This window comes from Durio zibethinus, chromosome 26 (genome assembly GCF_047325235.1).
Source record: "Durio zibethinus cultivar Kanyao isolate XHJ-2024 chromosome 26, ASM4732523v1, whole genome shotgun sequence".
In the NCBI taxonomy this organism is placed as follows: domain Eukaryota; kingdom Viridiplantae; phylum Streptophyta; class Magnoliopsida; order Malvales; family Malvaceae; genus Durio; species Durio zibethinus.
This window is the reverse complement of record NC_143187.1, coordinates 10,626,764-10,695,181: the sequence shown is the minus strand read 5'-3', so window position 1 is coordinate 10,695,181 and position 68,418 is coordinate 10,626,764. Positions and strand designations below refer to the sequence as shown.

General features: G+C 31.9%; 9 protein-coding genes and 1 non-coding gene across 18 annotated transcripts in view; 4 read left to right on the top strand and 6 right to left on the bottom strand.

Moving 5' to 3' along the window:
• Window positions 1–4,554: 4,554 nt before the first annotated feature.
• Window positions 4,555–5,844, bottom strand: LOC111318766 (uncharacterized). Its single transcript, XM_022921636.2, has one exon. It carries the CDS (start codon window positions 5,713–5,715, stop codon window positions 4,975–4,977), a length of 741 nt encoding a protein of 246 aa, XP_022777371.2. The 5' UTR covers window positions 5,716–5,844; the 3' UTR covers window positions 4,555–4,974.
• A 3,523-nt stretch (window positions 5,845–9,367) lies between these two features.
• On the bottom strand, window positions 9,368–13,465 carry LOC111275106 (Transducin/WD40 repeat-like superfamily protein). The gene is made up of 14 exons (XM_022860252.2): window positions 13,132–13,465; window positions 12,956–13,018; window positions 12,818–12,873; window positions 12,634–12,714; window positions 12,464–12,537; window positions 12,217–12,299; window positions 11,776–11,882; window positions 11,544–11,686; window positions 11,401–11,448; window positions 10,673–10,725; window positions 10,115–10,199; window positions 9,964–10,030; window positions 9,759–9,869; window positions 9,368–9,586 (listed from the first exon to the last, which is right to left on the bottom strand). Exons 1-14 carry the CDS (start codon window positions 13,326–13,328, stop codon window positions 9,522–9,524), a joined length of 1,233 nt encoding a protein of 410 aa, XP_022715987.1. The 5' UTR covers window positions 13,329–13,465; the 3' UTR covers window positions 9,368–9,521.
• A 410-nt stretch (window positions 13,466–13,875) lies between these two features.
• FMN/FHY (riboflavin kinase/FMN hydrolase) lies at window positions 13,876–17,446 on the bottom strand. 3 transcript variants are annotated; one of them, XM_022860255.2, is made up of 11 exons: window positions 17,263–17,446; window positions 16,947–17,057; window positions 16,440–16,626; window positions 16,222–16,352; window positions 16,076–16,145; window positions 15,894–15,959; window positions 15,110–15,264; window positions 14,918–15,013; window positions 14,506–14,657; window positions 14,333–14,416; window positions 13,876–14,251 (listed from the first exon to the last, which is right to left on the bottom strand). In XM_022860255.2, exons 2-11 carry the CDS (start codon window positions 17,014–17,016, stop codon window positions 14,123–14,125), a joined length of 1,140 nt encoding a protein of 379 aa, XP_022715990.2. In that variant the 5' UTR covers window positions 17,017–17,057; window positions 17,263–17,446; the 3' UTR covers window positions 13,876–14,122. The 3 variants fall into 3 exon arrangements, with proteins under 3 accessions (XP_022715990.2, XP_022715991.2, XP_022715992.2); XM_022860256.2 differs by having other exon boundaries at window positions 16,947–17,095; window positions 17,263–17,420; XM_022860257.2 differs by having other exon boundaries at window positions 13,950–14,251; window positions 16,947–17,137; window positions 17,263–17,400.
• Window positions 17,447–18,567: 1,121 nt separating this feature from the next.
• LOC111275104 (F-box protein At5g03100-like) lies at window positions 18,568–21,605 on the bottom strand. 3 transcript variants are annotated; one of them, XM_022860250.2, is made up of 4 exons: window positions 20,946–21,592; window positions 20,426–20,816; window positions 19,968–20,141; window positions 18,568–19,078 (listed from the first exon to the last, which is right to left on the bottom strand). In XM_022860250.2, the coding sequence occupies exons 1-4, from the start codon at window positions 21,479–21,481 to the stop codon at window positions 18,734–18,736; spliced, it is 1,446 nt and encodes a 481-aa protein (XP_022715985.1). In that variant the 5' UTR covers window positions 21,482–21,592; the 3' UTR covers window positions 18,568–18,733. The 3 variants fall into 3 exon arrangements, with proteins under 3 accessions (XP_022715985.1, XP_022715984.1, XP_022715986.1); XM_022860249.2 differs by having other exon boundaries at window positions 20,426–21,605; XM_022860251.2 differs by having other exon boundaries at window positions 18,568–19,845; window positions 20,426–21,601.
• A 216-nt stretch (window positions 21,606–21,821) lies between these two features.
• On the top strand, window positions 21,822–21,893 carry TRNAD-GUC (transfer RNA aspartic acid (anticodon GUC)). Its single transcript has one exon. It is a non-coding gene; the product is annotated as a tRNA-Asp (tRNA).
• A 381-nt stretch (window positions 21,894–22,274) lies between these two features.
• Window positions 22,275–32,311, top strand: APC4 (Transducin/WD40 repeat-like superfamily protein). Its single transcript, XM_089755152.1, is given in 14 exon segments — window positions 22,275–22,343; window positions 22,502–22,595; window positions 22,710–22,801; window positions 23,650–23,889; window positions 24,461–24,541; window positions 24,984–25,135; window positions 25,379–25,539; window positions 29,594–29,627; window positions 29,629–29,686; window positions 29,795–29,869; window positions 30,463–30,642; window positions 30,826–30,908; window positions 30,988–31,080; window positions 32,132–32,311. Coding segments are annotated over 14 exon segments (1,476 nt in total). The 3' UTR covers window positions 32,196–32,311.
• A 154-nt stretch (window positions 32,312–32,465) lies between these two features.
• LOC111275103 (calmodulin-binding protein 60 B-like) lies at window positions 32,466–37,083 on the bottom strand. Of its 2 annotated transcripts, XM_022860247.2 has the most exons (8): window positions 36,938–37,083; window positions 36,137–36,212; window positions 35,963–36,021; window positions 34,892–35,394; window positions 34,615–34,775; window positions 34,332–34,535; window positions 33,768–34,005; window positions 32,466–33,521 (listed from the first exon to the last, which is right to left on the bottom strand). In XM_022860247.2, exons 1-8 carry the CDS (start codon window positions 37,045–37,047, stop codon window positions 32,974–32,976), a joined length of 1,899 nt encoding a protein of 632 aa, XP_022715982.2. In that variant the 5' UTR covers window positions 37,048–37,083; the 3' UTR covers window positions 32,466–32,973. The 2 variants fall into 2 exon arrangements, with proteins under 2 accessions (XP_022715982.2, XP_089611975.1); XM_089755849.1 differs by lacking the exons at window positions 35,963–36,021; window positions 36,137–36,212; window positions 36,938–37,083 and adding an exon at window positions 35,593–35,931.
• Window positions 37,084–37,690: 607 nt separating this feature from the next.
• On the bottom strand, window positions 37,691–40,157 carry LOC149511339 (ribosomal RNA-processing protein). 3 transcript variants are annotated; one of them, XM_089755851.1, is made up of 5 exons: window positions 39,998–40,157; window positions 39,767–39,872; window positions 38,903–39,023; window positions 38,601–38,749; window positions 37,691–38,107 (listed from the first exon to the last, which is right to left on the bottom strand). In XM_089755851.1, exons 1-5 carry the CDS (start codon window positions 40,117–40,119, stop codon window positions 37,919–37,921), a joined length of 687 nt encoding a protein of 228 aa, XP_089611977.1. In that variant the 5' UTR covers window positions 40,120–40,157; the 3' UTR covers window positions 37,691–37,918. The 3 variants fall into 3 exon arrangements, with proteins under 3 accessions (XP_089611977.1, XP_089611979.1, XP_089611978.1); XM_089755853.1 differs by having other exon boundaries at window positions 38,093–38,228; XM_089755852.1 differs by lacking the exon at window positions 37,691–38,107 and having other exon boundaries at window positions 38,266–38,749.
• A 6,124-nt stretch (window positions 40,158–46,281) lies between these two features.
• SPHK1 (sphingosine kinase 1) lies at window positions 46,282–49,992 on the top strand. The gene is made up of 10 exons (XM_022860244.2): window positions 46,282–46,756; window positions 46,826–46,948; window positions 47,049–47,149; window positions 47,241–47,313; window positions 47,765–47,851; window positions 47,963–48,040; window positions 48,216–48,286; window positions 48,432–48,719; window positions 49,381–49,503; window positions 49,650–49,992. The coding sequence occupies exons 1-10, from the start codon at window positions 46,423–46,425 to the stop codon at window positions 49,863–49,865; spliced, it is 1,494 nt and encodes a 497-aa protein (XP_022715979.2). The 5' UTR covers window positions 46,282–46,422; the 3' UTR covers window positions 49,866–49,992.
• A 13,474-nt stretch (window positions 49,993–63,466) lies between these two features.
• VAL3 (VP1/ABI3-like 3) overlaps window positions 63,467–68,418 on the top strand; it is a 6,864-nt gene continuing 1,912 nt past the window's right edge. The window contains exons 1-11 of one of the 2 annotated variants that reach the window (XM_089755081.1): window positions 63,467–63,852; window positions 64,141–64,222; window positions 64,333–64,431; window positions 64,697–65,039; window positions 65,234–65,573; window positions 65,875–65,971; window positions 66,357–66,527; window positions 66,890–66,969; window positions 67,264–67,308; window positions 67,406–67,669; window positions 68,218–68,267. In XM_089755081.1, coding sequence (XP_089611207.1) covers window positions 66,928–66,969; window positions 67,264–67,308; window positions 67,406–67,669; window positions 68,218–68,267 — 401 coding nt within the window. In that variant the 5' untranslated portion in view covers window positions 63,467–63,852; window positions 64,141–64,222; window positions 64,333–64,431; ... (3 more) ...; window positions 66,357–66,527; window positions 66,890–66,927. Of the gene's footprint in view, window positions 63,853–64,140; window positions 64,223–64,332; window positions 64,432–64,696; window positions 65,040–65,233; window positions 65,574–65,874; window positions 65,972–66,356; window positions 66,532–66,889; window positions 66,970–67,263; window positions 67,309–67,405; window positions 67,670–68,217; window positions 68,268–68,418 lie in introns of both variants that reach the window. The other variant, XM_022860239.2, reaches the window with a different exon arrangement.

Below are 68,418 nucleotides of genomic sequence, written 5' to 3'. Positions count from 1 at the left end.
TCTTCATGATGGAAAATTTATCTTTCTTTTACATTTATAGATATATATTATATTTGAAATTTTTAAAAATTAAATTTTAAAATTAACGTATAATATTTTATCAATTAATCACATAATTATTGGATTATTTACGCTTATTTCACTTCTATATTTGTGTAAAGAGATAGCTAAGAGAGAAAATTAAAGTTGGAAAAGGAAACAAGCAAACTATAGGAGAGTTGAAATTTAAAAGCATCCACATATTTTTTAAGTTTGAATTAATTTTTTTTACTGAAAATTTGACTTAATACCACTTAACCAATACAAATCGAACACCACATAGCTTAATTAAACCTTTAGCATTAACAAGGAGGTCGAGCATCGGATTCTAGAATATATCCTAGACAGGCTGTTCTTTGCCAGATGTTTGGTCAATAATTGCATTTTTCTCGCATGGCTTTCAAAATGGAAACATGCTAATAAAGTTAGCAATTAGCATGGTTCACGTCTCTGTATGAACAGCACTGCCGAAACCAGGCGTTCCCTTTGCCGCAAAGCATATATAATTTTTTTATGATAAAATATTCATATTTTTGTATATTGACCTCCTCTTCATCTCTGGCTTATTATTCCTAAATTTTAATTAAATTAAATGTTCAAGTTAAAATTTAATGTTTGGTTTTTTCTCAATTAAAGTTATTATTTTTAATTTGATTTAAATAAATATTTAAAATTTTTTAATGTACTCAAAACAGGATTTTTTTTAATGACATTGAATCTCACGCATCCTTGAATCTAATCTATAAATAATATAAAAGCAATCCCCATATTAAAACAGTAAAACCATGTTCGATTAATGCTTTGCTAAAGTTACACATGTGGCTTAACAATTGATTGCTCCATTAATCAATAATATAACATATTATTGCACATGTCCTCACCCATTACAGTTGTAGATTTTGAAAATTGACTTTTTAATGATTTAATGGAGAGGTTTTGGAGAATTCCAATCAATTTTTTTTTTGTTTTGGCTGGACAAAAGTGATGTATTTTAATTTTTTAAATAATCAATACCATACAATTATTTTTTATTTTTATTCAATCAATTAAATGAAATTAAATGAAATGAAATGAGCTTATAGAATTTGTTTAACGTAAAGTTTAACTCTCTTTTATTTTTTAAACAAACACGTATAAAAATTAAAATTTTTTTTTTATTTTTGAATAAATTATTTTTCTGTTACATTAAGAGGATAAAATTTTAATACAAATAAAGGAAAAAAAAAAATTTGGTTCGAAACGAAATTTTTTATGTTCTCTCAAGTGGTTTTAATCACTAAACCAATGACTCGATGATTTTAAATAAATTATTATATTTTTTATATGATAATAGTACGAATTCAACTAATATTGTAATTAGTAAAATAAAAAATAGTTATTATCAATAAAATATATATAATTTTCATAAAGAATAAAATTAAAAAAATAGTTATTATCAATAAAATATATAAAATTTTCATAAGGAGAATTTATATACCGAAAAAATGCTAATACATAGAATGTTTCATAATTTTAAGAAAAACACTATTTTATAAAAGTGGTGATATTAAGCAGTACAAAATTTGTTAGATTCAAGCTTCTGACAATGGTAAGTATTGCAGCTAAAAGTTTGTTTTGAAATGATCCTACCATTATGGTTAAATAATAGATGCACCTTGGGAACTATTATGATATCTATAAGAATCTATACAAACTATTAAAGTTATTTCCTCTCCAAAGTTTTAAAGCCAGATAAATATTAACAACAAAAATGATTGTAATCTATATATCTTTGACTGCTCTAAAAAATAAATAAATAAAACATCATATATTATAATAAATTTTAATGTAATAATAATGGATTAATTTTTGAAAATAATATATGCATATATTTTTTAATTTGAGAATTAAATTAAAGTAATTATAAAAATTTAGAATAAATAAAAATCATAGATACATACTATTGAACATATTTAGATCATATTTTTATTTTATATAAAATTATTATGATTTCAAATAGTTAAAAAAATTTAAGAAAATTTAAATATTTTACTAATAAATTATTATTTTATTTAAAAACATGCGAATTTAAATTTTTATATAATTATTAAGTTAAAAATTTTAAAAATTTACATTTATCAAAAATTAAAAAAAAAAAAATTTGTGTTCCGGGCAAAGCCGGGAGAAATTTCTACCATCTATTATATCTAGCTGTTAACTTCTCTTAAATCTAATAAAAAATTCTTAATTTATATATTTTTTTTCATGATAACCAGAAAAGCCTTAAAACCACTCAAAAACTTTTCAAGTGTCTTAAAACCAAAAAAAAAAAAAAAAAAACGAAATAAAACGCTAAGGAATTCAACAGCCCCAGCAGTAAGAACGATCTTGGCAGTGAGGGATGAACCCCAGCAGAGGCAGAGTGTTCTAAAAAGCAACTGATAAGGAATTCAAGAGTTGATGATCGATCCGAGTTTTATACTAGCCTCAAAATTTTGCAGCATAGTAGTTGGAAGGAATATGAGTGTCCAATATTTGACGAACCAATGGAGAGTCGTTGAATCAACTCGGTCCTAACTCAATGGTGGTCATGTTTTTAATATGGCCTTCGAACTAAAACTTGCATTCGACTGAGTTTATCGAATTCGTCTTCTAAAACTAAGATTCAGATACTGTTCGTGTTGAAGATTGATGATGACATTAACGAGAAATGAAGATTAGAAAAATTATGGAAATTTGAATTAAAAGAATGGAAATTAATGTGTATGGTCGGTTCAAAATTGGGATTTTTGGGTATAGCCTGGAACGCTGGGAATTGCTGCTGGGCAACTCAAGGCCCATTAAAATGATGTTCCAATTGGGCCATATATTGATTGCCCAATGTCCAGCCTTGTGGTTTTGTAGTATGTATTTATCAAATAAATATAGCTTGTAACTCTGTGCGAAAAGTCAATTTCTTCATTATTGATCAGGTGCTTCAAGTCAATTTGCATGGTTAATGTAACCTCAAAAGAAAAAGAAAAATGTGTTTGAGATGGCCACTTTAGTCAAGCTATCTAATCAGACATTATATCGAACTTTGATTGTACTCTTCTGATAAGGCTACCTTCTTTTTTTTTTTTCTTCTTTTGCTCCTACAAAATAGGCTTGCTTTTCCTGATGTTGGCAGGTCACCAGCTCGCAAACAGGGGAAACAAAACATCAAACTTTGCTTCTATTGTAATGCCCCGATTCAAACGTAAAAATCAATAGCCTATGTTATTTAAACTTAAGTCCCCAACAAGAGTATGCTCATTGTTTGTAATTTTTTTAATATATTTAGAGAGTTAGATTTTTATATACTTATCTATTAAATATGTACGTCAAGCAAAATGTAAAATTGGAGTTCATCTCTCTCCAGGTTTTTTTTTTTTTCTTCATGATCTAATATTTCGTGCACTTCTTTAACACACATCAAATTTGGCAAATATCTAATCAGAGCTCATCAATGGAACAGTATTCAACTAAAGGAGACTTATCATTTTCCCTCCATGATAAGGTTTTGTTTGGCTTTTTATGCTGAAGCTGGTCATTTTTAGGACATGTAACGACAATGAAGTATGTAGGTAGCCTAGCTAGGAGTTGTAAATGTTTGAAGCAGTTACTTATAATTCATTTCCTTTCATTTTTATGGCTAAAGATGATAACTTCTATTCAAAACAGACCAACCGTGTAAAGCCAGGCTTGAAACTGCACAACCTTTATCCTCACAGTGAGTTGCACTTTGATTTTAGTTCAGTTTTGGACTATCCCTGAAAAGGCCTGAAACCGAGGCGAATCATATATTAAGCCGCTGAAATTTTTGCACCATCGGGCTGCGTCTACCAAAAGTTAAAAAGAAAATTGTAAAATGAGTTTGACTTATTTCTGGTATTTTAATTTTCCCCTATGATCTTAGGTGGGAATTGCATCCCAAATCCAATAACCTCCTCGTTCTTGTTTTTACGTCATCTCATTTCGCACTTATAAAGTTATAATTATCATTTGGTGAAACAATAAAAGCAAGACAAAATTCATTAAAGACAAATAATTGGGTGGACAAAATTCATTGAAAGCAAATTATTGAGATATCAATTGATATAAAGTGGGACTTTTAATTTCAATTTCTAAAATTTAATTTTTAATAATTTCAAATACCAAAAAAAAATTATGTGTAAGAAAGAGGGATGGTAAATGGCAAGTCGGTAACCATATTTTCATACACATGCATACCACCAAATCATAGAAGATTTAATGTTTAAATATAAAAAGAAATCTGTAAGTTAAAATTAAATAATTATTTCAATTATTAATTTTATTTTAATTAATTTAATTTTCATATATCTATTTCATACAATTAAATTTTTTATTCAATGGAAAGTTCAATCATAAGAAAATATATATTTGTCAATTTTTGAAAAATCAAAAGTCATTTAAATAAAAATAAATATTTAAAAATTTAATCAGACGAAGATAACTATTAATGATTCATTAGTATTACATTAGAACAATAAGAGATGATTATTTAATTTTAATTTATAAGAAAGATTTACATAGTTTGTTCTCTTACAGCTCTATCACTCTAATGGTGATGAATTTCTTGGGGTAACATTTAAGACATGAACATGGAATTCAAGCCCATTCATCAAGGCACTCTAATATGTCTACTACTTTAACCTGCAACAACAAAGCCAGGTGTCACCCTTCAACGCTCAACCAACTCTTGGTCTTGTCAAAAAAAAAAAAAAAACGAAAAATCAGTCATCAGCTAACCCAATTAAATGTCTTGGGTTTAGGGACTAATTGTACTTTAAACATTGATATAATACAAAACAATCTCATTCCAAACCCCAAAAGCTCAAATCTCTCTTTAGACTTTTATTTTTTATTTTTTACTTTGAACTTTGATCAATTTGATTAATGCAACATTAGCTGAATCTAACCCTTAAGAGAAGAAATATCAATCTCTATCAAATTATCTTCTTCCCCACGAAAATCCAAATCTTTCTTATCCAGAGCTATCTCAATCAACCCTTCTCTGTCTTCCTCTTCCCAACTGTAACATATCTTCTCCGACGAAAACCCGTTTCCGATCGCCAGAAAATCCGTCTCCGACGACGAACTATCCGAGTCAGATTCCGGGTAATATAGCGACAACGAAGGGTACCTCTCAATAACACGGGTTGAATTCGGATCATTCTCTTTCGGATCCTCTCCTTCTTCATATGCTTCGTATATAACCTCTAACGGAGCTCTCACGTCCCATTCTACGAACGTTTCTTCGAAACTCTGCATTTTAGGCTCTGGGTCTTCGTTGCATGTCTCCCATTTGAGTTCTTGTTGTGAAAAATCTGTCTTTTCAGCTTCAACTTCAGCTTCAGCGACGCTTCTTTTTTCTTTGGTTTCTGTTTGGATGGCACCGAGACGGAGGAGAGAAAACAAGAGAGAAGCAGTTAAAATAAGGACAGGAGAGAAAAGGATTTTGAGAGAAAAGCTTCGAGGGAAATAAAGAAGAATTAAAACGTAAAGAGTGACAATGCATGAGAAAAGAGGATCATTTGAGGAAAGAGAAGAAAGATTATAAATTGTTTTTGAAGAAGAAACCATGGTAACAATTTCAATCGACTTAAAAAACTCCCAAGGATTCAAATTCCAATTCTCATTCTCATTTTCTTCCATAAAGAAGGAAACTTTGCACAAGTAAAAATGAAAAAGAAGTTCAATGGAGGGTTTTTAAAGGGGGACTGCTTGACTGTTTCTCAACTTTTGTTTTTTTGACAAGTCTCTGTTTTTGCTCTTTTGAAGAGTGCGTAAGAGTGAGGCATGGAATATAAGGAAAGTGTTGGGACTGCGCAATTACCGAGATGACCTTAGTGATGGACTTTTGTCTAGTAACGAAATGGACAAAAGATCTTTAAATATCAATCTTAAAAGATGGTTAATCTGCTTACATTGTTTGTGTCCAATTTCCATGGATTTAATCAGTGTATTAAGACATGAAACAGAGTTAGAAGAGTTTGGACCATTTTGTAACTGTTCGTCACTCCCAATTCCATGGTTCTTACTTCTTAGACACTACTTTTTTAAAATGGAAACGTAAAGAGTCAAGTAAATATGATTTCCATATCAGAAATATGGCAGCATGGCCATGGATGAACTGATGACCTTTGCCAGTGGAAGTGGAGTATCGGTTCTCTTGCACCAGGTAGTGGACAGTGGAGCCTGTCAGATCTAATTATATATATATCTAACAAAATAAATGAACATTTTTCCTTATTTTTATTTTTATTATTATCTTTATTTCCCTCTAACGTTTTAATTCAGGGTTGGCTAAAAGTAAATGACATGGCATCTGAAATGGAAAAAAAAGGTCCAAGATACATTAAACATAAGTTGACAGCAAACAGTTCAGTTGCATCCTCTTTAATTAGCAGGCTTATAACAATATATATGAAGAAAACTTGGGACAGTCGCTTGGAGGTTGAAACAATATTTGTGCAAGTGCTGAACATATTGGTACTGTGGGGGCTATGAACTTTTCTAGAATTATTTCTTCCTTTTTCCTTTCACTTAACACAAAATCCATTGCTTCCTGATCATCTTTCTTTTCATTTTCTCATCATGGTTTTCATCTTTTCTTTTATTTGAAAAGGAAGTTGTCTTGTGATGTTGGGGACCTTCTCCTACCTCACCCTCTCCCTTCTTTTTCTTTTATTCTACCTTTTCATTCCGTGACAAAACGTGGTCGAGTATTACTGCAGTGCTTGATGTATCTGTATCTTTCCTTCAATCTTTCTGATAATCCTGTTTAAGTTTTAATTACTTAAATAAAAGTAAAGTTTGATACATTAAACGTTAAATGCAATGCAAGTAGTCAATCACAGATAACAAAATTTCGAAAACAGCTTTGATGGAATTTGGTAAGATTGGTTACATTGGTATATAATTTTCCTAATTAGGCCCTTCTGTAGCACCTGATAGAACCTGAAAAGCAAAAATAGCAACGTGTTATATAGCCTTGGTCCAAAGTCCAAACTTTTTACTCCATTTTGTTTCAAAGACGAATGGCCTGACGGTTAAAAATTTCTATTCGCTACATTCCATTTCTCCACCATCTACTTACATGTTGATCAACTGTTCTAACACTTGATTAAGAAAAGAATCAACTTTAGTAAATTGCAGTTTGTAATTGTCATCAGTAATTAGTGCAGTGTAATCTTTGGCTAGTCTGATATAAATGGTCTGTCGAGTGTTAAAATTGCTCAACAAGGGACAAATTCATTTAAACAGGGTGGTTTTGGCCTCAAAAAAACTGTTTGAACATGGGGTCAACCGTTAAGAGGATGACATGTGCCATATATAGGATTGAGACATTTGAGATTAAAGGGTTTTAGGTGCATTACTTGATCAATGGCAAATGCCTATAAAGTAAAAGATGTCAAGTGTTTTCTGTAGGATGGAATAGTAGGAAAAATTAGACGCATCCTGGCCCCAGTAGTGGTTTACCGACCTACAAATAAAGGCTGAGGTCCAAATTCCAGCTGCTGTCTTACCCCCTAATTAGGTACATGAGAGGACCTGAGCTGAATTCATGCTACCGCGAGTGGTTACTTTCACGAAAATGGAATTCTAGGAATATTATTGTCTGCAATAGCTATATAAGAAAGATTCATCAAAACAAACACTCTACTCTTTGTTCTTTCCCCTTTCTTTCAATCAATTTGGGAGGGGGTCTAAGTCCAACTATCAAGGCTTTTAGCTACATGATTTTGGTGAGTTAATCCCCCAACATTAATCAAGTTGGTAAACTGCTAAGTATTCAAAAGCTTGCTTTTAGGAGGAGAACTAAAGGAGAATCCATGGCAAGCCACAGCATTTATGGTTGGGTTTTACAACACAAATTAAAAGGGAACGAAACCATTTTCTTAGGCAATTCAATAAGGGATTGACGATGAAACCCAGCAACAAAAATGGAGTGGATGGTCCGAAAGCAGCCAAAAAACTCCCAGCTGTTGCCTTCAGCTACAATCGAATGAATGCAAAGCCTCCGCTGCCTATACGTCCATAAATTGAAAAAAGCCTAACCCATTAGTGATTAGCTAACTTGGACCAGGAAGCGTGATGTGTATTGATAAATACCCTTCCATTCTTTCGCTTACTATGCACATGGTATGTGTAAAAAAGTAAGGTACACCCCAAAAGCATTACGTTAAAAAGCTATAATTGTTGGAAAATATAAAAACTGAAAAGCATATTAAAAGAGAAAGATTTTTTCAAAGGCTTTTTTGCTGTTCTCTAGCTTCCATAGTTTGGTTTGATATTGAAAGCAAAACAAGGCTCTGTCTACAATTATAAAGTGTTAGTTTTGGGTCTACCACCAAATTCTATCTTCACTTCCAAGAAAATAATACAGGTCTATGATTGAATGTGGAAAGAACAATGAATTTCAACCTTCTTTTTGGTGGGTATGGGTTAGAGTAGAGTATTTCTACCTTGATAAGATCAAAATATTGGTCAAGAAAAGGGAGATTTTGCAGACTCAGTGTCACCGATCTGAGAATCCATGCATAATTGACATGCGAGATTTAAAGTACAAGGGAATTTAATTTAATCTTCAGCTCACTCTGCATTAAAAAAAAATCTGATTATGAACATGAACAGCGTACAAGGCTGAGAGTGGTCTTGGCACCAAGATTTTATGCTGAGCTCGGGGATGGAATTATTCTTATTCTTCATTCGCAAGTCGACTTCTCTATACTTTTGTTGTGATTTACATTTATCGTGCAATATTTCCCAAATGTGCCTGTTATTCTCTCCCCATATTTTGCAATAGCTTCCCGTACCGACTTTTTTGAGTGGTTCAAGACAATAATGCTTAAATCATCGCCCAAAGGAGAATAATCTTGATCAACAAGCTAACCAGTAGTTGTCCATGACAGAATTATCTTAGGCAGCAGAAATTTCCCTCGATAATGATACTGAAAGCTGCTATACTTAGCTGCATTAACATTGTTGTCAAGCACTAAAAGCAAGTGGAGAACTCGAAAGACGGAGTCCTGGCTTTCATTATCAGCTAGTCTGAGCGAGAAGCTCTGTTGAAAGACGCTCCACTGAATAAGCCACCCTAATTAGAAAGAGAGGTTTCCGCTGAAATAGAGACATTTTTTAGAAAATAACGCACGTAATGAGACATCCTAATCCACTCGAGGTGGATATGTTGGAGCGTTTAGTTTAGGCACTATCCTTAAAATTGGCGGAGAGTGTATGACTAGCATTTTGCTAATGGAAATTCTTAAATATATATCACTTGATGTAGGCAAAAAAACAAGAATTTGCTGAATCGTCATCCTTATTTGTGTTGAATGTGACAAATGTACCATAATTGGGAAAATATTAACACTTAAAAATGAAATTGGTACACATTCGCCGAGTTACAGAATTGGGAAAGCTTCCACGTTTCCATGGACTGTCAAAAAGATCAACGTTCAAGATTGTTCCCCAGAATTAATATCATAAGCAAAACTCCAGACAGAAGCACAATTTTCGTCACCTACATGCAATAAAGAATGAAATCATTGACATGTACAAAAAAGCCCCATATAATTCTTTGTCGACTACTCAAGTATTTGTTAAATGAAACAAGTGAAAATAAAAAAACCTAAATACGAAGTTAATATGAGACTGGATTGTAAAGGACTAGCCGTTGATGTGACCAGAAGTACCTCTCAAATGCAACTTCTCATTGTCATCCTCAGGAATTTGAAATCTTCGGTGGCCTGATGAAGAGGTAGCCATTGGCAGGAAGGGATGGAAACAGAAACCATTAACTGTGTCTGCAGATTAAGTAAAAACTGGTAAGAAACGGATCATGCTCAAGATAGGCTAAAATGAATCAATTTCTTCGTAAAAGAATGTAGGACATCTAACCAGCTGCAGCCTGAAAGCCTGATACCCATTGCCCAGTTTGCAAATCATAAATATGAACAAGACCATCCTGGAATAAATTTCAGATAAACCAGCAAAGAATTAATTATTCATTAACTATTCAGCAGTGCCGGATGAAAAACAAAATTTTTACCTGACCACCTGTACCAAGATGTCGACCAGAGCACTCAATATCAAAAGCTATTCGTTGGTTGGTATATTCTGCTGATCTGTATAACCTACAAACAAGGCGCACATAAGAAAACACAGGCACTTTAATTTTGTGACTAGCAGTGTGCATGATAAATTAAACCTTGCAGTCAAGGAAATTAAGAGCTGCATAAGCAAATAGGTATGTCATATACGGATCTTCATAATATTGCACCCCGCTTTTACAAATTTTTAGGGCACTAAGTATCACCTATTTCTACCCTTTTAGGTGGTTTTTTGAATCCACAAACAAGTATCATTGGGAATGTTTCATGACATTGGTATTAAAACCCGATGGGTATTATTAAATATTTAGTTTCAGGGGTACTCAGAATGCTCAAAATGAGTTTCTCTTAGTTGCATTGCTAGAATGTATGCACATTTCCCCTTGTTTTGATTTCTTCTTTTGCATTGCTTGAATGTATATACATTTCTCCTTGTTTTGATTTCTTCTTTTGAAGAAAAAAATTGCAGCACCATCCATAAGATCAAAATTACTTACTTGTAGACAACTTCAACAGCTTTTCTTATGTCCCAGCACATAATATAAGGATCCTAGATGAATTGATAAAAGACACTGTCAATTTTAAGCATTCACCATTATGTGGTAATGCCATACAAGAAAAAGCAAACAAAGAGAGCAACTTTTCTCAAATGAAAAGTCTAAAGGGAATCAAAAATGAAAAGTAACTCATAAAATGCAGACAGAGGTGATATTGTGTACTTACAAATCAACACGTACAATAACAAATTATAATACCAACAACTACTATAACTCTTTATTATAGGATCATTTTGAAATTGGCCTAGCAAATGATTCTGATTAAAGTTTTGGTGGTTTAGATATAGGGAATAGGATTGTACTTATAGGGAATAGGATTGTACTAGAGTCCAGAATTTTAAAGACCGATTTTGATATACAACCACTTTTCTTTGGCATTGATCTGAATATGAATATTAGTTAGTTAATCAACAAGTCAGCATTTTTTTAATTATTATCATACAAAAGTAAAAGAAAACAACATGCATTTTAGATCTTCCAATTATTTTCATAAGAAAGGAATAAACTCCAGCTGGCATAAACATCTCCGGAGTCCAATGAGTTGCCATTTACATGATATAAAACAATGATTCTGTCATTCAAGAACCAAGAACCAGAAAAGGGCAACCAAAATCTTTGTCCTCTGTTTAATTGGTTGTATATGGAATGAGGATATTAAAGTATGTTACCTTCCGGGCTCCAGTATATAGATAATTTCCATCTTTTGAGAATTGCACCTGAACGATAGGTTAGGAAAAAATGAAAACATTTTGCTTTTCCTTGTTGATATAATAAATAAAACCAAGTGAAATGAAAATAAATGATCACTTACATGCGTTATCCCACCCTCGTGGCCATGTAAAACATATAACAGCTCCATATTGTCTTCCCTATAGATTGCAGTAGTCTGGCTGTAAGATCCTGTAGCTAGCATTCCAGTGTGAGTAGGACAAAAAGCAATTGCTGATATAATACCTGTAGATGAGTAAGATCAAGACAATATGCTTCATGCTTTAGTTTCTCTAATCATTAGGAACATTAACTAGCTCAGTTCGGAAAATTACCTGTTTGACCATCTTTATTTCCTTGTATTGTTGAATATTGTGCAAAATCTCTACCAGGGCGATGTATATCAAACACTCTAACAGATTTGTTGTATCCAGCAAATACCCTACAGGAAGAAAGATGAAAAAGAGAAAGCAATAAGAATGTTGTTGGGTCCATCAGTGAAACACAGTGAAAATGCCTATTTTATAACTAAAGTTCTTTGGAAAGTATAAATGGGAAATCCCCAAAGGTGACAACATAATAATTGATTTATTACAAACATTAAGGCAAAAACTATAATATGGTACATGGACAGGCAATATAGGTTTCAGAATTTATATATATATTTTTTTTCAAAATCTCAAGGAAAATTTTCCAAGCTCAAAACATAAACACTCAATACAACAAAAAATGACATGAAGCAAATTATGATGCCTTCATGAGGATGTTTTACTTACTTAGTCCCTGCAGGATTAAATGAAACTGAAAAGGCAGCAGTTATTTCATCCACAGCATCATAAGCTCGGTATGTGCAACGTAGCTGTAAAAGTTAAGAAACCAAATATAGTGAATGCAAAATGCTTAATAAATCATGCTTTCTTACTGCAGATGCAACGTGGTCATCAAGTTTTATTAAATGATATAATAATAAAATCATTACTCTCATTCAAAAAATGTAAATATGTGAGCAAAATGAATGATTACCAGGCCAGAAGTAGCGTCCCAAAGATGAATTGGGTGGTCACGAGTAGAAGTAGCAAACACACAGGTAACCGGATCTGCATCAAACGACACCACAGTTACATAGGAATATATTTTAACTGCAAATCAAAATATAATCCTAATAACTATAGAAAAATTGTACAGAAAAGCACCTGAAGCAGACATGTATGGATACCAACAAAAATCATACACAGATTCCCCCTCACTCACAACAAGTTCCGCAGCATACGAATCTGTACATATAGAAGTAAACCCACAAATTAAAATCTCAAAACAGCCCCATCGAATTCTCTCATAAAACCTGCTATCACGAGTATAAAAAATATAAAAAATTACCTTCTTCAGAGACTGAAGGATAAGCATTAACTTGATCACTGCTTCCATTATCCGGCCTAATAACAATTAAAAAAATGAAAATCCACTAGAAATACACCATAAAAAAATGAACAAGAAAAAAAATGCTAGAAAAATTACAAAGAGAAAAGGCGAAGAGTATTATCCTCAGAACTGGTGAGAAAGCAGGAGCCATCAGGAGACCTGCAAAGACCAAACCCAGAAAATAAAAAAAAATTAAAATAATGTAAAAAAGGGAAATGGCATTGGTGGTAAGAAAAAAGAGATACATGGGCAAAAGGGGCAACGAAAAATACCATTTGACGCCTTTGAGAAAATTGTTAGGGTTCCCAGTTCTAAACTGCTTATGAAAGTGGTAAGTTCTGTGCGGAGGAACATCGAATCTAATCTTAGGCCACTCGTATTCTTGTTGGTTCGGAGATTCTGAGGTTTCTGTCGGTTCAACTTGGGAGTTGGGTTGCTGATTTTCTTCTTGTCGTTCCTCGTCTCCCATTTTGCCGCCAAAAGTTGAAGCTTTGAGAAAGAGGAGCTTTGTTAGACTATGTTATGTCCGTCGCATTGGTCTTTGCCAGTCCCAGTTTTGAGTCTCTCTTTTGGGCTATTTTGTGAAGGAGCCACTATAGTTTAGTGTAATTGCATTTTTCGCCAATACTTTCTCGGTTGTTTAAAACAGCACATAGCAAATTATCGGCAATTAGTGGATATTTTCCTTTTGTCAGGACAGAAGGTTTTGGGATGATTTTGATATAATTGATAATTATAGGCTTTAATTAGAAGATATAGATTATATAATTGATGATTTTTCAAGCTTCTATATTTAGCACACGTATAAAGAGAACCATGATATTGATATTTGCAGCAGAAAACTTGGATTTATTATTGATGTGAATAAGGATCAAGAAAATGATGTAAAAAAAGTAGTAAACGAATTTTAGGAAAAGGCATTTTCATGCTACTATGTCAGAAGACATCGGATTGAAAACTTGATCTCTATGTCAGAAGACATCAGATTGAAAACTTGATCTATGTTCGTAGCCTCATCAAGATAAATAATTGCATTTCTTCATTGTTTCCAGATATAAATATATACTGACTGAAAAAGAACAAGAAAAAGGGAAAAAAAATGATCTTTTCCAACTTTTTTGCCTTTCAGGGGCATTACTTCACGTCCATTGTGCTTATAGGGATTGCATTTTTATCAAAATAAGGAAACAATAATTTAACAATTAGTATCTTTCTAACCAGATGAAGCCTGAAAATCCAGTAAATCATGAATGATTGAATTTCCTATAAAGAACTTTTTAGATATGGGTCATCCTTGTGTTTTGAGTATATCGGAAGATCAAGCGCTCCCTCTGCGATTTCTCTGTCCTCGTGAATCTTTGCTATCAGGCTTTCAAGGGATGGGAAATTGACCTGTTACATGTAAAGCTTAATGGTAAAAAGCAGAGTAGTATGACTGGGGAAAAACAGCATGCTAACTGTTTTGAATGATACCTCAGGTCGCATATAGCCAACTATGACAAGACGCAATTCCTCACCATAGAAGTCCTCATTAAATTCATGAAGCAACCATGGCTCCTGCAACATGAATTAAATTTAGAAAATAAGAGTTATAAAACGGTGACAAGACTTGCGCAGGTTATCATCAAAGTTAATATTGTACTCACTATAGTCTTTTCAGCATTGTTGAAATATGGATTCCAACCAATACTCATGACCATTTTATAAACACCTCTTGTGGATAATCCAGCCCAACCAAAATATACACCTGAAGGATGTTCCGAAAGGAGACTTGCATAACCTTCTGTTGACAAATTGGCTGGAAAAAGAAGAAAGGGAAATGAGGGAGAACAGAATATGAATCAAAATAGAGGACAAAATAAGAAATCAAATATGAACAACTTCTAACACTCTCGATGTTACATCAAAGCAACATAGTTCAAGACTCTTACTAAAGTCATTAGGATGTCTGAGTTAGAAGTAGATCTCTAACTGAGATTTCTTTTCAGAAATATTCAAAGGCCAAAATAATGTAAAGACAAATACTAGCTTAACAAACCAGAACAGTTTATCACAAACCTGTAGGGATTCCAAGTACTTTTGAGCCACGACCAAATCCCTTAATGACGGGACCACCAATACACCAAGCTTCTGTTGGCAAAGTTCCCTCTATCCCTGCAATCACAACAAAATATTCTTATGAAGATTGTTTACAAAGGAAAAGTTACTAATCAGGATATAAGAAAAAGAGGGAGGTGTCAAGAGGTTTACAATCTTGAAATGGAGGTAAGCCCCACTTTTCAGGTTGCAAATCAAAGAGAGAGTTGATCACTTCATCTGCTGAGGTGTAAAGATGAGCTTGTTTTGGAACAGATGGCACAGCAACTACTTCCATTCCGGCAGCCTTACCAGCTGTAACACCTGGTCTGACATGGCCATGTCCCATTTTTAGAGATAAAGGTTATGTTCTATGCTTATGAATATCAATTTAATCTATGTCTGTGCTAATTTATAAGAAAAACAAAACTATCTAAAACATTACAAGACCACATTTCAGGAAAAATAAGGATCCAGGCAATACTGAAGGCTTGCTCCAATGCTCTGCCAGGTTAAGCTTCCAACAGGACTGATAGAGCAAATGAAATTTAGTAGAAATTTGAGGCAGCTAGAGTTCCTTTTATATATATATATATATATATATATATATCTTTTTCTTTTTATGCTGTTCTCCATTTAAATTAATTAGAAATACAATGTTCTCTTAAAGAAAAAGTACTGAGAAAATCAACAAAAATAGTAGCTGCTATTATGAACATATGATACTTATGCAAAGTATCCAGATGAATTGTTTCAAGGAATGATTAGCTTGTAAAAAAATGGTAGCATTTTTAAGCATCAGCCTACAGATTTCCATGTCACAAAATAATATTATTTAGAGCATGTTCTGGGTAAAAATGAACTAAATTATTACTAAAGGAAAATGTAACAAAAGGTGAATCATCAAATGGGAAAACATATTAGCCATGATACCTAAGTAAAAGCAGAGGTCACTTACATAGAATCTTCAATTACCAGGCCGCTTGAAGGTTCTGTATTTAGCCTTTTAGCTGCTTCCAGAAATCTTTAATGGGAAAACCGAGAGTGTTAGAATTTGACAAGGTAAAACAAAAAATGATAGAATTTGAATTCACATCAGAGAAATAACAGAAGATCAGATAGTATATCAATGCAACTCACATTTCAGGACTTGGCTTCCCTGCAGTCACTTCATCACCGCCAACAATTACAGAGAAGGAATCCTTCCAACCTGCAAAGAGAACTGATGAGTAGACAGCTAGATAAGATCTTGGAAAGTTCCTAGAAGTTCCTATGAAAAAAAAAACCTTGGTGATAAGAAATTTTGGATTCTATGTTTCCCCTTGGAGAGTTTGATGCTAAAGCCATAGGCACGCCATGAGCACTCAAATGTTTAAGTAGTCGATTAGCACCTGGAAGAGGTTTAATGTTGCATAACCTACCAAGAGCATAAATAAGAGCCTTAATGTTACAATTGTTCCAGTTACTTCAACATCTAACAGCAAGCACATAAAACATGACTCACTGAGCAGAAAATAGTGGATAGAGTTCTGGTAGAAATTCATCCTTTCCACAAGGAAGCCCATATTCTTCCACAATAGCTGCAGCAGCTTCCAATGGTGTTTTTCCTACTATTTTTTGAGCTTCTCTTCCATCCCATTTTTTCCCATACTTACCCAAAAAACCTTTTAAAACCTCACTTACTACAGCATCTGTCACGAAATTGAAAACAAATCATCACTGTATAAATCAAACTATAAACCCCAAAACCAATGAGAAACAGATAGTTGCATAACATAACTTCAAGAAAGGAACAGTCTCAAATATTTCAATATTGGGTCCCTACCCTGAGTACCCAAAGGCCAAAACTATAATTTTCTTTTATTTCAAATAAATAAGGCCAAAAGTGGATAATATGTACATGTATTTAAAAAAAAAAAAAGGAAAAATAACTATCAACCAAATAACATGTTCCTTGGGTAAAAAAGCATAATAAAGAAAAATTCAAAGTAATGTGAAGAGAAAAGCTTACCAGTGTTAAGAAGTGTACCATCCAAATCAAGGATAACACATGAAACCAACTTCTTTAAAGGTTCAGCCATCGATGATTCAGTGATCAAACCTTAATCACCAAATACGACCTCTGAAAGGGAAGGAACCACATATAAATTGCCATTTAAACTGAAAAACATCATCAATAGCTTAACAAATTTACATTTTGGCCTGAATTCCACAAATTAAAAAGAAAAATAAAGAATTGTAATTGAACCTAAACAGAAAATATTACAAGTATCTAAATTTTATATCAATAAAAATCTTAAAGAAAAATCAAAGCAATAAAAGCTTACATGAAAGTATATTCACAGCAGAAAATTGAACCGTTAATTGGCGCCGGGCAAAGCAGAGATGGAGGCGTGGAGTAGTCGTGAAGTTGGGTTAGCAGATTGAAAATGGTGGTGAGTTGAATTGATTGAGGCCTGCGTTTCTGGTAAATTTATAATGGCCTTTCGATGAAGAGAATGAAAATTCGACATTGATTTTCCTTTTTTTTTTTTTCTTAGGAACGCAACTGCTTGCTGTGGGTCCCTTCCTTCTCCAATAAGAAGAAGCCATGTCAACAAAGTATAAAAGCGAAAAAAAATGTAATTAAGTTTTTTCTATTTATTGGAATCTAATTCTCTAAAATATCATACACTCATAAAATAGAATAAAATATTAGCTGGTTTATCCCCTTTTCCCTGTTGGCCCAATGGAATTATATATATGCCCCTTTTCCACTACCATATTCCTTAACTTTTGTATAATGGCCCTATTGGACAATGGCCAATAATGCGCTAGAAATCTACTCCTCGGTTTATTTAAATGAAATTTTAAGTTTTTTTTTTTAATTATGTTCAATTAAGTCCTTACACTATTATTTAAATGAAAATTATTAATATACAAACTATCTTTTGAATTAATTGATATGCCATTAAAATTGACGTGTAAATATTATAAATTCAAAAAAATTTATGTGAATGATAATTTTTTTAATAAGATAAATGGTAAGATAGGAAGGGTTTAAAGGAAGAATAAGAATTTTAAAAAATATTGTTGGCATTATTATAAAAATTTAACAAAAATAAAATGATGTATACCCTTTAAGATGTGTTAAAAACTAAAAACCAAAACATATGATAATCTTTTAATCAAACTTAAAAATTAAACACTCAACTGACAATTCTATTAACTCATTAATATTAGCATCCATACGAGGAATTGAAATCCAAAACGCTATACCATATAATATGTGAATTTTGAAACCAAAATAAAATAAATAAATAATTCACAATTAGCAAGATCATTGTGGAATCTAAGTCAGGTAACAAACAACAATCACAACATGATCATAGAACCGACTACCAGCCTGATTATTTGGAGCTTGTCTTGGAGATTTCTGCTGGTAGACATTGTTAAGCCGTGGATTATTTTTCGTCAGCTCATGTGTTCAGGCAAGTGCCAAAACCAAGAAGCTCAACAATACTACAAGGCAGGCTGATTTTGTTTGCTGTCTGGTTTCTTAATGCCTGTCTCTTATATACATCACACGCTCCACTCTCCTTTGGTTTCTTTTACCAATTACTAGAAATAAATACTAGTGTAAATCGAAAATATTCCCTCTAATTATAAACAAGTTTCTTACTGCTAAGTTTCAACACTTCCATTATTGTCCAGATGTTCCAAGAAACTGTCTTGCAGTAAAAAGATGAGATACTTCTAACTAGGAAGTTCAGGGAAAACTATTTTCAATTAAGAGAAAAAAAACTGAACCCTGTAGAACTATCTACTGGAATATTGCATTTGGGGAATGCTCTTTGATATGGTCGATATAATCTGGTTTCTCTTAGCATTCCCCATATTCCTGTTTGGTCCAGAAGATTTCCAGGATTGATGAAGGGAGCCACTTTGTTCATATATAACCACCTTCTTGAGCACTTTTGCATTCTTCAGAAGAAATTGCATCAATTTTACTAAAAGTTCAGACCCTGAAGAACTTGGTTGGAAACCAGTAAACTCAATATCCTCTAGGCTTTGCAGAAAACACTTGAAAATCCAGTTAGCCGAAGTCAGGAATTTTACTCCATCAAACTCGTAAGAGTCGAAAAATTCCTGATCAAACTCAAACTACACAGACAAAGTACACATTAGGTCTCAACAATTAAAGAATTTCAAGCAAGACATTTTGCTAGGTACTATATTTATTTGTTTCAGCATCTGAATTCTGAAGAGCATAGACAATCTACTGAGACAAAGTCGTTCTATTCTATGTATGTATGTGGTACAAAATGTTGGGTTGAGAACCCAATTTTAATGGGCTTTTTCTCTTTCTTTTTATCTTACAAGTTGGCCCAGTTATACTGCTCTCGCGACCTTTTGTAATACTTAATCTTTGGAGCTTGAAAAGAACTAAAAAAAATGCAAAACATAATATCATATAAGCCAGAAAATCAAAAAGGAAATAGAATAGAAATGAGACAACAGACAGAACATAGAAGGAACACAGGCAGAAAACGTAAGAAAAAAGGATAGAGAGAAGGAGAATGATACAAGTGTATGCTTTATAAATGAGAAAGCTTGGAGGTTTAATTAACTTTGAATGATAATATCTGATGTCTTTTGAAGCACAAAATCGTATAAATATTGTTCTCAGGATGTTGAAAATGGCCATATGATGAATGCTATGAAGTTTATTGCTTGGTTTTGTCTTGAATTTTGCCTTGAATGAAGAAATCTTTTAATGTAATACTAACATAACATCTTGAATCTGCACTTGAAATGCTGCATAGAGAAAGGCTTCAGTTTAGTTTTGTCATAGTGGGTGTTAATTTGCATTAGTTTTTGCCTTTTTGGTTTGTATATAGCTTATTACTCTCCTTCTCCCACAGTGATCACTACAAAACACCAAAGTTATTAGATTGAATCAAGATCATAACTCATCATTCAATATTCACTGAAAGTTCTCCACAGTCCAATATACAGGTTTTCTAATGTATGAAAGAAGGCATGATCTTACCTTAGAGTTGTCACAGGGAGATAAATTTATCACTAGTTTCTTCAGATAAGGTGAACTTTGAAGCAGACTCACAATCCCGGGAAGATCCCATTCGCATATTTCTGTGTCCAGTACCAAACAGTTGCGTTTTGACAATGGAGAAGATATGCCCTTTATTTCCCATATTGATAAAACCTTTTACAAGATTGGAGACACAAAAAGGAACATTAGCAGGGGAAACCATAACAAGTCGACAACAACGCTTTAATGTGGAAAAACAACACGTCTTCAAAATAATCTAAACCATAATGCCTAGAAGCATTAATGAAAAGAAAGAGTGAATGTAAAATCCAAAGTTCAAATGCCTAATTGAGGATTGGTTTTGACAGTCAACTCTAAAAGATACATATAGATAAATTGATCCAATATGTATAGAATGCTGAATGAATATACAGAGAACACTGAGTCAGAGAACCTGCCTGAAGGCACCAAGTCCCCATGGTCAATTTCTCAACATGACAAAGCTTTTCTAGCAGTTCCCTCAAGATATCTCGATGCTTTGTGCAATCATACTTGTCTTTTTTGTCAATAGTCATTACAAAACTCAGATTAGCTTTGGACAAAGATGAAACATGCATCAACCTATAGGTTCTCCGGTACAAAAAACCCAATAGGCTCAATGACTGAAGATTTGGACATGAAATCTCTGTCACTGACTCATGTTTCTCATAAGGATCATAGATTGCATTTATCACTAGAACTTCCAAACTCCTAGAACTTATTCGATTAATCCCTTCACAGTTATGCAATTTCAATTTTTGCAAATTCGGACTACCGGACACAATATTTTCGATTGCCTCGTTATTCAACCTGGAATAATTGACAGATAAAACTTTAAGGGATGGCCAAGAAACATGGCTTTCAGCTTCAGGTGAGACAACACATTGTCTTAAAGTTAAATCTTTCAAAGATGAATTAATGTACAAAAACTGAGGCAACCTGTAAGGCGTAGATTCAGCAAATGGAGCATAAACCAACCCTCCATCAAAAACCAGAGAAAGCTTTTCAACATGGTGGCTTGTAGCAAAAAGAACCCATTCGTCAAGGCGAGCAGCCATGGACTCTTCGAATTTGAAGTTGATCATGAAATTTTTTATCTTAGGACTAATGAAATGGTCCAGGGTTTTGTTAACAAAGTCAGTGAATTTAGCGAGCTTGAAAGAAAAGCAGTTATGACTAAAGGAAAGGGTTGGTATTTGAGTCCAAAGAGGCTTCCATCTTTGAGATAAAACACTGGTTCTAATTGCATCTTCAATGGGTAAAAAAGAAAGGATTTCTTGTATGAGGAAATCGGGTAAAGCGCTGATCAAGTCTACGCAAGGAGTAGGAAATATTGGTGAAAATTTGGGACGTTTAGAAGTGGATTGAGTAGAATTGAGATCGGTTCGATGATAGTGGCCATGGATCACAGCTAAAACCGAACGGACAGAATCAGTGCTTTGCTGTGAACAAACAGAACCCTCCCGATCTTCCATCGATACAAGGAGAAATTCAGTGTTTCAACGAAGGAAATGGTGAGAGAGAGTTTCTTTGCCTTTTCAATCAAGCCTGTTAGAGTTAAATGCCCCTGTTTTTATCTGGGACGTCAAACAAACGTGTCATACATGGCTTCGATCATTATGACTCATTATTATAATACCTGATTCCTTCCTCTACTTTATGCACCCAATTTTAATATTAAAAATTCAGAGCCCATAAGGTTGTAAACCACTACTTCCTCCGTTTAGCCCAAATTGAGAACTCGGGGTCTAGTCATAAAACAATTTGGTCCATAAATGAATTAGAATATATTAAATGTCAGATTTCGCCAACGCGGTCGTTGTAGTATAGTGGTGAGTATTCCCGCCTGTCACGCGGGCGACCCGGGTTCGATCCCCGGCAGCGGCGTTTTTATCTTTTTTTCTTATTACTTTTTAAAATTCAAAGCGAACCGTTGATTCGGAACCCGACTGGCCGACTCACCCGTTTATCAACCCAGCTCCTTTTTCCCTCCCCCAGCAAATCAACTGAGCTCTTAATCTTAAACCCCCCAAAAAACCCCGCCATCGTTTTTACATTCCGCTCCTCTTCGCTGCCTCTTCAGCTCTTCTCTTTCAGTTCGACGCCGTCTTTACTTCTTCCCTTGCCGTTATTTAGGGTTTCAGCGCAATTTTACCAGAAATGCCATTTTTTGCAGGCTATTAAAATGTTAGTATTTTCTTCAAATTGATTTCTGTGATTCTGAAGAAACTAGCCAAACATTACAGAAAAAATCTAGAGTTTTTAGCGATGGAAACCGATGAAACGCCACGTGTGCTTCCTTTTCATCTCCAATTCGACAAACCTGTTGCCTTTCAGGTTTATATCTTTCACTTTACAATTTCATTTTCGCATACTTTTTTTTTGTTTTTTTTTTCGATTTTATTTAAATATCTACGATCATGCGTGTTCTTCGCTTTCTTTCTTTCTTTTCTTTTTCCATTAATTTTGTGGGTTAGATTAAAATTGCAGAATGAAATCGACAGAAAGATTTACTGGCTTTGGTTATTGAGGACTCCAAGATTTTGCTGCACCGATTCAATTGGCAAAGACTCTGGACAATTTCTCCTGGTATTTATCAGAATGTTCTTTTTAATTATTTATTATTATTTTCTTTTGATGAGCTGTTGGATTTGATTCCAGTGTTTCATTTGTGGAATAATTTATTTGTTTATGGTTCTGTAGAAAGGTGCATTACATCTTTATGTTGGCGTCCTGACGGTCAAGCAGTAGCGGTTGGGCTCGAGGATGGCACAATTTCGTTGCATGATGTCGAAGTGAGTTAATCCCTTTTATTTACTCATTCAAGTTTTAAGGCCTGATTAAGTTGCTTATTCAAAACTCTCTCTTCATGTCTCTTGCCTGTTTAGTTTCCCTCTATGATTATTGATAATCATCGTCATTGATTGTGTTCTCATGTATGTATTATATATTCGGTATTCCTGATTCTACAATCTTCCTTAGAACTACAGTTAGTTTTCGAAGCCTGTTCGCACATATTATGCATGGAGATTTCACATTGCATGAATTAACCTCTATAATCTGTTCTCACATTGTTAAGTGGAATATTTTTGCTGTAACTATGACAGTATTCAGAAACTTATTTACTTATTAGAAGCTAGTTATAGATGGAGGATATCAACTTAAGTTGGAAGATTTTTTTACCATGATCTTTTGATTCTGCTTGTTTGTTAATGTGTCCATAGCACTTGATATTGGATTGACTTTTTGGCTTTGGCACCTGAGACATGGCATTTATTACATGGGTGTGTATCTTCTTAAGGTCTAATTCTTGGTCCACATAATTAAACAAAATTTCCTTATCTAACTCATGATTTTTCATATTTATTGTGGAATGGAAAGTTGTTGAGAAGCTTAAAGTCTCACACTGGCACTGTTGTATCCCTAAACTGGGAGGAGGACAGAGAAGTGATTAAAGCATGTTTTGTCTTTTGGTTAAAATATCTAGATTTTTTTAAACTTGTGAGCTGTGAAGTAAATATCTTGCCGAAGTTAAACTTTTTTTGGATATCTGTCACATATGTTTTCCTTCTATGGGTTCATATAAAAATTGTGTTTGACATTTTAACTTCTTGATCAATCTTCAGTTACCTTGAAATGATAGGATGAGTCTGTTAATAATTCAACATATGAGGACTGCACTTCTCGTTTCTTTTCCTCCTGCCCCAAGAGTTCCTGGATGACTGGATTGGTACCTGGAGAGACTGACTTCATGGATGATAGTGAAGATTCATTTCAAGAGCTTTCAAATTCTTCATACCAACAATTTAACATTTTATGCAGTGGTGACAAGGATGGAGACATATGCTTTAGTGTATTTGGAATATTTCCTATAGGGAAAATAGTAAGCTACTCATCTATCTTGGAAATAACCTTCTGGATTATTTTGATTAACTGATGAAGTAAATTCAAAGAAGTAGAAATATGCTTTAATATATTTGGATTATTTTTCAATAGGGACAATAGTAAGCTACTAATAAAACTAGTATTTCGCTAATGTGTCTCTTGTTGGTTGATCTATGGTTCATCTCTTCGTAATGGATCTTATTATAGCATGTGACCTAGATATACATTATTGACTTATATCCTATCAACTAACTTGTGGAAATAATTCTAGGCTTTTTAGGGCTGGTGTGGCTAATAAAGAATAACTTTTTACGGCTTTGATTATTCAAATTGACACTCTTCTGTCATTTTACTTCTTATATTGCTATTGACATTGTGAAATCCCTTGTGTTTCTCTCCTAAAGTACTAGATATTTGCCTGGATTAGTATTCATGGTTCAGAGTTACCCATGTTCTTCCTAATGTTTTGTTTATCTAGCTTTTGCTTTCTCTTTCTAATTAGTTTATTTCATTTATCATTATAATTACATTTTAATGTGAATTATTTTGCACATGAAATTGTTTACCAGAACATAAACGAGTTGTCTGTTCCTACTCCCTTTGCAAATGAGCAAGCTACTTGCAAACTTCTTCATGCTTCAATTTCCAAGGTATGCTCATCCATTGATTTAATGAATTCACAATGGTAGCAGTGCATTTAAGGTGACATCGTTCACGATTATTGGAGTGTTTAATTATTAATGATGCATAGAACAAGGTGCTGCAAATTGAGAGAATTACTATTTGTTGGGAGAGCTTTGTTCAAAGAGTCAACCAAAGACGAGTTCTTTTAGTTTGGCTTGACTGTGCTTTAATTTTTTTTATTTATATTTTTTTCTTATAAATCGGACAACTTGTAAGGTGTTTTTCAGGGCTGTTCTAGTTGAAAGGTCATGCAATGGGAATGGGATAAATCATACTAACTTATGTTAAAAGAATACTTCCCTCATCCATAAACCAAAATAGAACCATTGATGTTTATTTCAGTGCTTAGTACAGACCGTTGTCATTGGATGGTACACAAATCTGATGTCCCTATTTTTTTGTTGTTAGTTTGCTTTGTCAAAAGACCTTTGTCATCTGATAGTAATATGTTCTGGAGAACTTAATCAAGATGAGGTTAAATTAGGAGAGAGACAGCTGGGTATACATGGTATGCATGGCTTGCATTGCTTACTGCTCAATACTTCCCTCCTTTGGAAGAGGTAACTTTGCTGGAGAAACTGGGAATACCTGCAGGTTGTTTGTAAATTTATTGGTATTAAGTTTTGTTGTGTTAGATTTATCTACATTTGAGTTATTTTCAATGGCATTTTCTGTAATGCGTCTAGCTCACATTTTTATCTTGCACCAGTCACTTATCTGAATTTGATAAATCAAGAATATGCTTTATTCCTTTATCCTTCTCATGATCTACTTCAGCCTTTTTTATCTCCTTTCTATGGCAGGAAAAATGAACTCCATCAAGTAGCCCAACAAGCTTGTAACATTGTGGATTTAATTGAAGTTGTTATTTCATCATTATCATTAATGTGCAAGCAGTGGTCAGATGCCATGCACACTTTTCATGAGAAGTTTGATTCTCTATCTAGTTTGATAACTGACCATGGTAACTTCTGGTTAGAATACGAACAATCGTATTTTCCTTTTCTGCCACATATCCGTTTATTGATTTCTATCTGTAGAAATCTGATTCTCCTAAATTAGCGCAGCTTGATTTCCTAAGTTATTTTGGGGATATTTCTCATTTACTCTTCTGATTTAGTCAACTATTCTGATTATCAAGTTTTTAGGGATTTGTTTCTATTTTAGAATAGAATAATTTTTCTTCCTTTTATTATTTTTTGTTTTTTGTTTCTTATAAGTTGTTTCCTAATAAGGAACTTCACTGTTCCTATTTATTTAGATGTACTCCTTCATTGTAGATAAAATAAGAAGAAATAAGGACAATTGTTTTTTAAGTTTTCTACATGCTATCAAAGCAAGTCAGCCTGAACTATTAGACCGTAGCTACACAAGTTTCTTTTATGGCTAGCAAGAGTGAGAACTCTTCTTCTGCAGAGGTATGGCATGAGGAAAGTCACAAAAAGGTGATACTCCAACAAAAACTTCAAAACAAGTCAGTAACATTTGAAACTAGTTTACTAGCACAAAAAGGTAATTTCCTGGGGAAATACATAATCTTGGATTGTTGATTCAAGAGCATCTAATCACATGGCTAGAGATGCATCCTTATTCAACACATATAGACCTTGCTATGATAGTGCTGCTGTAAAAATTGCTGATGGCATTCTCTTAAGGGTGGGATGAATAGGTTCTATTGTAGTTTCGAAAGACATAACGCTTGACTCTGTCCTCCATGTTCGTAATTTAAGCTATAACCTACTTTCTATCAGTAAACTTATGAAGGATAGATGTTGTTTCACTAAATTTTTTCCCAACTTATGTGAATTTTAGGAATTGCGCTCAGGAAGGGTTATTGACAGTGTTAGGATGTGTGTAGGGCTCTACCTTCTTAAAGATGATGCACTTGGGAGACCACAAAACGCTTGTACAGCCTTAGCCTCTAGTAGTAGTAAGGATGACCTTATCATGTTATGGCATTATAGATTAGAACATCCAAATATTTCATACCTAAAAAGGCTATTTCCCTCATTATTCAATAACTTCTTTAAAGATTTTTAGTGTGAAATTTGTCAACATTCCAAGCACACTCGAAATACCTATCCTAGCTTCTCCTATAAGTCATCTCAGCCTTTCTCAATAATTCACAGTGACATTTGAGGACCATCAAGAGTTAACAATATCACAGGTTCTAGGTAGTTTGTTACATTCATTGATGATCATACTCGACTCACTTGGGTATTCCTTATGAAAGAAAAATCCAAGGTTAGCCAAATCTTTCAAAACTTCAATAGCATAGTACAAACCCAATTCCAAACCAAAATCCAAGTCCTTAAAATTGACAGTGGAAGGGAATACTTCAGCTCTATTCTTGGCCCTTGCCTCATCAATCATGGCATTATCCATCAAAGCTCTTACGTTGACACTCCACAGCAAAATGGGATTGTCGAATGAAAAAACAGACATTTGATAGAAGTGACCAGATCCCTTTTGTTTTCTTCCAATGTGCCTAAATATTTTTAAGGAGAAGCTATCCTCACTACAACTTATTTGGTTAATTGAATGCCTTCTCGAGTTCTTGGCTTTAAAACACCTTTTCAAACTCTTCTTGCTTCCTACCCACAAACTAGGTTGATCTCTTCCATTCCCATCAAACTCTTTGGCTGCATTGCCTTTGTTTATATTAGCCAACAAAACCGCAACAAGCTTGATCCCAAAGCCTTAAAATGCATCTTCCTTGGTTATTCCCCAAACCAAAAGGGCTATAGGTGTTACTAACCCATCACAAAAAAATTCTATAACTCTATGGATGTCACCTTCTTTGAGAATGCTCCATTCTACAGCAATAATGATATTTAGGGGGAGAATACTACTAAGGAATATCAATTCTTAGCTGTTGACTTGCCAATTTCCCAACCAACCCTTTCAAAACCAGATTCCCAATCAATCCCTTCAAAACTAGAATTTCAACCAACCCCTTCAAAATCGGATTCTCAACCTACCCAACCTATCAGCCATGCAAATTCTAAAACCTAACCTATTCAAACAACTCTCAACTCTTCAAATCCTAAGGTTATGCAAGAAAAAACAAAAGAACTAATAGTCTACTCAAGGAAGCAAAAATCACAAGAAGAAGTGGACAATTGTACTCAACCTAGCACTAAAAATCAAACTAATCCGAGTCTCCAAGAACTTGAAACTAACACAGGTAATGTCCTTATTGAATCTGAAACTGAAACTTGTGAGCCAGCTGGTGCCCTTTACATTCCTATTGCATTAAGCAAAGGTGTGAGATTATGCACCGGTACCCTATTTGCAATTACATCTCATATGACAAGTTAAATCCAAACTTTCGAGCCTTTACTACTCGTCTTGGCAATGTGCAAATTCCAAAAAATATTCAAGAAGCCCTCAATGAACCAGATTAGAAGGTAGCAGTTCTTAAAGAAATCAAGACACTAGAAAAAAATGAGACATGGAAAATTTCAGATTTGCCCAAAGGGAAAAACCCAGTTGGATGTAAGTGGATCTTTACAATAAAGCACAATGTAGATGGAAGTATAAACAAGTTCAAAGCTAGACTTGTTGCAAATGTCAATCCTATGGGATAGACTATGAGGAGACATTTGCTCTAGTAGCCAAACTCAATTCAATAGGGTTCTATTGTCACTAGCAGCCAACTTGGATTGGCCTCTTCACCAACTTGATATCAAGAATGCATTCTTAAATGGTGACTTGGAGGAAGATGTTTACATGGAAATTCCCCCCGGTTTCAAAAGGCAAGACAACATGGGCAAAGTGTGTAAACTCCGAAAATCTTTGTGTGGACTTAAATAGTCTCCTCGGGCGTGGTTTGAACGGTTGACCAAGGCAATGAAGAGGTATGGATCCCTTCAGTGTCAATCTAACCATACTATATTTGTTAAGTTCACTAATGAAGGAAAAAGAGTTATTCTTATTGTTTATGTGGATGATATCATAATCATTGGAGACCACAAGAAAGGAATAGATGATTTGAAGAAACTCCTCGTAAAGGACTTGGGGTTCCTTAAATATTTCCTTGGTGATACCAAGAACTAGTTGGGAAGCTTATTTACCTCTCCCATACACGACCTGATATCAGGTTTGTAGTAGGGATGGTGAGTAGATACATGAATAATCCAACCAAGGAGCATCTCAAGGCTGTTCATTGTATCCTATAGTACTTAAAGAAGAGTCCTAGTGAAGGTGTATATTTTAAAAAGTCAATAGACAGGGCATTTAAGGTGTACACAGATGGTGACTAAGCTGGATCAGTAATAGATAGAAGGTCCACTACTAGATATTGCACTTATGTTTGGGGTAATTTGGTCACTTGGAGAAGTAAAAAGCAAGATTTTGTAGCTAGGAGCAATGCTGAGGTTGAGTTTAGAGCAATGTCCCATGGTATTTGTGAAGGAATTTGGCTGATAAGGTTACTTGGAGAATTAAAAGTTCAGATTGTAACATCTATGACATTGTTTTGTGACAATAAGGCTACTATAAGTATTGCCAAAAATCCTATTTATCATGATAGGACCAAGCACATAAAGCTGGACCGACATTTCATAAAGGAAAAGATAGAAAATGGGTCGGTCAAACTGGCCTATATTATTTCAAGTTCACAAATTGTAGATATTCTGACTAAAGCTCTTTTTAGAAGCTTTTTTGACAGATTGAAATCCAAGCTAAGTATGATTAACATTCATAACCCAGCTTGAGGGGGAGTGTAGAAATCTGATTCTCCTACATTAGTGCAGCCTGATTTCTTAATTTATTTTGGGTATATTTCTCATTTACTCTTTTGATTTAGTCAACTATTTTGATTATCAAGTTTTTAGGGATTTGTTTCTATTTTAGAATAGAATAATTTTCCTTTTATTATTTTTTGTTTTCTGTTTCTTGTAAGTTGTTTCCTAATAAGGAACTTCACTGTTCCTATTTATTTAGATTTACTTCTTCATTGTAGATAGAATAAGAAGAAATATCTTTAAGTTTTCTACACTATCACATGCACGTAGGGTTGGACTCGTCTCCCCAAGAGGAGTTTCTGACTTGGTACTCAAACTAGTCCACCAGTTCATCACTTTCTAGTTAACTCTCTGCGTGAATTGGTAAACTTTGCATTATGTAATCATTTCTTTTTCTTCTTTTTTTTTTTTTTTTCCTGTTAGATGGAAATTATTTTGCATATTTTATTCTATGAATTTCTTACTAAATAGGGAGTGAAGCATGTGTCAAAGGTCGTTGGTGGTGCTGGAAAAGAGCTTCAGCATGTTGTCCTTGATCATATTCAGGTGCTTGGTTGAATTTTTCTCTGCAATTCATGTAATAATTACTTTTTCAGAAGAATCTTTTACTTGCTACTTTTATATCATATCATGAAACACCTTAATCCAATTAGGTGCATCAGGTTGATTGATCCACGATTGAGTACACAAATGAAAGTTAAGCTTCCAACTAAAGCTGTGCCATTTGTAGTTTGCTTATACAATCTTATTTCTATTTAACAATTTTTTGGGCACAAACTGTTTGTGATGGCCTACTAGGGCACATTCTTAATTCAGGGCTGCCAACTTTCTTAATCTAATGAATGTTAGCGATTATGTTGAAAAACTATCAGCTTAGATGGTTGCTCTTTGGGACAAGGATGAGTGAGTTAAAACAATATAGCTTAAACATAATAGCTCCTTGTTGTACATAAACCTTTACTAAACTGGAGTGTAACATTTTCTGTCATTGTGTTTAGACAACAATTGATTATGATGATCTATTTCACAAATGGAATCTCCATTTTAGGTGTTATTTTTCTATTTACTTATCATAAAATGTTGTATGGTGAGTGCTCCTCCTGATTTGACCCTGCTGAAGATGAATATCCATTTCCCAGCCTGCTGCAGAAATTATTGGATTCAGGATTGGAGAACTAAGAGGTCTTTCAAGATGGTGCACTCGTTTTCAGGGTATTGGCCTGGATGAGACTCTTATCAATAATGCAACAGAAAATTTTGTAATGTTACTAGCACAAATTGAGCAATTTATGAGGGTGCTTTCCTTTGTGGTACAGCAGGTAAACCTTAATATTTGAAGTTCTTTTGGTCTTTCTTCATTCTTAATCCCTCCACTTACCACACACAGTATTGTATGAAAATGGACAATTTTCTTCTCCTGGAATTATGTTTCTTTTCTGTTGGAGTTCTGAAATCTGTCTTTGCTTTTAGTTTTCTAAGTTCTTTTTTTTTTTGAATAGCAGTTCTCAAACTTCTTTAATTGGCTGCTAAAATGTATAAAGCTAGTTATGCAAGAGCCAAGTGATCAGCTTCTTCCCTTTAACAGGTTTGTTTTTCAGATGTCTTTCCATTCACCTTTCTTGATTATCTTTAATTTGGTAGCCTTACATTTTCGCTTTTGACAGCGAACTTCTTGTTATATTCTTAAAGTTTTTATATGATCAAGATCCTGTTAAGCCCCTGCTGGAGCCATCTGAAGTTGATATTGAAACGGATATGTAAGTTATCGTTTAAACTGTCATAGGGTTTAATTGGTGCATTTCAATTTTTGTACTTTAATGATATTATTTTACATGTTCTGCTTTTGGGCGGGCTTGCTATTTCAAATTATAGGGCTGGGTATGGTAAGATCAGAGGCCCGATTATTTAATATGGGCTGGGCCTGGACTAGATTATTCACTCTTGATATAAGGCATAAGCCCGACCCAAACTTGGCCCGAGCAAAAAAATTGCAACTATTTCCTGTGGCCTTTTTCCTCCCTGGCAAAACATAGTATCTTCAATATTTACAAATCCTGCAAAATCACAAAGCATCCACCACAGAGTACAGACCTCATGCCCAACAAAGAGAAGTCATAACTGGTAACGTCTAAATGAACCAAGAAACTTGGTTCTTGGCAGGAATCCTGCAGGCTTAACTCAACAAACATGACACTTGCAACAGACTAAGATTTTAATGGTTTAGAAACCTCTGTTAAAACTGAAAATTGTTCATATTTTATTCCTTCAGAATTATCTTCACGACTTTATGATTTTCTCTTTTAACCAAGAGAGCTGCAGATCTAGATTTTCATGAAAATAAAAATCACATTCTTAAAACAGTAGTTGGAAGTCACGATTTTTCATTTAATATGGCTATTTTTCCTTAGATTATAACATTGTTAGTTTAAGATGTTCTTGAAAGTGATTAATAAACACTTTTAACACATAGTGGCTTGATATTTTGTTCCTGATAAGACATTAATCTTAGCATTGGAGTTGAGGGGACAGCCTTATAGAAAGGATCAATTGAGTGGTTTATTTTCAACAAGGGTATAATTGAATGTCACAATAATTCAAATCACAGCTGATTCATATCATGTCCCATCTGTTTTTCTTTTCGGGTAAATTTCAAACTACGGTGTTATCTACATTTCAATTACGCTCACCTATGGTTTTTTATCTATAATCTTCATAATAACCTATCAGCACATGTTCGATTTGGCAGCTTCTGCCCAGGTTAATGGTTAGGGTCATTATCCCCTTAATGTTTTCCATGGTGTACCACAGAGGAAAAGCAGAGAGCGACGAAGAGACGGAGCCAAAGAGATTCATAGAAAATGAGAGGACATGAAAGGGTGGCCTGAAATCTCCGGTAGGGGACCAGATGAGCTTATCGTGTTCTTAACTATGTTTGGATCTACTCTCTTCAATGCACGCTGTCCATATTCCCTTTGTACAGCCATCCATGCACTAACGCAGCCGTGAAAAAGACATTCCCATCGAACAGAGCTTCCTCGTGGATAATGTGTTTTAAGCACAAAGAAAAAAAAATCATAATAGCGATATTCTTCTCTTCGAGCTTTTGCAAGCGACCATTTTAACACAGGAAGAAAGCTGTAGGTTAAATAAAACACAGTTCCATTATGCAGCAGTGAGACTTTGCCCAGGCAATGTTATCACTACCACTAATATATTTTTTTCATTATTCATTATTACAAGTCAAGAACATAAACATGCCTTTTTATTTCGTTAGATATTAACAGAATATAGTACAGACCAGAGATGCTAGTCATCTGAAGTAGTAAGATACATCCGTTACACTTGCTACTTGGACTCGTGCTGGAGACGTTCCCCCTTGATAACATTTCAAGCCTCCACTCTTAAGACACCACATGAACTGAAACCCTACTTGTTATGATGGAAGCTTACTGTACAGAGAAGAAATGTACAAGCAGAAAGGTCCCTGGATGGCAGAGGTAGAATCCAAGCAATGCAAGGATTCGAAGAGCCAGACCCTGCCAACAACTCAAGTCCTTGAGTCCTTAGTCTGTTAGGGTTAGAATCAGGCAGGGAGATGGAAGGAAGCCTGCTTACACCACATCCAGACAGCTCTGCATCAGAGGCTAGATCTATGAATCATCCAACTCAACAAGGTGTGCCCGCCTTTCAGCAGCCTTTTTCCTAATAAAGATGCCCCATCTCAGAGCTGCCTTGAGTTTGAGCCACCCAACTACAGCTTTGCCAGAAGCTTCATTATTAAAACCATAATTCAGAGATGGGGTGGGCATATATGTTGAGGAATAAGGATAACCATCTTCAGAAGCATTAAAGGGAGTCTGGCCATGGCTTCCCGTGTTAAAGATTCGAAGCAAATGTTGCATATCTTCATTTTCAAGCATCTCATTACTTCTCATTCTAATCTCCTCCTCTGAGAAGAAATCGTCAACCCCCTTATAACTAGGAACATTTGATGTGCCGACACCATGGAGACCTGCCATGGATGACTGAGATGGACCAAGTGCTAGCTCATTATCGTTTCCTGGAAGCTGGACCTGCTGTGAAGCACTGACCAAGGGGTTCTGTAGACTGAATGAAGCACCATTCAACTGAGTCTGAGCATTAAGACGTACGTTTTGTGATTGCATCATAAGTCTGGCAGCCATACTATCATCATAACCTAGAGAAAGGGAGAACACAGTCAACAACAAACATGTACAGATGCAAAATTTTAATATGCAAACAACAGTCTGAAAAGCACGAAAGCAGACACCAGGGATACGGCACCTTTTTTATTTTATTGTTTTTTTTTTTAAAAGAGTAAGGGGAGGGATTGTTCTCACTTCACCTATGTACTCAAAAATAGTTTGTAAAAATGGACAAATTTACATGAAATTCAAGTTCACTTTCACTCAAGAATTTATACCTCCAACATTTAGACCAGAATCCATGGGAGGCTGTTCTGAAGGAACTGGAACTGACAGAGTTGGTAGAGTCTGCTGATGGTTAATCGAACTTGGATAACCTTGCGGATCCATTGAAAAATTGGCTTGTGAAGCACCTGCACTACCATCTTCGTTACAGCCAAGTGGAGACTTGCCATCATACTCTATAACATGCATCCAATTTTCATATGCCTTCTTTACCAGGGCATCCACATAAACCTGCAAGAACACAATGATTGGAAGTTTTCTCAAGCTAATTTCTATATGGCCAGAACGTAAAGGAACAGTGGCGAGTGCTGTACCAAATCCAGTACTCGAAACAAAAGAGTAGTTGAATTCAACTAGTCAAAACAAAAAGACTGACTTTTAAACAAGTCTGCATAGCTCTAACCGACATAAAAAAGGTAAATCATATGGGAAAATTAGGGCAAGGAGTAGATAATCTTCCATTTTGTTATTAATACATAAACACACTGTAAACTAAATGGGTTTGAAGATAAATGCAAACTAAATGGAATAAATATCAGAATTGTGTGTTCTTTTACCTTCTGATTGTCCGACAGAGAATCAGCTGCATAATATTGTCCATTGGCAATTAGGCCACTCAACTCAAAGATGCTGTTGAAGACTATGCCAACACTCCTCATGTCGTCAGGGTAATAAACATAAAGTTTCTCGCTTAGAACACAAGTTTTTGCATGCTCCACAAGAACATCCCACATCTTATTAGACATTCCACTTCCAAGAATCTTCAAGAAATGGATCAAAAAATAGTTAGACAGAAGAACAAATTATAATTCTGATTTGAGGATAAGATGCAAGTCTTACATTTCTCAGCCTCTGTGAGTCCCTAACCACAAGTCGTAGAAAGTCTTCAACTGTAAAAATTCCAGCTTTATTGAGCCTCTTGTGAAACGACCCATCTTTGCCAATCTTTTCCAATCTCCAGACCTCGTCATTTAAAGCAGGTGGATAGTGTTTCTTGTATACTGTTAAGAAAAAAAAAAAAAAGGAGAAGGCAATGATTTACTGGCTTTCGAACAACCAAGGTTAAGTCTATTTGCATTACACAAATACGGATGCTTAACCAAAGTTAAGAACTCACATTCTCCTCTATGATCCTTAACAGTGAAGGCATCTGTTTTCGCTTCACGAATACGGATTCCTTCGCAGGAGCCAGAGGCAACCTTTAGCCCTAGCCTGAATTTCCTGCTCCTAATCCAGCTTGAGTTGTCCGTAAACGTTAGCTCTCCTAGTGTTCCTACACCTTCCTTCAGCACCACCTGCAGATCTCCAGTCAGTAATGGCCTCTTCCCCTCACGCTCCTTGACAACATGACTGTCAAATTCTTCTTGAGTCCAGTTATCATCATCTTCATTGTTGAAATCGCCCTCAAGCACAACAACATCTAGTTTCACTATGGACTCTGGACCACATTTGACAACATGACCGGTGTTTGCATCAATCAAGACAATATGGATAGCAGCACCCTGCTCCCCTTCAACCTTCCCACCAGTAAAGAGAGGGAGGGACAACCTGGATCTAAAGTGCAGCTGCAAATTTCTTCCATCAGGTCCTTCTATCCGTTTAGGAGAAGACCCGCATTTTCTAAACCATTATGAGAACCAAAACAAGAGGCAGAATTATCAAAAAAAAAAAAAAATCTTTGTAGAATACACTAATGGCAACAAGAGAAACGCATTAAGTGGAACAAAGTAGGGGAAAAGTGCAGCAATCGGAACAACAGTCACCAGACTTCTGAATGATAGAGGAATAAGAGATAGAGAGAGAGAGAGGAGGTCATACATGTCCTTGGGCATATAGCAGAACTTTGTCACTCGCAAAATGTGCGGAATATGCTATCTTAAAATGAAAGAGATGAAATTTGAAATAACATGGAAATGAATGCAAGAAAGGACAGCAACAGGTCTATCACAGACAATAATGTTATCACAAGCACAACAGTGATGGGGCACATATGGGAAGGAAAAGCAAAATGCCCAAGTAAAATAGAAGTGTGATTCCAAACCTCTTCTTGATTATTTTACAGTAAAACCTTAACAGAGGTTTAGCAATAACAAATAGAAAAAGAAACTTTCCTAAAGTATAGAAAACATTTTCTTTTGGTATTATAATAGGATTTAAAGCAAAAAAAAAAAAAAAAAAAAGCTCATACTTAGCAGTAAGCTTGGCAGGACCTAGTTTTGCTAAAGCACGTTCCACTTCTTCACTGACCTGTTCATATTGGCAAGAACAGAAGATTTATGAGTTTATAGAACATCACCCTCGAAATGAGAACATGAACCAAGTAAGAACTTCAAAAAGAGAAGAATAAAATCCAGAATCTTACAACTCTCCGAAGAATAGGCTCCAATGATGAGCAAAGTTTCTGCAGACTATCCACTTTCAGTGCTTCAACAATCACACTGCATCAAGGTCAAAGCCTTATGTTAACAAAACAACTTCTTTAGTATTTCCTCGTTAACCAAGTTTTTAATAGAATTTTTGACATAATGATGAATCAAACTCCAGTCAAAATTATACACCTAATATAGATTCCTTAGTAGTCAATTTTAGTAAGGCTGTATATATATATATATATATATATATATATATATATATATATATATATATATGTCAGGGCAAGCAAGACTAGGTTTTTTTTTTCAGTTTTCTAAGTTATGTCAGTCAAGACACTGCAACTGCATCGACACCCATGCCCCGTTTTTAACCTTGTTGACATAAAAGAGTTGGCTCATAAGAGTACACCCACATAAAACAGCATAACCATTGGCTTCCATGCTTGTTTTTTGTCGAACTTTTCTCTTTATTTATCAACTGTTTTTTGTTTTATAATTAAAGCAGATAATCCAAAATTGTTTCCTTTTAAAATTTTTAAAAAAAAACTGCTTTTTGTAAAAGAAAAAACCCTACATTTTATTACATGTGAAAGCAGTTAAGGTTAGTTTAAATCATTGAATTAAATGCATAACTTTTTTCAGATTCAGTTCAGTCACCGTTCAATAAAAACCATTTCCTTACATCAACAAAATTACACACAGAAAAAAGAAACATAAAAGACAGACAAAACATAACAAAATGTTTGGTTGTGAAGCACAGAGAAAAAGAGAAAAGAGTGAGAGCAAGAGACCTAGCAAGAGCAGGTCGTTTCCTATCAGGTCCTTCATCACCAGAACTCGAATCCAAACCTCTCTTCTCTCGCGTCATACTATTCGACCTCTCCATAAACCTCGTTTGCATTTTCAAACTCAGCCTGTTTGGTTGCCGAGAAACAAACTACCAGAAAAGAAAAGCAACCAACTTAATTCAAACTTCTCTTATTTTTCTCTTCACTTACTTTGAACTTTCTATTTCTCAAAAACAAACACAAAACTTGAAAGTCCTTCTCTTTTCTCTTTCTCTTCAAAGGCGATTCAATTTTATCCAACAAAAATGGAATCAAATTTCTCTCTTCCTTTATTCTTTTCTTTTTAATGAAAGGGAAGCGAAAGAGAAAGCTAAAAAGTATAAAAGAGGGGTAGCGGGAAAGTGAAAAGAGAGAAGCTTCGAGGAAACGTCTGCGAATTTTCCTAATTGTTCTTGTTTGTTTGGAAGTTATATCCTCTGTCTGTCGACTTGTTTTTTACAGTGACGGCTTTGGCATTGTAGCTAATAATCTGTTTGGACTTGGACTTTAAAATTGTACGGTCGCCTCCTATGTATTTTTTTCTCAGAGCTGTGGGATCCCGTGATTAGAGCCGTACGACTTCGGTATCCCACGAGTTTTTAGTGTTACTCCTTTGTATTTGTTTTTATTTAATAATTGCGAGTAATCATTGCAACTTTGCACATTTGGACCCATGTGTGATCCGCAGTATTAGGCTTAGATTTGTTGATTTTCTGATTATGCAAACAAACACAAGATCTTTTTATTAATAAGAATAACCTCTCCCCACGTAAGATATTTTTATTAAAAAGAATATAACACAATTATGCAAACAAAGTACTCTTTGGATCTCTCACCTTTGAGTCTGACTTGTTAACTAACTTCCATGGTAACGCTTTAAGCAAGTTTTATCCCCTTCTTAAGAGGAGAAAACTAAACCATCATTTCCTATCATTTGTCAAAGATTTAGCAAAAGCTTTTGCTTTTAAAGGGGCAAACAGCAACTTTGATCCATTTCTTCTCAAAGGGACAAGAAACATGATCAGACAGTGTTACATGACAAGGAGAGATAGTTCTCTTAAACAATAAAAATCTATCCTCTTCCGTCTTGTGGGGTTTGTTGTTCTTGGGTCTCTTCATACTTGCCTCTGTCTTCTGCCAAAGTAATAATTGAAGGAGAAAACAGAAGCAAAAGCCCAAAACATGAGCACCACTGAAAAAAGTTGATGCTTCAAGTAGTGGTGTGGAAATGCATGTTAGTGGTGGAACGAATCCCCTACCACATGAGAGAGACAGCACAAAACACTTTAAACTGGAAGCAAAAATGTCTGGGATATTTGAACTCAAAATGGAAAAGGAACAAATCATGTACTGTAAGTATAAGTTTTCAAATTGAAACAAGCTTCAAAGTAGGCAATAGTAAAACCATGATAAAGACAACATAAAGGTTACTTGCAAAGTGTCAATTCGTCGGGCTTGTTAAACTTGTTTTACACTCCTCAATGTAAAAGAACATCTGGTATCCAATGACCATAAAAGATTTTGGAAATCAATGCATTTTTTTGTTCCTTTTGTTCCCCTTATTTCTGTCTCTTGGTGGCCTAGATCTGTGTTTAGCAACTTTCTTAAATGGTTTATTTTTACTCACAGGTAAGTTGTGCTTTCTGTGAATAACATCTCCAACTGATCCGAGCATTGCCATATGCATCTTTTCACTAGTAAAGTCTTCTTCCTCACGAGAAATCTCACTAGTTGTCACAGTGACAGTCATGTTGGCACTATCATACATTGTTGTCCCTTCCACCAATAAACAAAGCCCAACCACATAAGAACAAATAAAGAAGAGATATAATTCCACATTTTAGTATGAACAATCAAAGAGCATGAAAATCATTGTTTTCAATAAGCATTATAGTAGCTTTTAACTCCATCAGCTAGTTAGAAAAATACCAGAAACTGATGCCATTGGCTCTTTTTCTTTGTCCTCATTGTTCTCATCACTATATTCCGGTCCTGAGCCAGTGCTGGCCGGCGCTCCCCCATATAGGGCAAATTCTTTTTCTAACTTTCTCTGAAGATTTCATCAGCCAACAAAGTTAATAACTTAAGATTGTTTTAAAGTTAGATAAGAAAGCCAAATATTAACATACAAGCAGTGGTCTACATGCAATAAACAAAACACAAAAAGTTGAAAGAACAACTGAAAATAAAATGAGTGACAAACATGGAAGACCAACGTGAACTCCACCAAAAACTAGAATCTACGAGGATATAATTAACACAAATATGAACTCAGAGAGGTATCTCCCAATCCCTTGTATAATCTCATTGCGTTTTAAACAGGTGTCAGCGAAAAAAAGTTTGTTGAGGTCGAATAGCCTTCTTTCCCCAGGAAGGTAAACAGATACAGGAATGAATTGGAAGCACTAAATCTACCCCATGCGAAATGGTTGTTATCTAAATTTAATTAGCAGATGAATGCTGATAATCCTTTCAGAATGGCTTCTGGCGTCTGGGGCAGCAACCAGTTTGATAGTAATTTCAGAAAGTTTAAATTGCAATGCCTCGGATAAGTGATTTATATTCGTATATAGAGGGAAATAAAGTGATTTCCTTCAGTTCCATAGATAAATTTTTACATTAATAATTACCAGCATGAATCGACAGCCAAAATTATTCAAATTTAACGCAGCCACTAAGGCAACAAGAGTAAATTTAACAATATTAGCCGCAGTTTGAAGATGTTTCCAATCGAAATGAACGGAACCGTACAGAAAATAAACAAAATTAAAATCTAAATAAAAAAAGAAAAACCTTTTTGCGCAGTTCAATACGCTTGCGGCGTTCAGCCTCCTCTTGCTTCTTCTGGGCTTCCTTTCTTCGCTTCTTCTTCCTCTTGTGAAACCCAGTCACGTAATCCCTTATCAATTAATCAGTTATCAATACTAAGCAAAAGTGAAAAGTTCGCTTTTTAAAGAAAAATGAAAGAACTAATGAACCATTTATGATGAAAATAAAGCAAGTGCTTTGCGTGTGCTACGATACCTAAGATCCTTCTCGTTGAAAGAAACGGAAATTGCTTTGTTCTTGAGAGCTCTCTTCTTTATGTGGCCGCCCCGGGGCTTTGACAGCGGCAACGGTGCTTCCTCTTCATAGTTTTCTTCCATTGCAGCCAACACAGGTCGAGTCGAGTCTCGCCCTACTTCCTAGATTCCACTGGGGTTTAACGGGCGGTGGTTTTGAAAACGGGCTTTAGGCTTTTGGGCTGTCAATCAAGTCCAGTACATACTTCGAGATACAGGTTGGCTGTTGGTGTTTTTGTCACTGAACCCAACAAAAAAAAAATGGGCCATGTATCTTAAGTGATCCCAAGCTAATCGAAGCTTTAAGAAGTTTAAAGCATAATTTGCTAATTTGAGTAAGTTTTTAAAAACATTTGCTAAAAATGATGTTAAAAGAGAATTAGTGATTTTTGAATTTTTTTATTCATAAAAATAAAATTTTTGTATTTAATTTAAAAGAATATAAAATTATTTAATAAAATTTTATTATATTATTTTTTTACCATACGCAAATAACACATAACATTATTAATACCTTATAAATAGTTATATTTGTATTACCTATTTTATTTATTTACCATGTTAAATTATTTATTTATTTACATATTTAACATGTAAATGAATTTTTTAATATTTATGAAATTAATAAATTTTTATAAATTATTAAAATATTTTTTTGTCTTATTGAGTTTTTCTTTTAATAATGTAGTCTTTTTATACTAAAGACTGTGGTTTGAACTCAAGAGCTAAAAGAAAAATTAAATTTTTTATAATATATTTTCAATAAAAATTATGTTTTTAATTTTAAAAATATAACATTTAATGAAAAATCAGAAGTAATAAAAATAAAAATTTTATTCATTTAACAAGTTAAATTATTTATTTATTTACTTAATTAACATGTTAATAATTTATTTAATGTTTATAAAATTAATGAATTGTTACAAATTATTAAAAATATTTTTTGGTTATTTTTGCCTTGTTGATTTTTTTTAATGTAAAAACTTACGTTTTTCTAAATAAATAATTTTTTTTTAGAAAAAACGTAGCCATTATACTAAAGGCTACCTTTTTAATCTTAAAAACGTATTTTTTATTAAAATTCAAGAACTAAAAAATTTTTTATTATAATATATTTTTAACAACAATTATATTTTTAATTTTAAAAATGAAGTCTTTGTTAAAACTCAAGAAGTAATAAAATTTTTTTATAATATTTTTTCAATAAATATTACAGTTTAAATCTAAATGATGTAATCTTCATTGAAATTATAAAATTTTGAAAAATAATATTTTCAACATTCTATAATTTCAAGATAAACTACTTTTTTATCTAAAAAAATATTGTTTTATTGAAATTATAGAATTTTAAAAATAAATTTTTGATCAATTAAAACTAAAAAATTTAATTTTATTCCACAAATTTGTTTAATATATTTTAATTTTTTTAATAATTTAATATTATTTAAAAATATATACATATGTTAACAATTATTATATTTTTATTAAATAAATTTTAAATCAATTGTATAAAACTAAATATAAATTTAATCCTAATAAATTAAAACTCAACACAAATAAAAACTGAATTAATTTTGTATTTTTTAAAAAATAAATTTTAAATATAATCATTGTTAGATGTTAGAGGATGAGAGTTGGAATGCCATGTGCATGTCATTTTAGGTCTCGTTTTATCATAAATTACATTAATATTGAAAGGTCAAATAAATTGTAAAAATCATTTATTCATGACAAAAGTGAGATAAATTTTGCATATCATCATAAATCTTGAAAAATCTTAGGAAGATGAATATTTATGATTCGGAGTTATTTTTTCTCTTCTTAATATTATTAAAAATCTTAAAAAATCTCAAATAAACACATTATGAGAATCAAATATAAGAATCATATTATGAAAAATATGAATCTTATTTTTCCTTTTAATCAAATGTTCTTTTAAAGTAAATAATTAGATTTGACTATTCGTATATTAATATAATGTAAAATACTAAAATTAATATTCTCATATCATATTTAATATAAAAATAAAATGTCATAATTTATGTCGATAAAAAATATAAAATATTATTTTTTATTTTATATCTTATTTATTATTATTATTATTATTAAAATTTTAAATTATATAATTTATTATTATTATTTATCATATTCATGTAATATTTTAAATTATTTGATCTTTAGCATCCATAATTCCTAAATTTAGAGGCGGTATGGTTTGTCGAGCATCAAAATGAATTGGTCTTTTCATCAATTTATGCCACCAACTCCATAGTCAAGTGTTTGATGTGACTTTGACCAGGAAAAAAAAAAAGTCTAACATGATTTATGTGACAGCTGAAAACATTGAAAAAGAAAAAAAAATAAATGAAATTATTTTTTAAATTTTTGTAATTTTTTGTTTATAATTTCCAAAAATAAAAAATTTATGAAAATATTTTTCTTTTTTATTTTTGACATAATATTAATTTTTAATATACGTACAAATATTATAATTCAAATAAATAAGTTTTAAATTTTCTATTTTTAAGATTATTTTATTTTTCAAAATATAATATATATTTCAGTATTTTTATCAAATATCATAATTTAAAATGGAATTTTCAAAAATTTTCTTTTGAATAATATTTTTTATTTTTTATATATAATATAATTTCATATATTTATCAAATTTTATATTTTATTATAAATAAATTATAAAATTTTCTAATTTTGATAAGTTTTTGTTTTTGTATTTTTAATTTTTAGATATAATATATTTGTATATTTTATCTAGATTTATAATTTAAAATAAAGAAATTTCAATACTTTATTTTGAAATGGGTTTTTTAATAATTAAACTATACTATAGCTTTTAAAATATTCTAACAAATTTTATAGTTTAAAATAAATAAATTTTATATTTTTAATTATTTTTAAAAATTTTAAATATAACTTTTTTATATTTTATCTATTTTATAATTTAAAATAAATAAAATAAGTAAATTTATAATTTAAAAACACTATATAATATATTATAATGTAAAATAAATAAATTTTAAAAATTTATAATTTGAAAGTTTTTTAAATTTTTTTATATATAATATAAAATTTTAAAATTAAATTTAAATTTAAATATGAAAATACAAATAATTTCAGCATCCATTTGCTGACTATCTGTGCTAATATGTGGTGTCAACTAATCCTTAATATTAGATTTAACGAAATTTTTTATGAAAAAACTAATTTAATATAATGTTAAAAATTTAGAAACCAACAAATAACATTTTAAGGTAAAACCGATATGCCTTCCAAAGTTTTGATTATTGAAATTAAAATATTAATATTTTTTTAATAAATTATACAATTATTGGCACAATGTTATTAATAAGCTGTCTTTTACACATTTATTGGGTTTATATTTTGCAATAACTTTTCAACTATATAATTTACCATCTCATTAAACAATGAATCTACTTAAACTACCTATTGATTATTGAATTCCGTTTTACCCTCAAGTTTCAATAGAGCTGCCATGGTTGTTATAGTAGTATTTATTATTTGGTGATGTTTTTAATTTTTATCTATTCATTATTAATAACATTTTAAATAAAAATAATTATATATTTGAATATTTATTTTTAAGGGGTTTGTAATGAATGATACTTTTTAAAGTTACCATTTTAAATAATTTACTATTTTCAATGATTGAAATTTATGAAATTAATTATTAATTATAATATTTAATATAAAATATTATTATAAAATAATAATAATAATTTAACTAACTTTAATAAATTATCTTAAAATACTCGTTAATAAAATATTTAATCTAATGATTATTGCATTACGTTGAAAGAACATATTTAGTATCCTCTTTTCTCCAAATAATAAACAACAATAATAGTAGATTTTTTTCATTGAACATAATGAATTACATTGAAATTTATGAAATTAATTATTAATTATAATATCTAAAATAAAGTATTATTATAATTAATAATTTAATAACTTTAATAAATTTTCTTAGTATCCTCTTTTCTCCAAACAATAAACAACAATAAAAGTATATTTTTTTCATTGAACATAATGAATTACATTGAAATTTATGAAATTAATTATTAATTATAATATCTAAAATAATGTATTATTATAATTAATAATTTAATAACTTTAATAAATTAATATTTGTATTTAATCTAATAATTATTGCATTATGGTGAATGTAGATCTAATAATTTCAGACATGATACAAAAATATGATATGAAAATTATATAAAAAAAAATCATATGTGTTTTAAAAAACGTATTTTATGCTTATTCATATTGATACAAATTTTAAAATAATATAATTTATGTCTTATATGTATTGATACATCTAAACTGTATAAAACATGAAAAATATATTTAAAGATAATGTGTCACATGGAAACATATTTAACACGTGATACGATACAAATATACATTTAATATATTTTTTATATTTGTTTTAATTTATTATAAAAATATAAAAATTATTTTAATTTTTAATATTTTAATTATGATACCTAATTAGCTATTCAATATACCATGTAAAAATTATTTTAAACATTTAATTATGATGTTGATTTAATCATTATTATAAATTATTTTTATATTAATAATATAAATACAATATAAATAACAATATTAGTACAATAACCGTTATTTTATTTTCAATATTTAGTTTATCCTTTTTGGATTTGATATTAAAAATTAATATAGTTATGTAAATATTTATGATTGTTATATTAGTAATGTATATATTAACATTTAAATATAATATATAACAAATGCATATTAAATAGGTATCAATTTCTTTATTTTTTTAAATATATAAGTAATATTTTATATTAGTAATATTAAATATAAAATTTAACTTATTAAATATATAGTTCTTTGTAACTTTTTATAATAAGATTAAAAATTAATTTTTTATTAAAGAGGAATTTAGAAGGACAAATATACACTTAATTGTTAAGAATACATAACATCTAGTAATATGATTATTCATAAAGCAAAGCAAAACAAATCCAAATCATAATGATAATAAATTATAATGATATATTATAACGATAATAAATAACATTTATAATGATAAAAAATTATATGATAATGTTAATAACATTAATTATGCTATGTGATTATTTTAAATTATAAGAGTTAAAACAATATATTATACATTTGAAATTAAAAATAATATATATTTTTAATAATATATATAATGATAAAAAAATTAAATAATTTATTATATATTACATAATACGATATTATTAAAACGTAACATATAATTTATTATTATTTTTTGAATATTTTGAAGCTAGTAGTTTGGTGTGCTTTGAATTGGATATGATATTTGATGATATGTATATACTATTTATTTGTGTATATTAGTGGTATTCATATATATCCATATTATTTATGTATATAATTATTATTTGTATTTATTTGCATATATTGATGATATTTATATTAGTTATATTGTATCAAGTGTAATACGTATAATAAATATATCATATTTATATTTAAAATTTAAATAAATTTTATAATTTATGTTATGTTCATCTTTTAATAATTTATGTTATTAGATATATCAAACATAACACAAAACATGCTATAAAAATATAAATTACCAAATCTAGTTGAAAGAACATATTTAGTATCCTATTTTTCTCCAAATAATAAACAACAATAACGGCATATGTTTTTTCATTGAATGGAATGAATTAGACTAGGATTGAATGAGTTGGCCAATTTTAAAGAGCCTCCTGAATTTAGGAAACACGTGCCTTTAATCGAGCGTGGAATGGCACAAAAGTCATAAACAACTAGAAGTAGGTATAAGCACAGGTAATAATCCTCTCGTCATTCCTGCCAAGCTCCACGCGCCTTTCATATTTGCAGGAAATAAATTTCATTTCTTTGATTAACTTTTAATTTTTATAAAACTAATGTAAAAAAGGTTTCAACATAATATATCACAAATTTGTCTTATTTAAATTCTACTAAATTTTTTTATAAAAAATTTAAATGATGTGAAATTATTCTATTTCATGATTAAAATATGTAATAGTTTTTAAAGAAAATTAATATTAAATTTTCTTTCCTTGGTGTTTGGAAATACCAAGAGAAGAAAAGTCGTTGCTTATTTCATTAAATCACTGGCGCGTGAGAGCGAAAAAAGTAAAAAAGGACCAAAACAAACGACCAAACCTGACGTACAAAGCGAGGCAAGAGAAATGTCTCACTCCCAACATCAAAGGCCGTTTTTAATCCGGTTCTCCAACCTATCCACACTGAGCCCGACCTGAAACCGTGACAGCCTATCCTTCCCTCTACTGCTACTACAAGTCTTCGACAACTTCCATCCATTTTTCAAAACCGGTAAATAATATGGATCAAGGTGGTCAACCCGAGAATCTCTCCCCAATTTTATCGGACCGAGTCCTATTCAACGGGACGGTGATTCCCCTCACGTTCACTGGTGATGGGAATCTCCGGTTTACAGGTAAAGGTCAACAGTGCTTGACCGTGGAGAAGGATGTTCTCGGGTTCGCCTTGGATGGCTCTCGAATCCGAGTCAAGGCTGTTGTCGAAAAGAGAGATGGAATCTGCTGTTTGGGGAACAGGGGAGATTTGGTGAGGCAGAGTTTCGTGTTCGAGCCTCTCTCGGAAGATTCCCTCAGTCTATGGTCTCAGAAGCTTCGTGATTATATGGATTCTCTCGGTAAAAAAACAACCTTTTTTTATTTTATAATTTTAATTATTTGTCATAAAATTTTCATTTTCATAACAGGGCGGCCAAAGAGACTTTTGATATTTGTGAACCCATTTGGAGGAAAGAAATCTGCAACTAAAATTTTCTCTCAAGATGTAAAACCTTACCTGGAAGATGCTGATATCCAGATTACTGTCATAGGTTTGGATTCAACTTTTTTTTTTTCATTAAATACATGTTTTTGCTTTAGCACATTGCTGTTCAATTTATTTTAATTTTCATGACGACCTTAATTTATCAGAAACTAAACATCAGCTGCATGCAAAAGAAGTTGCCAAAACCTTGGATTTATCAGATTATGATGGAATTGTCTGTGTTAGTGGAGATGGAATTCTTGTTGAGGTTAGTTTTAGTTGTCTGAATATTTTGCGTTGTTGTAAAATTTTGTGGCTTTAGTTTTAACTATTTCAATATTGTTGCAACTTTTTAGTAGGTGATAAATGGATTACTTGAAAGAGAAGATTGGAGTGCTGCAATAAAGATGCCTATTGGAATGGTTCCTGCTGGTTGGTTTTCTCTCTATCACCATGTTATTATAAGTTAAAATTTCTTAAACATATGGTTTAGGAAGGTAAATTCATACTTGGGCTGTGATTTACAGGAACTTCTTGGTTTTCGGAACCCATAAAATTTATGGTGAAATTAATGGTGTCATGTTAGTTGAAATTAAGGCTCTCTCTTTGTCTTATAAGTTTACATTTTTTGGGCCCTTCTTGCAATGATTTGATGGTTTGAAGTATGTGGTACATAAAGATCTTGTGAGTTCATTTATCTAAGGCGATTAAAACTGAATTATTTCTCTCTATTTTGTGTTTTCTGGTTCCTTATTATGATCGTTGATTGTTTTGATTTCTTTCCCTACTTAATTTCCTGAAGAGAATGATGGTAATTAGAAAACCATTCTATTAACTTATTTAAGCAGTGTTGATATCTGATGGTAAATGTTTTTGGATGCAGGAACAGGAAATGGCATGGTAAAGTCTTTGCTGGATTCAGCTGGTGAACCATGCAGCGCATCTAATGCCATTCTTGCTGTTATCCGAGGTTAACAAGGGTGTCTATTATTTTATTGAGAATATTGATTGTTGTTTTTCTGAGCAACGAAAAGTATTTCATTTTGATTGAAGATTTGGCTTAATGTTTTATTCCTGGCAGGTCATAAATGTTCACTGGATGTTGCTACTATCTCACAAGGGAAAACGAGATTTTTTAGTGTGTTGATGCTTGCATGGGGTTTGTAAAATTCTCCACTTTTTAGTAATGGATTACATTTTTCAAGTATGTTTCATTTTCTTACCTTCATGTGGATCTGTTGGCAAAAGTTTGGTGATGTATGCATTTGGTTTTGACTACTGATCACAAACTTCAATAATATTGCAGTTTTTACATGGTTTTTCTTTTATGTCAGGTCTGATAGCAGATATAGACATCGAATCCGAGAAATATAGGTGGATGGGGAGTGCTCGTATGGATTTCTATGTATGTCCTTTCATGTTATCTAGTTTGTTGTTGTGCACGTTTTCTTGTATAATAGCTTTTGCACCTCAATTGGGGCACAGCTTGTATGTCTTCATAATATGATTGGGATTTGGTAATGAGAATAGTCTCTGCATTTCCTGTGTAGGCTCTTCAACGAATATTACATTTGAGGCACTACAATGGACGTGTTTCTTTTGTTCCTGCTCCTGGTTTTGAAGATTATGGGGAGGCAACCTCTTATCATGGTGAACCTACCAGTGAAAAAAACCCAACTCAGGAGGAGTCTCTGAAAATTCAACAGCAAGGGTACCTTGGGTCTGATGTTAAGTTGGAGAATATGCATTGGAGAACTATTAGTGGACCATTTGTTTCAATCTGGCTTCATAATGTACCCTGGGGAGGTGAAGATGTCATGGCCGCACCCAATGCAAAGGTTTATTTTGCACAAACCTCTGAATGCAGTAATTTATTAGATTATCTGTGAAAATTCTCTTAGTTTGTTGCTATCCGCTGCCTTATCCTTAAGCAACATGCCTTTCACCTGTATGTAGCATTTGCAGCATGATTAACTCCTGACTTTAGGATTTTTCAGTTTGTCCACACTCTACTGGAATTGACATGAAAGTCTGGAAACAGAAGCTGCTACTATGTATCTTCTTGCTCTGCCTTATTCTTAGCATTTTTACATAGCATGCATTAACAAGCAAGCAATTGAAATTCAGTCCTGTATATTGTATAGCATATGAAGCTTCATAGCTGCTCGAATTTATCATGTTGATGCCCTCTGGAGAAAACTTAGTTTGAGTAATGCAAACTCTAGGAGAGTGTTTTCTCAATTCTTTCAAGATTTTAGAAAGCTCTAAGGTTTCATGAGAATAACTATTAGGCAGAAAGTGCAGAGAAAGAACCTTGTTTCACCTCTACCACTTTTGTTTTTCAATAAATTTCCTGCAATGATTCCACATTTACTCTATGTAATTTACTTGTGTTACGTTTAATTTTGCACAATAGACTTATCCAGTAGAAGTTTCAACCTTTTGTTTCTAACATTCATAACTAATATGACTATTATGTTTCTTTTGTTGTAATTGCAGTTCTCAGATGGTTATTTGGACTTGATTATGGTCAAGGACATCCCAAAATTAGCCTTGCTGTCGTTAATGTCAAAGACGAACGATGGGAGTCATGCCAAATCACCACACGTTAGGTACCTTAAGGTGAGTTCACTAAGTGGTAGCCATTAAAGGGTTTAGGGTTTTGTGGAACTTGATTCCACAGAAGGTAGCAGCAGAGATCATGGTCCTATTTTATCTCTTTAGTGAAAAAACCATCGATGTTTTCTGTGCTCTGTGACTAACTACAGGTTAAGGCACTTGTGTTGGAGCCTGGTCCACTAGTTGAGGATCCAACGAAGGAAGGGATCATAGACTCAGATGGTGAGGTCATCGCAAGGGGAAATGTAACATACGAGGGTGATCAAAAGGGCCTTATGGCCTACGATAAGCTTCAAATAACGGTGGACCAAGGTTTAGCTACTCTTTTTGCGCCTGTACAGGGCAGGGGTGTTGATTGTGTATGAATGAGTCCTATTTTGTGATTCCATTTATTTGAAACCAAGGAAAAGAAGTCCTTTTGAAAGTTGTTTTTATTTAATTTTGGCTGTACAAAACCAAAAAAAGTATAAATAAGGGGATGTTGTTTGGTAAGTTGCTGGTCAAAAGGGTTTTGTTGTTGCTAATATTCCTTATCTCTATTGCAATATTAAGTTCCTGTTCTGATGTCAGAAACAATAAACAAATCAATTTGGCCCAAAAGAGGTGGAGGCTGATCGTGGATGATTGTATGTACAGCTCGAGAAATTTGATGCCTCAATGCAAAGTATTAGTACTACTAAATTCGAACTTCCATGGTCATTGTCTAATAATGAGGGTAGATTTGATCTGAAACCAAAAAAATTAGGGCTGCTAATTTCTTGAGTCCCCACTAAAATAAGAACTCCTCTGCTTCTGTTTCTTTGGTGGTTTGGTGTGCGGCGGCCGATCAAATTGAGATGACCTAAAAGTCAAGAGAGTCAAATCCAATTAGGCGGAAGGCACTCTTGTCCTCCACCTCTTGTTTAGTGGTTAAGGAAATATTACGAAAACATAGAAATTTTGATTTCCAGTTAGCTCTTGAACCCAAAAAACAAAAAAAGGTCGCAGCTGTTTCTCTTCACAATCGAGGCATCCAAATTCCGGCGAGAAGCAATCGAGGCTCTCAATCTCATCGAGCATTCGTTCTGAGCACACCAATTCAATGGTGATTAAGTGCTTTTCAATTGAATTAAACTAACGTTTAGTTAGTGGCACTTCATCCTTTCAATGAAAATTTTAATCCCCACCGTTTCTAATATTACAATGTTTGGATCCATGGACAGATATATTCAGTAACGCTATGACTTGAGCTTCTCTTTTATTTCTCCTTTAATTTTGCTTTTCTTGTTATTTTATTTTATATTAATTTAAAGTTTTTTAAATTGATTTATTCTAATTATTTAACGTATCATTTATATAATTAATTAATAAATCTTAAATAATTAAATAAAAATATTATTTTGTTAAATTAAAAAATATATTATTAATTTTAACACAATTATTATTTGATATAAAAATAATTTTATTAATTTTTAATTATTTAATAAATTTATAAATACTAGATAATTACCTGCGTTTTACTGCAGGAATATAATAAAAATGCTAATTAATGATTAAAGCTAATACAAAACTCTTTATTTCATTTACTTAAAAAAAATTAGTCTAATTGACTTTTATTTTTTATCCCTACGTTGTTGTGAGAGTGGAATCTTTTATTTAAATAAAAAAATTAAATTTACAAATTTATTAAATAATAGTTTTTTATTTTTATTATTAAATAATTACATGGTTTTTAATAAATAAATAAGCAAATAAACTAAATAAGAAAAGGAAAAGAAGAATGCCTAAATTTTGAAGTAAAAGCTCCGGGTTAGACCAACTGGACTTGATTCTCCTCTTCCTTCTCTTCTCCATGTTTTACTTTGATTTTTACCATCCACCAAAAGCATGATCGTTTAATATATGAGCATAAAAAACTAAAGCCCTAGTCATTTTGGTTTTTATTTTTCTCTCTGTCTGCATCATCTTTTACCTCTTCCTCAAATGTTCTGAGACCTTAGCCACCGACCATCCTTTCAACTAATCATCGGCCATTGTAGCCACCAAGAAGATCCACCTTTTTCCTTCGCTCGCTCCTTTCAGTCTTAGTTACCAGAAAAGGAAACCCTAAAAAGGAGATCAAAGCTTAGAGGCAGAGGATCGCAATTTCTCTTCACTACCGATTACTGCTTCTAATGCCTAAAACAATCGCTTCAGCTCCGACAACGTTATCTTTATTTCTCTCTCTCCCTGCTTTTTTTAATCCTAAACATTAAAAGAAACTCATGAATTTGTCTTGCGAAACCCGAAGAAACTGTTAGTAGCTTTAAGAAAAAACAGAAATAGTAAGAAAGAAGAAAATATATATTCGAGGTGTGAATAATTCTGTTTTAAAAGTAATTATGACAATAAAATTTTAAAAATTTTTAAATCAGAAGTTATGAAATTGATAGATAAAAAGATTTATTTATAACAAATAAATAATTATTAATCAAATAAATTTAAAAAGTCATAATATTTTATATAGTCATATTTTATTGTTTAAATAAATTTTATTTAAATAATTATGTTTTTTACTGTTTAAACATATTTATTCGAAATCAATAATATTTTAAAATAAAAAAAAATAATAATAATAAAGATTTAAAAATTAAATCTATTTGTCAAACAAGCATCAAGTGCCTAAGTGCTCATATTTGATTTTTAAAATTATCCAACCCACTAAAAAAACTCTTAACAAGCTTAAATGACTTACTCATTTCAACACTTAACTCAATTACTTAAATAATATAAGTAATTTCTTTTAAATCATTTATAAGTGATCTTTCTACTCAATATGAGATACAACATATTCTAAACTACCAATAAAAACTCCATGCTTTTCTATTCTTGCTATATTTTTTGTTGAACGACTTTTATGGAACAACATTTGTTGCTTGTGTGTTTATTGTGTAGTAGTTTTGGTTAAGTTTCAATTATTGATTCTGGGTTTATTGATATCACTTCTGTGTTGCTTATGGGTTGTCTTGCTGATTCCTTGTATCTTGCCTATGATTATTTCTGCTGAATTGATTGTGGTTATTGCGTGAGTATTTTACTTGTTGTGCTCTTTTAGTTTGATTGCTGATTGTGGTTGCTAATTGCTTTTGTATTAGGTTCTAAAAATTGCTTTTGTGTTATACGGATTTGGGTTTTTATGTTTGTTGTTAATTTTAGGTTTCTTGCTACTAATAGCCAATTATCTCATTGATTGTGATATCGAATTTCTTTTTATTTTTGTGTTGTTTCTCTCATCGAATTCATTGTCTATTACTATTTAAATAGATGTTTAATGCCAAACTTTTAGCTAAACAAAGAACATCATCACATATAACAATTATTTCCAAAATTAACCCTATAATTATTTTTAATGTCAAAGTTGATTTGGTTTTAAATTGAAAGGAGAGGGATATTTTTAATATATTGTACTAGATTTCAGTTTTGCATTTTGCTTATAGGAGTAAAATACAGTTAGATATTAGTTTAAACATTAACAAAGGTATAATAAAAAAATAGTTGAATCCATATTTCTTTGTGGGTTTCATTAGTTTAAATTGTAGGTTATCAAAAGGTTGAAGCTATAATGCAACCACGATAGACATAAATTATGTTTAAGATGAGATTTGGGTATCTAGAAACATACATTATTGAAAAATAAGATATTACAAGTATATAAAATATTAAAAGGGAAAGTAAGGAAGCAGGAAAATAAAAGATATCTATAAATCACATAAGGTTTAATTGAGTGAAGCATGTTCATTGTTGTCTTGTTTACTTTAAGAAAAACACCATTAAAAATTTGCATTCATTAAGGGCAAACAGTAATTTAGATTCAAATTTTAATTATTTACTAAAAAAGTATTAAATCGTTTCCAATACATTCATATCTATCATTTGCCTACAATGTTAGGAAGACAAACCTAAAGTAATCGTGACAATTTAGCATTATACTAAAACGTGCAAGGTTGAAAATAAGTTAACAATAACTAAAAAAGTTACCACTTTAACTTTCAATTATGGGTTACAATATCAAAATGACAAATTGCTCAAAGTTTCAACAAATTCAAACTGTACAAACAACACACTATAAGCAACATTACAATGTGAATGAAAGGTCAGAGTCTTTACATCAATTACTACTCTAGCATATTATAATAATTTCTTTTCATTAGGAATTCCATTATATTTTGCATAATTTTCAAGCTTAAAAGCAAAGCCAAGATCTCCAACTTGATTGGGCAATAAATTACATGAGTAAATTAAAAGCATGACTTAAAAATTAAAGGGTTTTAGTCTTATCCTAAAAACCTTGAGTGCGGAAAAAAGAGAACCAAACATAGTAGCATATGACATTTGCACCTCCTCCAGTTACCATTGTCAAATGCATCATTTAGGGTTCAACATTATAAATTTCAAAGATGCAATTGTCTGCAAGATTTTTTTTTTCTTAAAGTTAATACTATACTTGTGGATGAAGCTATTGAATGAACTGTAATGTAGTTCACACCAATTTTATCAGAGGTTTTTAGGTTGTAAACTGAATAGTTAACTAATTATGAAGACTGAATTAAATATTCAGATTTACATAGAGATAATATAAATGATAGGGTGATTAATAAATTCACCATATTTATCATATATAATACAACTCAAGTTTCCACTCCAATTGAGTGATTAGCAAGTAAAAAAAGATTTTGGATAAAAGGCCAACCATGTATTAAATTTAGTATACTTTCTCATCTAGCCCATGAATATAACTTTTAGTTGCACTCATTAGTCTTTCAAATGGAGTTGGAAATTCAATACCATCCCATCTACAGAGAAATGAAATTGCATCAGATGAATTTTATCCCTACTTCATATTGCATTGAAATGATAAATAAAGAAAACTATTGATAAAAGGGCATATGCTTCTGGAAGTTCTTGAAAAAAGCAATGTCTTTTAGTTTGCCTCTTACATCCAAAAGATAAGGCTTTCTATTAACCAGTGTCAAAGGGTTCATTTCAAGGAAAATAAAGTCTAGATTTGACATTTTCAAACTTGAAAAAGTTAATGATAAATTTCAAATATTAATTTAAATAGTCTTAGATTCAAGATAAATATACGACATACCTTGAAATAAAGTAAAAATCATTTTGATGATCTCCTCAATTTTTTCTTTGATTTATATTAAAAGAACATAAATTTAGCTTTTATCATCCTTCAAATACTAAAAAAAAAAAAAATTAATGACATATAATTTGATTAAAAATAAGAAAACGCAACCTCAATTTGGCACAAACATTTAATACTTAAAGTGAAATTTTTAGTTAAATGAAAATATTTTAACATTCAAAGTTTGATAATAAAGAAAAAAGAAAAATGAGAACCTGAAGATAAAAAATAAGATGTTTATAATCTTCATTTGAATCTCCAACATCCTTATTCATATTTAATGAATAACATCCTTTTGCTTATGAACTTTAAAAAAAACAAATACCCAATTTTAAAAAGAGAAAAAATGAGTGAAAATATAAATAATTTATGAAAAAAAGTGAAAATTGAACTTACAAACATCAATTTCGTATTCGATGTTTTCGGCATTAATAGCATCGTCATTTTGGTGTCTTCTTTTAAGCTTTTTTGACACCATCCACCATTTCAACTTGTCACACTATTAACAGATCTTCAAAGTAGTTACTTAGATAACCTTCTTTGACAGTAAAAGAGAAAACAAAGTGAATCCTAAATCTTAATTCTGCATGCAATGAAAAATAGAGAAAATATACATTAAAAACCCCATAAACTTATAAAAAAAATGTTTGAAAGAAAGCCAAACCTAAAAATCCCAATGATAAGATCATCCAACGAAAAGAGTTGATCGTCATACTTTCTTATCCATAAGTTTATTAAAGAGAAACCCAAAGATCTAATAAAAATAAAATATAAAAAACCTAAAAAAAATAAGGAAAGGTAAAATTTAAAAAAAAGAGAGAAAGTAATTGGTAAAATTGATCTTGTTTGGAACTATAAAGTTGAAACTTTTCGAAGAAAAACAAATAATCAATCTTTTTATGATCAACCTCCAAAGATTGCTCTTGCTTATTGGGCCTTTTCAACTGCTTCACACTTGCCAAGGCTTCGATCGCTATTATGTCCTCTTTAATCTTTGCTTTAAGAAGCATAGTTGATGAATGTCATTTCTTTTCCTTATTCTTCTTTATTGCTTTCCTTGGTTGGGGAGAGTGATCATCATTACAAGGTTGTTTTGCCTGATCATTTACAAGTAAAGAGCTGGAAAAAGGTAGTGTTTAAGGTTTTGCTTTTACTTTCATTTTGATCCAATGAATCCATAAGATGAAGCTTCCAAAGACATTTTTTCAAATTTAACCATTCAATGTTTTTTAATTACTTTGCTAAAGTGTATATAAAATTAGAGTCTCATGACTTCTTTTATTGTAAGCTAGAATTATAACCCGTACTTCATTTTTAGAAGCTTTTTCACTCTTTTTACCAAATGATTGATAGAAATTGTATGGTTTAGAAATAATAGTATAGTATTGCAAAATCTTTACTTTTTAACTTTGTACCAATTTATACTTTAAGTAAATTATATTATTATTAAGTATTAAATTTTATAATGTCTTCTAGAAATTAAATGTAGTTAAGCCAAAAGATCAATTTATACTTAAAACAAATTATATTATTGTAAATCTCAAATTTCATAGTTTTATTCCCTGATGAATGCAATGTGATACATGGGAATGCTCTAACCACATTCTTTTTCTATAGGACTAAACTAAACCAATTGACAAGTGTGTGTGTGTGTGTCTAAATGCCAATAAAAACAATCAAAGAATAGAAAAGAATTTCAAAGAAAAAGGTTATAAAGAAGTGATGCTTACTTTATAGTTGTTATATTCATTCTTAGCTTTCAATTGGATGATTTTATGGGATGCACATACGTTGATTGGTCCAAGAAACATTTTCAAAAAATTTCTTGCCATTCCTAATTGCAAATTAATTAAATTAAAATCTACATTTCTAATCCAATCTAAATTTGAAGAAGGGATATGGTGAGTATTAAGTACAAACTAAAAAGTGTAATCCTATGTTAATTTTGGTTTCTCTTATATATATATATATATATTCAATTTCCATTACCTTTTCAGGAAGGAATGTCCCTCTACTTTTCTTTATCATCTCAACCCTGTAATCACAATGTGTATATTAGTGAGCTTATGAGATAATTAGCTAATTTTGGTACAAAAATCTAGTTATATGTTTCAGCTTTCTGTATCTACTATGGTTTGAAATTCTAGCTTGTAGCCTAAAAAAATTGAGATGAAAAAAAGTTGTAAAAAGCAAAAGAGTGAAAGAAAAATCATCGTAAAATTTTATTTTGTAAGTGAGAATCTGTCAATTTAGCCAACATTCCAAAGAGCTTTCAAAGTTAACCTTAATGTTTTTAATGTACAACAAACTTACATGTCTCTTCCCTTACAATAATTTATCACAATACAGAGATGAGATTCCTATAAAAAGAATAATGGATCCAAAGTAGAAAGTTATGGTACTACTATGCCAATTATATTTGCATATTTTATTTAAGAATAAAACACTTTTGATTGTTTGATTATGTGCTCCAACCATCCAGAAAACCAACAAAAATGTGAATACACTACCTTTTCCACCCATCCTTCATTGTATTCCACGATATACGGATTGTTAAGGTTTGCTATCAAATTCATTTACAACAAAAATAAGCAATAGAAATAGAATCATTTTTCCTATAAGACTTCACAATTTTATCATATAACAAAAATCTTTTTTCATAACCTTCTGATAAGCACCGAAAATAAAATAAAAGTTATATATATATATATATATATATATATTAGATGGAAACTATTTGTATATATACAAGATGGAAACTATTTGTTTGCCTATATGAACTATACTACAAAGCCAATATCAGTTCACCTTAGATTGTAGCATAAGAGCATTATTATGTCAAATATCAAAACAATTATTCTAATACTTGATCACCATTTCCTAATGTTTAAGACCTTAGATGTTCCATGCTAATTTTTTTTTCTTTTCTTATAGGCCAAACACCTTTAATGATATTTCAACTCCACTAAGTACTAATCTAATTCAAAGACAAAGCCAAGAAATAGGAAAACAAACTAAATTATGTAAAGATAGGTACCTCATACTTTGTAGATCCCGCCATTCTTTTTCGATAGCAACATTTTTTCTTTTTCATAGAAATCTTATATGGTTTTCAAAGGTTAATATATATATATATATTTATTTATAAAGGATTTTCAATTAAAGAGATAGTGACATACCAACCACATGAAAAGTAATGATAGCCAAAGGAAATTGAAAATTTAAGCAAAGCTTTTACCTCAAATCTTTCTTCCTATTGCATTTTAAACTTCCATCTTATTCCTATTTATTTTTCTTCAAAACCCAATTATCCCTTTACCTTTCCATTACCTTCTCTTTCAAATTGTATATAACTATATCTAACAAATATCATGATGGCATAAAGTACATGAAGTACTAAATTAAGAGGTTAGAAACCTAGAAGTGCAGGTGGTTAATTGTAGCAAATACTCTTAAGCTGTTGTAACCGAATCTGAAGTACAAATTCCCAGTTTCAATTGCCATATAAAGTACAGATGGATTAGAAATGTAGATTTTATTTTCAATACCATAAAAAAAATTATAGGCAAGTGGTAAGGAATAGAAATGTAGATTGAAAAGCTTTACATCAAAATTTTATTGAATCCCTGTGCGGTTTGATAAGCCTCACCAATTTGTCTAAAAGTTGTCTTAGATTCAGACATGAATATCAATTTTTCAATAAGTATTACTCTTTCAAGTAGCACAACTATAGGAAGGCTCTCATTGAAAATTAACCTTGTAAATTCTAACTTTATATTTATTATCATTTGCAATGCAAGAAAAGGAACAGTTAAATAGTAACAAAGGCTAAGTTGAGGTGATAGCAGTATTATTAAGAATGGAGTAACACTTGCTTGGTTTAGGGTGAAAAAACAATAATTGTAGGATGGAATAATAATGTTTTTTCACCTGCAATCATGAATAAATGAGATTTCATAATTATATACAATTTTAGTGGTTCAAAGAAGATAACCCATAATTTTTTTTAATCTTTCAGAGTAAAAAAGGAAAATAAAATTAAAAATAGGCAAGCCTTTACCTTAAACGGTGGTCATGAAAACATCATTTGGCAAAGATAGTTGTAACAAACAAATTGATCATGAAGGAAACTAAAGGCACAACAGATGACTCAATTGAGTAGTATTATAGTGCCTCTTGAACCCGACCTCTTTTTTTGGGATCAATCTTTCTTGATTATACCAAAGCAGAATACAATAATATGTTATGAGGCATTATGATACAACCAATAACCCCCACAGTTTGCCTAATCATTTTTTAGCTAAGTTTAGTAACCAAAATACCTACAATAATAGAAAAAAATTATAGTTATAAAAAATCACTTCATGTAAGATGATTATTATGTTAAAAAAAAAACCTATTAGTAGTTCTCTTTTACTGGGTTTTGTATCACCAAACATCCAAGCAAATGATAAAGCCAAAGTTGCAATTAAAACAACAAAAACAACTTATAGTTTCCTAACTCCATAATTCTCTAAGAATAAAAAAATAAAACTATAAATAAAGAGCAGGTGAAACACTTGTTAAAGGTGAAAAAAACATCAATTTTCAATTTAAAATAATAAGATCTAACTTGATCTTCCCTAGTTAACACCCAGAAACGTAAAAAGGCTTAAACTTTAAATTCAAACAAATCTAAAATATCATCCAGATAAAAAACCAAAAAAAAAAAAAAACTTGGAATCAAATTAAAATTTAAACAAAAAGCCATAAGAAATTCATCAAATTTAAGGCATTTACCAATCGAAGTAGTAATTAAAACCCTAGCTACGAAGCTTAAAAAATACTATACACCAAAAAAAAAAAATTCAAACACAAAAATATCTTGCATGCACAATTAATTTACATCATGCATGCACAGAGACAACAATATCAAAACACCAACATAATTCATTGCAAAAAATGAACCACAAATAAAACAAAGTGAAGAAAAACCAAGAAATCAAATATGAAAAAAGAAAAAAAGAAACTCACTTGAACAAAGAAACCAAATAAAATAACAAAAAAACTAAAAACTATAAAAAAAACCCGTGGCTTTCACACGACAAAGTTTAGCGACAAAACCCTTTTTCTAGCTTTTTTTTTTTTTTTCATCAGCAACTTAGCTTGTCGCTAGCCCTTATTCTTTATCTGTTTTTTCTTTCCCTTTCATGTTCATCTTTCGTAAGGATAAAATTGAAAATCCATGCAAAATTATTTATCGATAAAAAATTAAACCCAAATTAATAACCATAATAAAATCTTCACTTCCGCTTATCTTTCTCCTCATTAGTCTTCTACTAGCAACCACCAGTCATGATCGCTGACATTCTCCTTTCCACTCTCTCCCTCTAAAAACTTTTAGGGTTTAATTTGTAAATCGGTGAAAAGATAAAAATTAAAGCAAAGATTATTGATATTTAAATTTACTCTCAAATTGTTTTTAATGACATTCTTTATGTGGCTAAGAAATTGATATTGGGAGACTAATTTAATATATTTTATAGATAGATAAAAAATTATAAAATTTATTATATATAAATTTTAATTAAATATTTTTAATAATAATTATTTTTTAGTTATATTTTATTTTATTATCATCATTATTTTTATATTTAAATATATATTTCATTACTGAATTTAATTTTATTATTATAATAATCAATATTATTATTATAATAATTAATATTATTTTCATAACTAATTTTAATTTCTTCAAAATTAATTCCCTCATCATCCAAACAAAGACTAAAATCACATTCACGCCCACCAAGGCTCTCTTCAGTCTCGACTCTGAATGCTTTCCTTTGGTCTTCGAAGTTTTGGATGTGGTGTGGGTCCTGTGACAAGGTTGATGATACGACTACTAGATCAAGTGAATCCAGTTGCAGAATATTAAAGTAGCTAGTTCCAATGTAACATCAGCATGTCGAGCTTGAGAATTGAGATTTATTGACGTCACTTTGGTCTTTCGGTATAGGCTCCCCTTTGCTTCGAAAATGTAAATCCTACCAGTACTCTACACTGTCTCTTCATATTAGATTTGACCAGGTATGCATTAGCACCGCCATGTCAGTTGTACTGAAACTCAGATTTTCCTCCTTCCCTTCGACGGGTCTCTCATTTCATGCATGACTTTGATTTAAACAACTAAAATTTCATTTCTGGCCTTCAGTTTTTGACTAAATCACGCTTTATAGTTTACGCTTCATAGTTTAAAGAGACACGGGACATTTGTTATTATCAATTTAAATTTGTTAGAGCAGAGTCGATGTCAAATTCTATATTACATACACAAATATTCGTCCGATATAGTGATGTTCGTCTTTAAGCATATGCTTGTGTCACGACGCCGTACGAGTTCAAGTCGAATGGAGTTGAGTTACGGCAATAGTGGATCATTGTTCCGTGACGCTTGCTAGAAACAGAAAATAACCAAACTCCGGTCTCAATATCCATGTTAGATGCGGCATATATAAGTAACCAGTCCATGCTAACATTGTCCAGTCCTGAAAGTTTGAAGTTTAAAAAGTGAGTTGCACTTAGGAATATCTGTGATTTCCGATTCGTCCATTATTATTATTTTTTTCTCGTCAGGCTGTCCGTCATCTCCCATTGAGGAAAGAAACAACAAGGAAATTAAGCAACATTGTTAGATGTGGTCGAGGTTCAATGTTTACATTTTAAGCATCATCATCAGTTTAGTATTTATCACAAACCAAAGTATCTCTAATCTCATCTTGTCCTCTCTCGTGATCCCCTACATTTATCTTCACTGCTAGCTGATTCAGAGTTTTGTCTGACTATATTCAAGCATTTGACAGAAAAAGAACAGTTTGGTAGTTGGGTAAAAGAATATATTCTGTGTTTCCTCGAGGAGAAATTTCACTTGAAGGTAGCTTGAAAACAAAAGCCAGTTTGGACACCAATTGTCAAAGAAGCTTCCGAATATCTTCTTGTAGCTATAGTTAGCGTTGCTTCAAAATTACACGGTGGTTCCTTAATAACGTGGAGAAAAGGTTATGGTCCACAAATATAAGCAATTTCATTAATCAATTGGGTACTTCATGATCTTTGCATTTTGACAAGTACCGTACAAACATGTTGCAATCTTGCGGACTAGCTATTACCCTACGACATCTACTTTCATTTTTCTCTGTCAGAGATAGGTTTTGAAATTAGAGGCCGTACTGTATCAAATTAAAGAACCCCAATACCAGTTCATTTCTTTGCTTACGAAGCAAACATCTTATAATTCCATTTTCTGTTCAACAGGTGCAAAACTTGGCAAAACAAATAGACCATTTTTTGACTTTGTAATTGCATCTTTCACTTACAGCTAAAGAAAATCAATTATTTAATAAGTTCATATTTAAACTTCAATACATATAATTTATTTTATTATTTTTAAATTACAACCTAAAAAATATACTAAATGCTTTAAAGTCATATCTAATTAATAAATAGGATGTTTAAAAGGAACATTAATGTAAATCATCATCCAATTGCTTTAAGGAAAATTTTCTATATAAATGGATGTTCACATTAAGATTGTAAAAATTATAAGTATTAAAATTAAAGATGATAATAGGTCGAGTCGAATTGAGTTTTTATTCATTTCGAACCCTACTTGACTTTAAATATATAAAATTAAAATTCAATTTGATTCAATATTTTTTAATTATTTTTATATTTGAATTTGAATTTGAATTCGATTTAATATTGAATAAAATCATATCAGACTTAAAATTAATAAAATATTATTTAAATATAAATATAAAATTAAATATATATAAAAATATATAAAAATATTATAAAATTAAATAAATAATTAAAAAAATTATTTATATATCAAATTAAATAAAATCGAATTTACTTAGCTTGATCTTAATTTTTTATGCTATTTAACCTGATTTAATATTTAATTTTTTTTAAAAAAATAAATCTTAAAATATTAAATCGAATCAAAACCTATCGATTTCAAATGTTTTTACCCTCTCCTACTAAAACGTTGAAAACTCAATATTTTGGACCAATATTAGAAAAAAAAAAAGAATAAACAAGAGTTGAAAAAAGAAACCCGAAAGAGCGACGCGTCAAAACAGCAAACCTATGCGTCGAAAAGTTCAAAAAAATCAAACCTAAATCTTAAAAACTGTAATGACTAAAACACCCCTACTTGGTTACAGATTGAGAAAATGGAAAAAGTATCGGGGTTATTTTATTAAATTTAATCCGAATTTGACTACTAAGTACTAACTACTTAAAAGAAGTAAACTTTTCCTGAATTATTCATATTCGAGTCAAAAAATTTTGATTTATTTTTTATTGAATTAAACTAGAATTATTTAAATAATAAATTAAATTGAATTTGAATAATTAATGTACGATTTTCAAAATCTCGGTAGGAGTGGAATTGATTTTTTATCTTTAATATCTTTAATATATATAAATAATAAAAAATTATGTTTAAAAATAATATTTATAATTAAATTAAATTCAAACATAATAAATCAGATTAAATCAAAATTCAAACTTAAATATTTTAAATTCAGTACAATTTAATCCAAATCCTTATCCATTTGATTTAGTTCGATTATATCCTATTGACATCAACGAGAAAAAACGATAAAGAAAAACGATAAAAAACGACGACGCCGAAGCAAAGGTATAAAAGGCCACGTGCTCGACGTGTGGTTTTTTTGGAACTTGACTCGACGTGTGTTTTTTAAGTTTAAGCCTATGAACGAAAACTGACGCCTTTTTATTTATTTATTATATAGTATATAAAAACGCATTTACAATCTTATTAAATTCTGGTTTAGTATTTTTTCCTCTCTCACGTAAATTTCACTCTTTCTCTCTCCAAAACCCCTCTATTTGTCTTTTGTTTCTCATGAATTGTGCAGATCAGCGCCTAACCATCCTATTTTATTTTCCTGCGTTTTTTTAGTTTTATTTGTGGTTGTTTTTTCGTGAAGAGAAGAAGCTTAGAATTTACTTGTGTTTTTGAAATTTTGAAATAAAAAAAAAAGTAATAAGAAGATGACGTCAACTTCGGGAGCAGCTTCGTCTTCTAAGATTTGCTTCAATTCGGACTGTAAAGACTTGAAATCGGAAAGACTGCGGAAAGGTTGGCGGTTGCGAACCGGAGAGTTGGCTGAGCTCTGTGACCGATGCGCGTGAGTTTCACTTCTTTTTTTAGACACTGTTGACTTTGTTTTTAGCTGTTTTTGTAGTTTGTTAATTTTTTTCCAAATCTTTTTTGTTTTAATTTGGTATGATATTAAGTTTAGTTGCAGAATTATTGTCCTTTTATGGTTATCCGGAAGGTTAATTTAGGAATTTTGTTCACTTGAATTAGATGTTCAAAATGCTTTACTTAATCAGGAACTTTTTTTTAAAATGTGAACTATTGTTCAATTTTTTTGCAATGTTATAATCTGAATTAAGCTCTTTGTTGACTTTAGTTCTGCTTTTGAGGAGGGAAGATTTTGTGATACTTTTCACTTGAATGCTTCTGGTTGGAGGAGCTGCGAGTCATGTGGGAAGGTTAGTACAAGCATTTATAAACGTTAATTTATTTGCTATAATTTGGTGCTATGATGTCGAATGTGTGCTTTGATCTTCCCTAGATTCTTACAATCGTTCTTTATGTGCAGCGGGTCCATTGCGGATGCATTGTTTCAGATCATGCATTTACTTTGTTGGATGCTGGAGGAATAGAATGCATAGCTTGTGTGAGGAAAAATGTTGTTTTGGTGAGCATGGATGATATTACTATGTTATTCTGATGTCTCTTCCAGAATCTGTTTTTAGACTTTATATTGGAATTGTTATGTAATGGTAGGGGCATAATCTGTTATTACTTGTTAGTTTGTTATATATGTGAACAAAATACATCCTTTTCTATCTGATGTGCTGTTACTTTTAAGGTTCGGGACTTCAACTATATTTCCTAGCCGGTAGTATTCATTGGCTGTGGAATATGTTGTAGACCTCTTCATTTGACATTCTATATCTCAGGGATCAACTTCTTCATTGCCACCTTCTTTGCTTTTCCACTCAACTTTGTCTGAGAGATCTAAAGACTATTCTGCAAATGGTCTAGCTAATTGGCTAGTTGGTTCGGGTCCTGTACCTTGGCGGCAAGCACCCAGTTTGTTCAATTCTTCAATTTCTAAGCCTGAGTTGCATTCTAGAGTTCCCTATGAAGTTGACATATCCACTGGCATTGACAGACTAAATGTCTCAGGCAGATTATATACTCCTTACCTTGAAAAGAAGAACATTGAGGACTTCTCTGAAAGGTTAATGAATGGACCCTTGAAGCCTGGTGCACGGGATATAAATGAGAATGGAAATGCAGGTTCAGAAAAATTTTCCCTGTATCAATCATGGTAGTCTTATAAACATATACCTAGGAACATTAATGCCTGCATAATGCATATGTAAGATGTGGATATCTACAAATTCTTGGACATACATTTTGTTCTGTAAAAATTGTCTCTAGAAAAACTTATTGGTAGTTGCTGAACCTCTTGCGGACCATTTGTTGTCCAGGAATCAATTTTGAGGAGCAGCGTAGTTCTTGTTTAACTAAATCTCAGCAGCCTTCTCTGAAGGAGGAGTCATCTAATCCACCCTTTGGGTTATCTGTACCTTATACATCTCCAGATGAAGCAAATGGTCAAATTGGGGTTTCTGGCACTCATTTGCGACCAAACCCCCAACCTCCACCGGCCAAACAATTTCATAGTAATCTACATAATGGAATTGACTCATCAGTAGAAACTCAGATTCTTAATGGGAGGCCTAGAGCAGATAGCCGTGGACGGAATCAATTATTTCCTCGTTATCGGCCTAGGTTTACTGACCAAGACCTGCAACAAATAGCTGGAGAGTATCCATTGATTCTTTAAGGCCTTCTTGATAATTTGTAATTGCATTGAACGTACTAGATCATTTACCTATGATAATTGATCTGACAGAGTTAATTAACCTTTTAAAAAACATGCTTCGTTATTTTTTGAGAGACTTATATTCTATATAAATTTTGGGGAAAAAACCTCCACTAATATTAATTCTCAAAGTTGGGTTTTTGTCTAAAACTTTTGTTTTTCACATAATTATTAGTACCTATATGCTGGTCATGTCAATTCTTTAACTACATTCTGCTCCAGTTAGACTTAACCACATTTAAGTTCAAATTCTATAATAACTCCTTTGTTTGAGAAAATGTTAAGTGCTAGTGATGCTGGGCGAATTGGACGTCTAGTGCTGCCAAAAAAATGTGCTGAGGTGAGTTGTCACTCGAACCTACTTAAGAATTTTTAGTTTGATCAGCATTTGTTGTCTTAGTAGCTTTGCAATAAAAATTTACAGATTGGTGGTCATAAAAAGCTTGGAAGTTAAAATTTTTTTTGTTTACATCAATTGTCTAGATTGTTCTCTTGTGGAAAGGTAGCAGGTTTTGAATTCATGCATTTTTGGTCCCAATTAGTATCCTTGATTTTTTTTTTTTTTCACTTGAAACACTTTCATCTAGTTATGTACTGTCAGTAATTTAATGATTCTATTGCTGAAGTTAAATATGAGCCTTGTGTTTTTTGTTGTATGTCTTAGTTTCTCATCAATTATTACCTAGATTGTTGTCACATACTAAAATGCACTCATCATAAGACAGGCCTATTTCCCCCCAATTTCTCTGCCAGAAGGCTTACCTCTTAAAGTCCAGGATTCAAAAGGAAAGGAATGGATATTTCAGTTTCGCTTCTGGCCCAACAATAATAGCAGAATGTATGTTTTAGAGGGGGTTACTTCTTGCATACAGAACATGCAATTGCAAGCGGGCGACGTAGGTAACAAACTAATATCACTGGAATACAATGATTTAGAGATTTGAATCTTTTGTGCTATGAGGCTCAATGTATGTCATGTTCAAGTTATTGCTAAATTTGTGCTTCTCCTCAGTCAGCTTTATTCTTTAGAATTTTCTGGATTCTTTTAATTGCTTCTTGGATTTACCTTCATATATGTTAATGACAGGGTCTAATTGTGTTGCCTATTGCCCTATTCATTTTGGTTGTCCAGCAATTGTGTGTTCTCACCCTTGTGCATTTGCTTTATTTTTCTTACCAGCATGTGACTATTTCCTATGATCATGCATCATGATTTGAGACTTATGTTTTGAAACTGATAGTTATGCTGTTTCCTCAGTAACATTTAGTCGGTTAGAGCCTGGAGGGAAGTTGGTCATGGGTTTCAGAAAGGCTTCAACTGCTTCAGCATCTGAGCAGGTTCGTCTTGCAAAATGCACCATCTACGCTGATTGTACATCTGTATGCTCTAGAGCTAATATAACATGGAATACAAAACGTTCATATAAGTGCTTTTGTTCCCCTTGTTCTTTGTTCCTTCTTGGGATGCAATTACACTTAAATCATGATAAAACATATTCGTTGGGTAAGATAAATTTTGTTCTTTCTAAAAGCTATATTTAATTGTTTTTAAATTAACTTTTGTGTAACCCCCATTGACTCAACAGACATGAATAGCAATTTACATACATTTATTTGTGTTTTCATTGGCAGGACAATAAAGCCAAACATAGTAATGGGATGTCTACGCAAGGAGATGTTAGTGTCTCAAAACCTAAAACTGGTGATATTACTTAAAGTTAATTAATTATTAAAAGATAGCACATGTTTACCTAGCTTTTCATCAATCAACCAGGCTGAACTGGCAGATCCTACCTCATGGTCAAAAGTTGATAAGTCAGGATACATAGCAAAGGAAGCATTAGGAGCCAAACTAGCAGTTTCCAGAAAGAGGAAGAATAGCATTTTGGGTTCAAAGAGTAAGCGCCCAAGAATTGATAATGAAGACCTGATAGAGCTCAAACTAACATGGGAGGAAGCTCAAGGGCTGCTCCGTGCTCCTCCTAATTATGTAGCCAGTGTTGTAGTGATTGAAGGTTTTGAGTTTGAAGAATATGAGGTATGGAATATCTTTATTTAATCTCTTTCTTTTTTTGATCACTTGTAATATCTGTTGTGATTGAAATTGCTTTTGGTTGTAAGTGGCAGGCTGGCAGCAATGAAAGCCACTTATATTTCGTCATTGTGGTGTTTGTTTCTCATTTGTTGACAGCTTGAACTCCTGTAAAATGCATATCTAAGAATTTTTATGCTTGATAAACCCTTGACCAAGGCATATAGGCACAAAAACTTTTATGTTGTTTGTTGTTTATGGATGCTACTACAGATCCTGAATAATTAGATGTGAGAACATATAGGTGCTTTCTTTTTTTTTTTTTTTTAAGATGTGATCCATTTTCGACTGTATTCGTTTTTCTTTCCCTAGAATGTGAGGGTGTTTATTGTCTGTTAATTAATCAAATATTTTTTAAAATTTTTGGTTGCCTATTAATAGTATTTTGATACATTATGTATTCCACAAATTGTATCCTTTTCTAGGGAATTCTGTCTTGCCTGTTCCGTAATTATTCCAGAGTTTCTCAATTTCATTGTGTTTGTTAATAACAGGATGCACCGATTCTTGGGAAGCCAACAATATTCGCAACCGATAGTTCAGGGTAAATCACTTTCTTTTGGATGCTCAGAGACTTGTATTAAAGGAAAACCGATTAACTTAGTACTTGGCTATGGTTTTGTTAATTTCGTGGATTTGTTGAAATCTCTACGGTTACTGTATGATATTGAAATATTCGATTGTGCTTACAGTGA

What these genes read in the sequence shown, in the direction of transcription:
- LOC111275103 (XM_022860247.2), bottom strand. Translation starts at nt 37,047, where the DNA reads ATGCAAACGAGGTTTATGGAGAGGTCGAATAGTATGACGCGAGAGAAG. An exon ending in TAAGGATCATAGAGGAGAAT is followed by an intron (nt 34,776 to 34,891) that starts GTGAGTTCTTAA and finishes TTTTCTTAACAG; the next exon opens with TATACAAGAAACACTATCCA. An exon ending in TTCTGGTCTAAATGTTGGAG is followed by an intron (nt 33,522 to 33,767) that starts GTATAAATTCTT and finishes CCCTTTCTCTAG; the next exon opens with GTTATGATGATAGTATGGCT.
- LOC111318766 (XM_022921636.2), bottom strand. Translation starts at nt 5,715, where the DNA reads ATGGAAGAAAATGAGAATGAGAATTGGAATTTGAATCCTTGGGAGTTT.
- LOC111275106 (XM_022860252.2), bottom strand. Translation starts at nt 13,328, where the DNA reads ATGGGAGACGAGGAACGACAAGAAGAAAATCAGCAACCCAACTCCCAA. An exon ending in ACTCTTCGCCTTTTCTCTTT is followed by an intron (nt 12,874 to 12,955) that starts GTAATTTTTCTA and finishes AATTGTTATTAG; the next exon opens with GCCGGATAATGGAAGCAGTG. An exon ending in TCCATACATGTCTGCTTCAG is followed by an intron (nt 12,538 to 12,633) that starts GTGCTTTTCTGT and finishes CGTTTGATGCAG; the next exon opens with ATCCGGTTACCTGTGTGTTT.
- LOC149511339 (XM_089755851.1), bottom strand. Translation starts at nt 40,119, where the DNA reads ATGGAAGAAAACTATGAAGAGGAAGCACCGTTGCCGCTGTCAAAGCCC. An exon ending in GCCAATGGCATCAGTTTCTG is followed by an intron (nt 38,750 to 38,902) that starts GTATTTTTCTAA and finishes TATTGGTGGAAG; the next exon opens with GGACAACAATGTATGATAGT. An exon ending in ACAGAAAGCACAACTTACCT is followed by an intron (nt 38,108 to 38,600) that starts GTGAGTAAAAAT and finishes TTACTTTGGCAG; the next exon opens with AAGACAGAGGCAAGTATGAA.
- SPHK1 (XM_022860244.2), top strand. Translation starts at nt 46,423, where the DNA reads ATGGATCAAGGTGGTCAACCCGAGAATCTCTCCCCAATTTTATCGGAC. An exon ending in TGATTATATGGATTCTCTCG is followed by an intron (nt 46,757 to 46,825) that starts GTAAAAAAACAA and finishes TTTTCATAACAG; the next exon opens with GGCGGCCAAAGAGACTTTTG. An exon ending in GAGATGGAATTCTTGTTGAG is followed by an intron (nt 47,150 to 47,240) that starts GTTAGTTTTAGT and finishes ACTTTTTAGTAG; the next exon opens with GTGATAAATGGATTACTTGA.
- LOC111275104 (XM_022860249.2), bottom strand. Translation starts at nt 21,481, where the DNA reads ATGGAAGATCGGGAGGGTTCTGTTTGTTCACAGCAAAGCACTGATTCT. An exon ending in TGGGGACTTGGTGCCTTCAG is followed by an intron (nt 20,142 to 20,425) that starts GCAGGTTCTCTG and finishes ATCTTGTAAAAG; the next exon opens with GTTTTATCAATATGGGAAAT. An exon ending in CTCCCTGTGACAACTCTAAG is followed by an intron (nt 19,079 to 19,967) that starts GTAAGATCATGC and finishes TTGTCTGTGTAG; the next exon opens with TTTGAGTTTGATCAGGAATT.
- FMN/FHY (XM_022860255.2), bottom strand. Translation starts at nt 17,016, where the DNA reads ATGGCTGAACCTTTAAAGAAGTTGGTTTCATGTGTTATCCTTGATTTG. An exon ending in TGGTACACTTCTTAACACTG is followed by an intron (nt 16,627 to 16,946) that starts GTAAGCTTTTCT and finishes ATTTCGTGACAG; the next exon opens with ATGCTGTAGTAAGTGAGGTT. An exon ending in CAAAATTTCTTATCACCAAG is followed by an intron (nt 16,146 to 16,221) that starts GTTTTTTTTTTC and finishes TTCTCTTTGCAG; the next exon opens with GTTGGAAGGATTCCTTCTCT.